The 72,089-nt window shown below is 38.8% G+C and overlaps 2 protein-coding genes and 1 long non-coding RNA gene across 14 annotated transcripts in view; 1 reads left to right on the top strand and 2 right to left on the bottom strand.

Moving 5' to 3' along the window:
- The window catches only part of LOC131972184 (uncharacterized), a 2,480-nt gene extending 90 nt beyond the window's left edge, over positions 1-2,390 (bottom strand). The window contains exons 1-5 of the long non-coding RNA XR_009394442.1: positions 2,256-2,390; positions 1,571-1,975; positions 1,324-1,416; positions 929-978; positions 1-487 (exon numbers count right to left, since the gene is read on the bottom strand). The exon at positions 1-487 is cut by the window's left edge and continues 90 nt beyond it. This is a non-coding gene — a long non-coding RNA (uncharacterized LOC131972184). The remainder of the gene's footprint in view (positions 488-928; positions 979-1,323; positions 1,417-1,570; positions 1,976-2,255) is intronic.
- An 18,648-nt stretch (positions 2,391-21,038) lies between these two features.
- rgs19 (regulator of G protein signaling 19) lies at positions 21,039-57,665 on the top strand. Of its 7 annotated transcripts, none has more exons than XM_059333135.1 (7): positions 21,039-21,327; positions 21,663-23,515; positions 33,143-33,253; positions 48,514-48,686; positions 50,563-50,675; positions 50,872-51,106; positions 54,594-57,665. In XM_059333135.1, exons 3-7 carry the CDS (start codon positions 33,172-33,174, stop codon positions 54,780-54,782), a joined length of 792 nt encoding a protein of 263 aa, XP_059189118.1. In that variant the 5' UTR covers positions 21,039-21,327; positions 21,663-23,515; positions 33,143-33,171; the 3' UTR covers positions 54,783-57,665. The 7 variants fall into 7 exon arrangements, with proteins under 7 accessions (XP_059189118.1, XP_059189115.1, XP_059189117.1 ...); XM_059333132.1 differs by having other exon boundaries at positions 21,039-21,338; XM_059333134.1 differs by having other exon boundaries at positions 21,039-21,338; positions 21,660-23,515.
- A 5,556-nt stretch (positions 57,666-63,221) lies between these two features.
- The window catches only part of tcea2 (transcription elongation factor A (SII), 2), a 10,683-nt gene continuing 1,815 nt past the window's right edge, over positions 63,222-72,089 (bottom strand). For 2 of the 6 annotated variants that reach the window (XM_059333356.1, XM_059333358.1), the window contains exons 2-10: positions 69,401-69,493; positions 68,199-68,304; positions 67,928-68,030; positions 67,143-67,324; positions 66,959-67,015; positions 66,542-66,696; positions 65,677-65,823; positions 65,506-65,577; positions 63,222-63,589 (exon numbers count right to left, since the gene is read on the bottom strand). In XM_059333356.1, coding sequence (XP_059189339.1) covers positions 63,581-63,589; positions 65,506-65,577; positions 65,677-65,823; positions 66,542-66,696; positions 66,959-67,015; positions 67,143-67,324; positions 67,928-68,030; positions 68,199-68,304; positions 69,401-69,493 — 924 coding nt within the window. In that variant the 3' untranslated portion in view covers positions 63,222-63,580. Of the gene's footprint in view, positions 63,590-65,505; positions 65,578-65,676; positions 65,824-66,541; positions 66,721-66,958; positions 67,016-67,142; positions 67,325-67,927; positions 68,031-68,198; positions 68,305-69,400; positions 69,494-72,089 lie in introns of all 6 variants that reach the window. The other 4 variants (XM_059333357.1, XM_059333359.1, XM_059333361.1 and 1 more) reach the window with 4 other exon arrangements.

Here is a 72,089-nt window from a genome sequence, read left to right as displayed (position 1 = left end):
CAAGTGCGTGGTTATTTGAAGAAATTCCCTTAAGGCACTTTAGATATAGTGTTCATGAGAATGAGAGGGACACAAGTTCAAGGTCGCAAAGGCCTCAAGATCTTTGACTCCCTAAAAGCCTGGAAGACAAAAAAAAAAAGTCAAAAAGTTACATTATGTCTAAATGGAGTTGTACATTTAATGATCATCAACTATTTAAAAATGATAAAAAGTGGTCTTTGAGCATTGTTGATCACAATGAAGGTTAAAGAACCTCATTGCCCTTTTTTACTGTGTTTGTGGGTACTCTGTGCCGTAAACAACGGCATGTAGTGTCTTATTGCTGAACAGTAATACTTTTAATCCTTTAATTTAGTGATTTCTTAATGGTGCACATGAAACATAAGATAGTAACTTACATGTTCATAGGTTAGTCCTCCTCTGAGGGTAAGGTTCCGTGCTGATTTCAGGGGAGACCAAAGAGACTTTATCCAATGAAGTCTTTGACCTGCCACAATAAAAATGGAGTCAACAAAACACAAACTTAAAACGTAAAAAAAAAGAAAAAAATACAAGACCCATTTTATTCATAGATCTGTGAAGTAAACGAAAACATTAGGGGAGAAAGGACAGTAAGAAAGAGGCCAACCTCTTCTGTCCACCCCCCGCTCCCCCACTCCTACCCTCCGCCATCTCTCTCCTAATCTCCTCTCATAGGGTAAGGTTTACTCCTCCCTCCTATCCAACCCTCTTCAAACCTCTCGTGCTGTCCCGCCTCTCTCCTAACGTCCTTCTGTTTCCTGTTACGGAATTGAAGGAACTAACCTTTCCCTATCCTCACCTTCTCTCTCCTAACCCATCAACCATTGAAAATGCCCCTTCTACTAAACAGAATCAGTCCCAACAGCCAAAACAAAACAAAGTATTACGACACTGTTTTATGACTTACCTCTTGACATGTGGCTTTGGCTTTAGTGAATTCCTCAGATCCTCAGCTTCCTTTGGACAGAGAAAAAAAATTGAGAATTAACACATTTAGCCCTACTTTTACACCTTTTTAAAATCACATGCTTGATGTATGTGTGAAGTTACACTGTGGTAGGAGGTAACACACATTAAAGCTTTATGTGTGAGGTCTGTGGGAGACACTGAGAGGGAGAAGACGGACAGACAGAGGAAGAAGAGAGTAAAAGCAGGATGGAGAGAGAGAGAGGAGAGGGAGACGGCCAGACACAGAAAAGAGGGAGGGAGAGGACAGAAAGGACAGAGTAGGGGAGACAGGCAAAGTGCGACCAGTTGATCAGTCTTGTGTTGGTTAGAGATCCAGTCAACATGTCCACTTACTTGCATTGTCTTCAAGGAAGACAAGACGGCTTCCCTCTCTCTGATGTTCTCAAGGCGTTTGAGTTCATAAGCAGACAGTCCACAACATGCATCCTAGTTAAACAGGAGAATCAAGCTGATCAGAATCAAGAATCAAAACCCACCTGACATAATCTGAAAGGCCTTTCTTACTAAATAACATTTCCAAAACAGGTGCAAATTAAATAACTGCTGCTTTATGAAAAATATCAAGTTTCTGTGTCCTCACCTTCTTGTTTGGGGCAGAATTGTCGTCACTGGCATATTGGAGGCGTTTAGGTGCCAGGACCCGAGCCCTAACCTCAGACTCCTCCGGACCATGTGGATTTGCTTCCTACAAGTGACAGCACTACCACCATTGCCTTGAAGGAATTTCTTACTCAAAACAAACAACCCATTGGACTCAATGACAAACTACTGGTGGTCAAGGTCAATGTGACCTAATGTCCATCCCATTCTCATGAACGCCACATGTTATCAGGTAGACCTGGAGGGAAATTAATTACATCTGGCACAAAGGACAGAAGTATGACATACTTACCACATATTCTTTGACCAGTGTGTCCAGGTCTTCATTGAGGTAGATGTTCAGACAGCTCAGCACACAATCACGCCTCATGTTGATGTCTTCACTCTGAAACAAACATTACATGATTCCATGCTGGTCAGTGTCAGAGACACATTAACATGCATGTGCTGAGGCAAGCCAAGCCACTGACATTTCCCTCCTTGACCATCCTCAACTCACCTGGTTTCACCCCACTCAGTTAAAGCTCACACAGGTCTGAGCCCATTCACTACACAGTCATTTTGAAAGTGCCTATCCTTTTCCAAACCGTTCACAAAAGGAGCTTTCCCATATGGCTGAGTCAAACAAACCCTATGTGTATTAGGTTAGACCAAAAAATACTTACATTATCCGTCTTTGCCATCACGGCTCTGATCTTTCTTCCTGTGGCTCCACCTTTGGTATGAAAAACCTGATCAGGTCGTCGTTCAGGCGGTCCAGTTCTCCAAGGAATTTGGAGGTCAGAGGTACAGTCGTCAGCCGCATAAACTCCCGCCCCACACATCCAAGCTTCTGCAAGATCAGAAATTTTAGGCCATTTGAATTTTCTGTTATCAATGAATTTATCCCATTGAATCAAAATTTTAGCTTTAATATCTTAAACAATTTTAAAATCACATGAACTGTCAGTCAACGTGTGTGTGTCGCGCTCCGTTGAGAAGCACACGCATGTCGTATATATCAGTCATGCTGTTTTTATTTTGAAATTTGACCGGATTCTCCCATTGTTTTATTGTTGACTTCCTGCCTGACTAAAAATGATCACTGACTGATCACCGATCACTGCGCAAAAAAAGGCCCCTTGAACTGCCCTCGCGCCCTTTCATAGTGCAGTCCGGCGTAGCGGGACGAGGTGGAGGAGACGATAGTGACGTGCGTCAGAGCAGCAGCTGTGCTGTGTAGCAGCGCAGTGCAATAGGCTACGCAGTTAGCTCTGTAGCAATAAAGTGTTTATGTGCTGCAGCAGCATGTGTTCAGTTAGCGATCTCCGTTTGTTTACAACAAGCACCGGACACTTTGTTTACAGTTAGCATGCTGGTTTGTTTAATAAGCGGATGACGCTGTGCACAGTTAGGACGGCAGCCGCAGTTGTGCAGCTTTTGATTTGACGACTGTCGGACCAAGTGGGAGACGTGTGTTAGACTTCAAGCGCGACGTCAAATATCCCGCTTTGCCCCAATGGCCAGTTCGCAGTTGCCCTGCTTCCAACAGTCAGTGTGACTACCTCTGGAGGCGGAAAATTGGCGCGTTCATGGTGCAAGACGTTACAGATCTGCAAATGTCCCGGCATTGAACGGCATTACGAAAGGAGCTAGTTTTAAAACACACCGTACACACTCAGCATAACGTAATAACATAATAATTTACTGTCATCAGCTGTACCAAGTTCAATAAATTGCTAGCTAACGTTAGCTAGCGAGCGCCAGTACACACGACGTAAAACTACTTATAATCATCACAAACTACGTAATATGATCATCAATGAATTGATATTAATGTTATATGAATTAAACTGCAAGAATAATACACAAATTGATGTAATTAGACAATGGATGACTTGGATTACTCACCTGCCTCTGGCACCCATAGACTGTGAAATGAAGATGGCGTCCAGCGAAAAATAAGGATGTCATTTCCTGTTTCCCGATTTCACTTCCTCTAAATTGTATGTAAACCAATCACATACATTTAATATAAAATAATCATGTTTGTTTCACAGCTTTGACTATTTAAACCATATTAATATGTATTAAGTAATTACATTTAATATATTTTAGAATTGACCGAATTATACAAATTATAATTAATTGCTTTACATAAATTTAAAAAATATGAGTATTTAAATAAAATCAAATAGATTTGTATGCTTAAAGATTAACTCCACCATGATTCATTTCTGTGAGTGTATCAGACCATCAGGACTGTCCTTAGATATTTTCGACTTATTATGTAACAGGCAACAAACCTGTAATGTCATTAAACAAACGAACATTAGAAATATTGGATCAGAACCCAAAACATTATGTAGAATTCAGAAAAAGTACAAGTGAGCTTTGAGAATGTTATAAATCTGTAATTTATTAAATGAATATCCAATTAGCCTTGTCCCACAAGTAGTCGGTTCTAACAGTTGGTGCAGACTTTTCAAGGGTAAACCCTGCCTTTAGAAATAAAAACATTATTATATATAAAGCTTTTCATACAAAGGCAGCTTAAACAAAGTAAAATCTGAGAGTTTATATACAACCCCAACTCCAAACTAACTTCCGACTTTCACCCAGGAGCTCGGGGTTGGTGTCCCTGTGTGAAACGGAAAGTACTCAGTGGGATTTGAAATAACGTGTCTCTTCGTTAATAAATAAATAAACAACTATGCAATGATGTCCATTTTGGAGTTACAGTGTTTTAATATGTGGAAATTATTACAAAATGAGGAGTAGATATTAAAGTTTTTTTGACTCATTTAACACACCTCTACATGGGAACCATTAGTTAGTTAGGGTTAGGGTCGTCCACTCCTCTGTTTATCTAACACTGTCCGTCTCCATACATTTCTTGTGCCATGCATGAATTGGCGGACGTGACGGTGTATCTCTTCCATACTTAGGTCTGCAGTTTTTCTGAGTCTGTTTCAATAAATCATGATACACATTGTGCCTTCTCTTGAGGAGTAGCCGTTTTTATAGGGGTTAATTTACCACTACCTATTTCATCAATAGGGTACCTGAAATACACAAATGCAATGTGATTAAAAACTTTGATAACCACTGAGTACATACAATAAATATGATTAAGATATTTCATCAATTGCCTTTGTAATATAATAATATAATATAATAATAATATAATGAAACACCAGCCTTTTTCAGTTCTTAAACCTAACGAAAGTGAAAGTGAAATAAATTGGAAAAAGAAACAGCAAGTAGCCATTGAATAGGCAGGAAAAACCTTTTCTACTTATTTCAATGGGACAGTAAACCTAATAGAAGGTAGAATAAATATGGGCTGATAAAGAGCTGATGATTTAATAGTCGGCTGAATAATCCATCTGTTTGATAGACTTTAACTTTACAGTTTTACCAGTTATTAAAATCTTGACAAACAAAACCATCATCAGGCTCGACACCACTGATGTGAAAAATGCATGTATTTTTTATATTTTTTCAGTGAACTAAACCTTTAAAATGTAAGGGGACCAAGCTGCATGACAGTAAGCTCAAGCACTGTTTTGGCGCAGTATTTTCAATGCACACCATAAATGAAGTTAATCACTTATCATGAACTGATTTGTTGACAGAACTCAAGTCGAGGTGGGGGAAAAATCAATACAGCATAGTATGGCGATATTTTCTGTGGCAATATTATATTGGTTCATGGCCACCAAGTATCTATATTTAGCGCTCCGACGGTCAGTATTTTCGGAGGCTGTAGTGGGCTCAGTTTTAGGAACATACTGAAGATACTGTGATAACGCTTCGAAGTTAGGGTTTGAAGCCTAAATGAGGGTCTTAGTTAAATGCTAAAGACCCAGGTTTGCGACTCCATGGCAACGTGATTTCAGGGACACAGCTGTATGTAAGCTATACAGCACAGTGACGTTTTTAAAGTTTGATAAAATGCTGCAGTTGTTGTCGTCCATACATGTTTGATATCAGTTCAGTTCAGTTTGACTGAATACTTTGTTGGTCAGTCTGTGGGTTTGACTCTCATTGTGGAGAAATAAAAAGACTGAAGTGAGATGAATAGACTGAGAATTTTCTATTACTTGACAAAAAAATTCTTGATTGAATTTAATTTTGTGGACACAAAAAGCAGTTAAACAGTTAAATCGCAATATATTGTGTCACAATACTCACCATATTGCACGATAAAAATCGTATCGTGCTGCCGATACGCTGATTCACAACTCTAGTTAGTAGAAAGATAAAGCTTGGCTCTGGTGAACGTCTCTGTTCTGTGTGACCTTGTCTGGCTCTGCTCTGTTTAGTTTAGGATGTTTTTACCTTTTTTCTGTTCTGGCTTTGGTTTAAAACAACTAACAATTTAACAAAATGACCAAAAAATAGGACCATTCATGTGTGTCTTTGTTGCTGTACAAAGATTTGACTTAGCTGATAGGTTGCCCTGCTGGCCGGTGCTCTCTCTCAATCAATATTCCCTACCTTCCTCACATCTCTCATTTGCTCTCTTGCCATGTTCCTCTTCATCCTGTTCATCCCTCCATCTGTCTTTCTGTCTGTCTCTCCATGTATGTGTCTTTGCCCTTATCATCCTCTGTCAGTCACGGTGCTGTGTGGCGACCTGTTTAGTATTCTCCTCAGTCACGTCTGTCTGCTTGCACTCAATCACACACACATGCACACACAGGCTGCAAGCAGCACTGGTAATGACTTATCTTTTTCTACATAGGCTACAAATTAGACGAACAAATAGATACAGACATTCGGTCGCATACCCACACACACAGCCGACGTGTCCTCGTGTCCTTGGCGCCACGCTTTAATGTGTAGGAGGACACATGTTATGGTCATGTCGGTCCAATGTCACGGTCACTTTACATTATGGGGAAGTGTTCTGCGAGCGTCTGGTTCATTTGGACCAAGGACATTCAGATTCGATGTCCCATTTCAGACCGTCCCTTCCAGAGGACGCGGCCTTCCCCATGATGTTTCGATGATGGCAAACAGTCATGTTCCTGCTGCCCTCCAGTCACTCCAACCTGTTATAGCAGCCAATAGCAGCCAGACCTTTTTGCAGCCAACAGACAGTTGTTTGAGTTGCACTGTACTTTTTCACATATTATCACCTCCACTTAATCAATCTAAACCTAAAGGTGTGTTCTGACCGACTTGGATCCAAATTTTAGAAGCATGCATGCATACCGTGGCTTCATGAATCTAAAGTCATGTTTCCATCAGCAACGTCTCTGTGCATTTTGAGGATTTGCATGAGAAAAACTCTTCGAAAATGCCTTGGGAATTTTTTATTTTTTTTTGTCTTTTTTGGAAAAACGCTTTTTCTGAATAAGTTCTGACATGGCGAACAGTTTCTGTTCTTCCGGAAAACCCAAAACAAGAAGAGGAAGCTGTTTTCTCTCGTGGGTGGCCAAAGTTGTCCGAATAGCAACCTCTTTTTTTGTTGTGGTTTTTTCTCTACAGCAACACATTATACTGCCATCTTCTAAGCAAAGTAGAAAGTATATGCTGCTTTGTTCTTTCGCTCAAAACCAATAACAATATTTTTCAAATATTTCAAAATTTTGCTTTAGATTCATCGAAACTTTAATGTAAGAGACTCTGCTCTTGTTTTAGTGTTTTTATGGTTTGTTTTTATTTATTTTTTTTTAAATTGTTTTTTAAAAAACAATGAAACTATTTATTTAAGTTTTTATTTTCTGTCTTATTTATTTTATTGTTTCTTGTTTGCTTGTTTATGTACAGCACTTTGTTGCGGCTGTTGTTGTTTTTAAAGTGCTTTACAAATAAAGTTGAGTTGAGTTGAGTTGAGTTGAGTAAATGCGGCTTAATTTGTGCTGCACCTTTCCACCAAATTTCAGGAAAATCGGGCCAGCAGTTTTTCTGTAATCCTGTTGACAAACAAACAAATGGAACCAAAATCAAAACCTCCTTGGTGAAGGTGTTACTTGCAGAAGAACACAGCAATTACATAGAAGTTAGAAATAGAAATTACTGACATTAGAATAGAAGATACTTTCGGCGCAAGAAAATGTTTTATTCAGATAGCATTCAACAGTAAAAAAGTCATGAAACATATGTGATTATAATCTATAAAGCTATTTCCGAACTGATCAGAAAAACACCAGCTAACCTTTTGCAAACCATCTGCAGCTAATGAGCCTGAAGTTAAAAATTACAACCGTTTTGTGCCTGTTGGTTTGCTGCTCCGGGCAGAGCCATCAGTCAGCAGAATTAACAGGGTTTCTGTTACATAAAGATATAGCATTAATGTTTTATGTAGCGTAATACTGCACAGATTAGGCAGTGAGAGGAGGGTAGATAAAGAGGGTGGGGGAGAGAAGGTTAGAGCTGCAGAGGAGGAGATGAGAGGGCAGGAGAGGTGGAAGGGAACATGATGAGGATAATGGATTTGTTTTGAGGAGAAATAGAAGGGGAAGTGAAAACAGAAGAGAAGGTGAGGGGTAGATACAGTAAGATGACTGGATGAGGCTATTTTCAGAAAATTACATACAAGTCTAAGTACCTGGGGAGGAGGAAATATGATCCAGAAAGTTAATAATACAGCCGACTATTAGCTGTTCTCATTTACTGTTCTTATGTAAACCCACAAAAACGAATGGACTATCATTTATTTTAATTATTACCTACTCCCTGCAACAACAAAAAACCTAAACACCCCCATATACTGTTTGTACAGCATGTTATTATAACCCGTGTTTATTTGTATTGTTTGGCAGCACCCTATAGTTGTCATAGTAACTAGGACGGAAGCCAAGGTGGAGGTTAGAATATGGACTATAAAGATCGACAAAGTCGGTTCGCAGTGGGCGGACCTTCACCCAGGAGGCTGGTGTACGTGTCCACAGTGAAACCAAAAGTTTTTTTTTTTGTTGTTTTATGTTATTTGTTTAACTTCTGTGCAAAGCTACAACACGTTTTACAAAACTACTGTAACTTCTATAACTACGTCTGTTAGGATGCATTTCTTAGTAATTCTGCCCAGCAAGTATCCATAAGCTCAGCGTAAATTTATACTTAGGTATGCATGTATTTGAGGAACAAGACTTTGTGTCTCCACTGACCACTTATATGATGTATGTTGACAACTTTATCATGTAAGCATAATGTTCAGCAAGCTGAAATGTACCAGAACAACTGGCACCGTGCAATGACGAGTATGTAAGAAGTTTCAGTCTCTTTAACCTTTTCATTCATTCTGAAGCCAGAACTGAAACCAACCTTGTGTGGATTAAATGTGCATTGAACGACCACCTCTCCACTTTTTCTCCTTATTCATCGAACCACAACAGAAACACATCCTATCAACCTCACAGCTGGAATTCTTATCTTGCGCCACTCTATGTTTTCCTAAGCTAAACCGTGTAGTTTTGTTTCCAAAACTTAACCAAGCTTTTTTGTTGCCTACACCTAACTGAACTGCGATGGTTTGATAATATTAACCACATCTTTTATTCAAATTGCGACAAGTTGATCCCCTGCTATAATAATAATAATAATAATAATAAACTTTATTAGTATAGCACCTTTCATACATGAAATGCAGCACAACATGCTTTACAACGAAGACAGGCATGAAGTGTTTCACATTGAACATACACAACATTAAACACATTTAAAACATATAAAAAAAATAATTTATATAATGGAAGTTAAAAACATAGATAATAAAAGGTCTAGCAGAGCCACTTAATAAGTATTTTACAATTGTGTGTGTTGGGTCTGGTCTGTGTGCACACCTGACTAAAGAACAGAACAATGAACACAAATTCACAGACTGATCTAATCTAAATTAATTCTGCAATATTTCACCCCAGAAAATCTTTGAATTAAACTCTCAGAATCAGAATCAGAATAGTTTTATGTCATTGCACAGAAGTACAGCGAAATCACAAAGACCAGCTCTTGTTTTAGTGCAACAGAAAACAATAATTTGACCACAATAAAAAAATATTTTAAAAACCTATTTTAAAGAAGCACAAGAAGAAGAAGGGGGAGCAGCAGGTGGGGATATTTACAGGGACAGAATGGGAGATATTCAACATAAAATAAACATATTTCACTGTTGTTTCACAGTATTGAAAAGTTTTTTTTATTTCTTGGAGGCGTTCAGGTTTCTCTATTTGGTTGAGTCCAGTATAAAACTGGCTCTGACCCAACCAATTTGCAAACTATTAGCTACCTATTACTAGGTAAACTATTTTAAAATCATAATCCAAGCATTATAATCACATAACAGTATAAAACAAATTCATAAAATGCATAGGATTAATGTTAAAATGTCATAATGTTTGTATTAAAAAGTGCAGCAGAGAGGAAGTGCAAAGCTATTTGAATGCGCCGGAGAAGAGATATGTTTTAAGCTTTCTTCTGAAAATATCTAGCATTTTTTGTGAGAGAATAAGACTACAAAAGTGAGCTGCTAGTAAGAGAAACTAAGACATGGTGGGAATAAGAGGTGGAGGAGGAGGAGGAGGAGGAGGAGGAGAGGTGGCAGATTGTTCTGTGGCTGAAGGCAGCACTATCCATCCAATCATCACTGTGTCAGAGGACACACTCTCACTGTCCCTCTCTGTGCCTTATCTCTCTCTCTTTCCATTTGCTTCACCTCTTTCACCTGCCTGTGCCTGTGCGGGGTACCACAACGATCGATAATAACATGTTGGAGCGACAGAAGAAGAAGAAGAAGAAGAAGAAACGGTGGCATTACTTCCTCAACTGATTCAAGCACACTGTAAGCAATACAGTGGCAGTGCTTGTAGAGTTTTATGTTAAAATTTGAATTTTATTCCTCTTATGTTCCAGAGCCACAGACACACACAGGGTTTGTCCTGTCATATCATCATTATCATGTCACAAGTGAATGAGAGAGAGTCCTGCTGAGACAGACTGAGTGTTACAGGATGGTGACAGCTGTCAGTGGTTGAGTTCCTGACGATCAACTGAGGCTGCATTCAGATTATTAAAACCCACAAAAACTAACAACATGGTCTCACAGGAATCCGTGAAACTGACACAGATTTCATATCCTGTGGCTATTGCAACATACAAAGTGATTATGTACATTCACTGAGTGAATATTTAGAAAATAAAACATATATTTCTCGCTGGAACCTTGAAAGTCACGTGACTTGGAACAAACCAATAGGAAAAAATATCCATGGAATAGCCACGGGATATGACTGTCATTAACTTGCATTGTAGTGAAATCCGTGTCAGTTTCATGGAAATTTGAGTTATTCCGTGGCTATTCAACGGATTTTGAGTTAAGCGAATCCGTGGCTGTTTCACTCAGACTGAGTGTTACAGGATGATGACGATCAGATGAGGCTGCATTCGGATTATTTATCGGCACATTTAGCAATTGTAGTAAGCAGTCATGCAAACTTGTGCCTGCAAATACTTTTAGGAGGGGGTTGGCTTCTGATTGTACCTCCAGATTTTGTATTGATTTCAAGTTCTTTGAGCCACAAACGCATTTAAGAAGAACACACCAATGTTCCAATCTGAGTTTAACCCTCTGAGCCCCGTATGAAATGTATGTTTTCTTTTAAAAATCGTCAAAAATACACTGTTTATCGTAGAAACAAACTGTGAAAACAGCCATTGTTGTTGAAATTTGAACTTCCCGATAGTCCTTGAATGGCATATGTCATGGTTTATGAAACTTTCCGTTAGAAAAAGTGATCAAAACGAAGCTTAAAATTGTGATATTTCTGTCAGAATCTTTACTTTACTAAACTTTATTCTACATGTGTCATTTAAAACGTGTCCAAAAATATACAGTTTACACTAACCAGATCCTGTTAAAAATGTTAAATTCTGCTCCTCGATGACACTGTGAAGCCATGATTGATTCTGTTGAGACGAACGGTCACGTGACAAATTTTCACAGAAAATCTTTTTACACAGAGCTGAGGGGAGAGGACAGGAGAGGCTGGAAACATGACAATACTTCAATATGTATAGCATGTGGATACCAAGGTTTTTACGGTATTCATTACACTTGAAAAAGTGTTTGTGTATAATTAGATTCCATTCATTGAAGAAATTCAATTTGCTTTTTTTCTTATTTTTTTTAATGATTCATCTAATTATAACTGTGTTATTCTGCGCAAAAGAAACGTATTGTTCCCACTTCTAGCCATGATAGTTTTCTTTTCATAGAGCTGCAGAACTCATACATTGCAGTGAAATACAGGGCCACAGTGAGAAATATGTAAAAAGAACTGAAAGAAAAAAAACTCCTGGAAAGGCTTGTTGGGGTTCAGAGGGTTAAAAGAAAAGAGAATCACCACTTGTTCCAGTCGTGTTTAGACCAGATACCAGTTTTATTGAGACTGCAAAGCTTAGGTAAAATAACCCATGGCCTTGGTTTTTGTAATATTTAAAAGCTGATGCTGGTGTCAGCGGGGTTTACATTCTACTGATGAAAGTAGTGTGAAGGAAATTTGGTGTTTCCTGCATGGTGGGACATGAAGTAGGCGGTGACCTACTTGATATTCAAGACGCAAGGCATTGTGGGAACTCGCTCTGTGAACTTAACTCTGATAACACCATGAGAGAGGGGAACATGTAGACCAGTGGTCTCTGTCCTGATGCGATGTATAGGGGAGGAAGACAGGACCACATTGAGACTTACTGAAGAATCAATGTTGGGAAATACAACAGATATAAGTCGAGCGGTGTACGGGACTTTGTTCAACAAGTTTTATTAGCACATTCGTAATTCTTACACCGCACAATCCCGAATGGCTCTTTCACAGTACAACAGAGTATTGAGTGCCTTGTGTTTGGCCAGCTCACCCATTAACTTAGTGCAGTTGTCAAAATTGCCACAACAGTAAACAGCTAATGCAAGCTTACAGCTGTCTCTCAATCATGTTCTGTTAGTTAAACACACTTCTTCAGCCTAGTGCAACTAGCATTCTGTGTGTAACCTTTACAGGAAGAGGAGTAGAGCGCTGATTAGGTTTGGCTGTGTTTTCCCCCTAGTGGCCAAAATGTGATTAATGCAGCTTTAAGTTAATGCTGAGATGGAGGTTTGTATGTGGGATATGTGGTTGACATTGTTATCCCACAAAGCAACTTACAACAGCTCTTTGTGAATGTTTTCATGGTGATTTTCTTAATCAGAGAAGGTTTTTACATCTGAAAGTAGTACATTAAGTACCCTAGCGCTCAAAAAATGTGGGGTCACCCATAAAATGTATGTGTTGTTTCCCATGAAAATAAACAGTTTTATTCATGAAATGAGTTACAAAATGAATCGAAAATATAGTAAAGACATCGACAAAGGGTAGAAATAATAATTTTAACATGTACAAATCTCCAACTTTACCTCTAGATACTCAACCAGCCTGAGGAAGGATCATTTTATTGCTTCTCAAATCAGCACAAAACAGTTTTCAGCTGTGTTAACATAATGCTCAGGTGTTTTAATGATCAATGAGCCTGAATAATGTGACACTGGAACACAGGAGTGATGGTTGCTGATAATATATAATACAGGTGCATCTCAATACATTAGGATATGATGGAAAAGTCCATTTCCAGTAGTTCAAGTTAAATAGCCCCAACCAAGTATTGAGTGTATATGGACATACTTTTCAGAGGCCAACATTTCCATATTAAACCTACTTTTTAAAATTGGTCTTTTGTAATATTAACATTTTTTGAGACACTGAATTTAAGGTCTTCATTAAATGTAAGCCATAATCATTATAATTAGAAGAAATTAAATAAATTAAGACCACTTTTTGAATTGAATTACTGACTTAAATAAACTTTTCTATGATATTCTTATTTATTGAGATATACCTGTAGATATTCCATAAGAAAATCCGCCATTTCCAGTTTTAATAGTAATTTGCCACATTAACAATGTCTACACTGTATGTCTGTTATTTTCATCTTTAAAAAATTCTAGGACATTTCTAAGTGACCCTTAACTTTTGATCGGTAGTGTACAGATTTTAGTGAACTAGTTATCCAAGATCTGATCTGTGGGATTTGGCTGAAACACTCCATTCATTAGGTTCTTCCACTTTTGGCAACTAACTCCATTGCCTGTCTCGTCTGCCACAGTAATTAACTTTTTCTCTCTGTGTCTCTATTTCCTCTAACTCTCTTACCCCCACACACCTTCTCTCTCTCTCTCTCTCTCTCTCTCTCTCTCTCTCTCTCTCTCTCCTGAGACAACTGGAAGAGATAATGGAGGACGGAGGATCAAAAAAGGACTGACATCGATTTAAAGCTGAGACCTGATGATGAAAACACACACACACAATGATTTGCTCAGAGTGGGTCGCACTGATGGCACTTAGCTTAGTGTGTCTCTCTACGGTAAGACTGCTCCGAGTTATTCATGTTCAGGTGTGACAGACAGGAGACAGAAAGATAAACAGAAGTCCTCCTTTATTGGTTTGTCCGGCACATACTGAACATTATTTAGTAATAAATGAAAGTCTCTGGCATTATGTCATGTAAATGAGGGTGAAACCTAACATTAGAAATCCTAAATGAACCCCAAAATCTCTGGCAAACACTCGAAAGAAACATTGGTACCTGTTTATCTTTAAGGCCAATACCGGAAAAGTATCCATACTTAACAAGAACTCTTTATTTGAATCATGGACACTACTTGACACGAACAAATTATTTGTTTACTCTCACAGTTACCCATGTGCTTACTGAACATGGGCAGTCAGCCCTTTGTTTTAATACCCCGGTGTCCTGGAATGATCTTCAACTGACAATACGCCCTTAACATTTTTTTCAATTTCATAGCTTGATTGCGGACTTTCCCGCAACTGTCTGTAACTGTTTTTAGCTTTGGTCATTTTAAATACTATTTATTTATTTTTCTTGCCTATTATCTGTATTTTGAATTTGTATTTCTGTACTGTTTGTAAATGTACTTGTAAATAGTAAGAAAATGTGTTTTGCACATATTGATGCAGAGAATTTAGACATTTTAATGACTTCCATTCTCCTCTATTTGATGAGGAATTTTTTACAAAACCTCATGTTATGAATTCCCTCCAAGATAATAATAATAATAATAATTCATGGTGATATAGCAGGAATGTTTTGGTCAGCAGAACAGCTGACATTTTAGAGAGTTGCTTTTCAATTCACAGTCATGGCACATCTTCACTTCAACCTGCGAAATTGATACTCAGATGTAGATTGGTTTATTTGCATTTAATACATATACATATTCCTTATGTCAGCCATGCTGCCTTTATCACCATAGGGGATCAAGTTTATTATGCACAGTTAACAGATACTGTATATGATAGCAAAGGTTGTCTTATAAGCAAAAATACATTTTCCCTGAAAGTTCAAACAGTAGAAAAAGTTTTAAAATCACATCTTCATTAAAATACACCGTTTGTCATAGACGGAAACTGTAATAACAGGTATTATTGTAAAAATTTGAACTTTCTGGGTTTCATAGGTAAGAAAGTGTCTGTTAGAAAAAGTAACCAAAACGAGGCTCAAAATTGTGATATTTCAGTCAGAATCACTTTATTCTATGTGTCATTTAAAACATTGCCAAAAATAAACAGTTTGTCATAACCAGATCCTGTTAAAAACATTAAATTCTGCTCCTCAGAGACACTGTGAAGACATGATTGATTCTTCTGAGACCAACGGTCATGTGACAAATATTCACTGAAAATCTGTTTACACAGAGCTGAGAGGAGTGGACAGGAGAGGTTGGAAACATGACAATAGTTAAATATGTATAGCATGTGGAGATCCATTTTATCCCAGTATTTATGACACTTGGAAAAGTGTTTATGTATATATATAAATTCCAGTTAATTCCAATTTGTATTCAAGAAATTCTGCAAAACTGCAACCAAATCCTATAATGCCTTGTTTTATGTCCCAAACATGGGGAAGCTGTGGTACTGACATTACACTGACATACAACACTCTATGGGTCCTCTCAAAGAAGCTGCTCTGACGTCAGTGATCTGATGTGTCACTTTGTGCCACATCATAAACTCCTTTCAGACGGGATTAGTGTCTGCAGGGGAGGTCAGGTAATTTCATTTCTGCAGTGCTGATGTTAATCCTGTCCAGATCGGCCACGTCTGCGGTTTTCACCTTCAACCCTCGAGACACTTCAGCCCCCAAAACTCTGCAGACAAATCAAAAGATACTTTGATTATAGTTTCATAACAGCATCTAGGGCTGGGCCAAATGGCAAAAAAAAATAAAAATCTGACAGTTTGAGTTTAGGCTGGACTCCCTACAGACTGAACTACTGCCACCCACTGATAGTTTACAATAGAAAACATGTTCCAGTCTAAAGTCTGTAAAGTTTGCTTTGGAAAATTATTGTAAAATGTTTGCACTTTAAAGTGAGACAAGGAACTCTTTTGTAAACTCCTGACTCCAAAAGCCCTTCAGGAAGGTTTTACGTCAATTTCAACTGGGAAATTTCAGAATTTCCATCATCGCCCAGCGAAAAAGAAACATGCATGTGTCAAGATAGCTAGCCTCGCAAATCAGCTAATGTGACGAGTATTTTGGCTTCTTTTGTTATAACTTCACATTATCTGCAGTGTTTTATTCTGCAACTGACTATGCAGGTGATCATGTGACCTTTAACTATTGTGTTAAATGTCAAACTTTCTAAGAATTTAGGGTTGACAGCAAACCATGAAGTGCCATAAGCTGCATTTTACTAAACATTGCAGCAGGGGGCGCTGACGAAGGTTGCAGAAGCATTTGGGTCCATTCATTTCAATACAAAACTTCGAATTTTTTTTAGGACAACACTATGGTCTCAATCGCTAGTAAAAAATCTTCTTCAAGACAATTTGATGTTAATAATACAAATAATGGCCCCATTTAAAAGAAAATAGAAGATAAAGAATCATGATTTGGGGCGTGGCTACCTTTGATTGACAGGTCACTAACAAGGTGAGCCGTCATCAGGAGAGAACGGGAGGGAAGAAAAGCAATGCGTATCCAGCATAGACATAATAAAGATTATTATATTTATCATGTCTATGGTATCCAGCCGTGAACTTGTTTGTCATTGTCCATGTTTCAGTCCGGTTTCGTCTCATAGCTTTGACTCTTTCACACTGTATTTTCATTTAATGACAGTTTATTGGAACATTTTGTTCATTAAAAAATTCTTGCTCAGCGTTTGGTTGGACTAACAGATACTCCAAGGACTCGCTGTTCATTTTTCTGAGGTAAGTAACGTACATTTTGTTTTGGATTTTTTTGCTAGCCAAAATTAACATCCCAGTTAATGCTCCAGTTAATGCTAACATGAATTAGCAGCAGCTTCTCTCAGTCAGGTTGAGGTGTAGAGAGGAGTGTAGTGCAGTGTCGTCAGATCCCTCTCGCTCCTCCACAGTCCAAATATGATCTGCTCCCCGTTTCGAGAAACAAGATGGGGACAAAAGATGGCTACGAGTGTAACACCTAACTCGATGCCTCAAACAGGCCACAAACCAACGGGTGACGTCATGGTCACTATGTCCATTATTTTGCAGTCTGTGGTTGACAGAAGGAAAACACAAACAATCTAAGTGGGTTTTGGACTCCAAACCTTCAGACAGAAAAGCTCTGTCTCTACCAGTTGTACTGTTAGAAGAACTGACTCTCACACAGAGAGTTTGACAGTTTGTCAGTGTGATGGTAGATGTTAGTTATGGATAATCCAGTTGTAATGTGAAGCATTTGGATAAAATATGTTAAACTCAATTTCATGAAAGATGAACACACGGATATATCTTCCTTCTTGCTGACCTGAATATTGCCCCTTTTTAAAAAATAAAAAAAAGTCCATTCTGTAAAACGTGTCTACAGTGACCGATGATCCATACGATTGATCATGATTGATTGGTCTGAATGATATCTGACACATTGTGCATTTCTGTACATTTTTTAGCTTTAAAGAGTTTCAAGAGTTTCTGTTGTGAGTTCCCAGAGATCGCCAGGCTTTCATCTGCATGATCAAAAGACATCTTATGTAAACCTGCATCTATAATTAATATATATGAGTGGGTGCTTTGCTGTGTCGACTGTACATGTGCGTACATGAATCCAGTAGAGGTGTTAGTACAGCTGTGCCTACGCCTGAAGTACAGGAATGTGCATGAATCTGACTCTAGATCCACAACTTGTAGCTGCACTCTTACATCACCACATACTAACTTTCCTGTCATCTCAGATCTTGGTCTAAAAATGTTCCAGTGCCCTTTGATGAACTGAGAGCACACTGTGAAAGGGTAAAAGTTCAAAGACGAAAACACATCTTGCGCTGCGGTTTCAACCTGTCAATCACAAGGTATTCCCGCCCTAAATCGCTCTAAATGGCACCATAGTTTAAGAAATTAACATCATGTTGTATTGAAGAAGACTTAAAACTAACGATTGAGACCATAAACTGATGTAATCATTCAAGTCATAAGTAGGGTCATTTTCCCGTGACTTCTTTTTGCAGCCAGATGTTGTTGCTTGGATAAAAATGATAAAGTGCCCTTGAGGATGCTTTTCTAGTTTCCTTATAGCAAATATGCAAAAAAATAAATAAATAAAAGGTGAATGAAAGGTTTCTATCAAATTCCACTGAGAATACCCCCGGGGAATTTTTGACCCATGTTGCACATTTAAAAAAGGCTAAAAATGATTTTGTTGAAGAATTTGTGACATGTTGAGTAAACAAATGCATAACACCCAAATGTATAAACAAAGTTATATACTTTAGGGTTACTTTTGACCCATGTTGTGCATCAGAAGGGAAAATCAAAGTGCAAAGATTTACATGCACAGCTGCATTCATTTAATTTTTGAGTTTTCTCACTAGGGGGCAGCAGAAGTCCTAATATCATCAATATAATATCATCCTGTCGAGTTAACGAGGAAAACAATCCAGCAACCATAGATCAAAATTAATATTCTGTTTCTGACTACATAATGAATACAAGTACAACATCAAGTTTCTTTGTAGTTCTGTTTTGGTCTCAACCAGCTGGTTAGAAAAACACAATGCTCTTCTCCACTTTATTTAGCAGACACTTCTTTATTTTCTCTCTCTGCGCTGTTTTCTTTGCTGGGCAGGAAGTGTACAGTTCGGGTTTTTTAGAACATATTTGTTGAGAACAATAAGTATATTACCTGCAGAACTGTTATTAAGCCGGTGACCCATTTCCTGACAATTTTTTTTTGATGAAGCTTCTACAATCTGCAATCTACAATGTCATTTAGCAGACTAACCTTGTTGCTGTATTCTACTTCAAAAACCAGGCTTGTTCCGAAGTTTTTAGTTTGCTAATGTGGTTGTATTGTAAAGTTGAATTAAAAATACGCCCCTTCAGATACTCTGTGCCGGCATCCCATCAAATCATGAATAAGTATTACAGAAACATTACTAACCTTGCTGCTGTATTCTCCTTCAAAAATCAGGCTTTAAATGCTATTTTCTTAAATGGGTAAGTACATTGGAATATGAGGTTTTCTTTTATTGGGTTATTATGGCTTATCTCTATTATTTCACCCTGTACAGGTGTGAGTGTGGCTGCTTCTAATGTGAACAATTTAAATCCATTCACTTTACTCCAGTTTTCCAAACTCAACAGGGGACTTTCTGATTGCAGCATTCAGTTGTGCCACAGAAAACATATTTAGCACAGCAGGAGCAACAGAAATACACGATTATTAAGGTAAACAAAAAGTAATTAAGACACTATAGAACACTTTGGGAAACAGCAGAGAGGAGTGAAGGAGCATGTTATGATAAAACTGTAAACTGTGTGGGTGTGTGTTTGTGTTTCCTGTTTTGCAGACATGTGTGGAGGTTTCACTTCCTCCTCCTGAGTCAAACTTCAACCTGTCAAAATCTGCAGGTGAGAAAAACAAACTCTTCTGAATTCAGTTTCTCTGACGGTTGCAGAGAGAGGATGATGTTTGACCTCCCACTTGAAGAAGAAAACATCACTTTCTGTGTCATTTTGATATTTTTTAGCTTCTGTTCTCACTGAAGCTCAACAGAGCTGGCTGAACATAAATGTAGTGTGAAATTACAAATAACACAGTGAACGTCCCATCTCTATAATTAAACCCTGCAAAAATGTTTTATGCTGGAAAGGGTATTTATTTTAAACTGTTAAATGGGTCGGCTTGACCTGGCACACAACAGGATGATTAAATTAACCAAATCCATTTACATATCCAGCTTGTAATGCAAGGCAATTTTATTTAATATGGTGACTGGAGGTGAATCATGCTATTTCAGGCCTGCTGTCGTTGTCGCTATAACTCCATCTTTCTGCCTTTTTTTGTGTCTCATTTTATACTAACCATTGATTTGTTACTGAATAGTCTGCTTTCTTGCTGAAAAAATATATATATATTTGTGTTGGATTGCTGTGATCCAGACTTTATTAAATTCTACTTTGCTTTATAAAATTGCTCTCTGTCGGTTTGTGTTTCCTTCCTTTCATTTGATTCAGAATGTTGTTTTGTTGACTCGCCGGGCTCCTTCTCTGTGACGTCCTTTACGATGAAAAGAGAAATTAACTTGACATGAAACTCAATGTGAAACACTCAGCGTTCACTCAAAAATCACTAGTTGCTGCCCTGAGGCGAAGCAATTACGCCTTAATTTCTGCAGTGAAACTAATCACTGTAAGATTATAGTGTCATCGGCAGCATTGAGGTTGTGGTGCCCAGTAATGTGAAAGTGAATCAGAGTAGACAGGCTCAGTCTATCTTCTCTGCATCATACGTTTATGAAAATAACACAAACTTCTCTCAGTAAAGGTTCTTTGAGGACAAATCAAATGTTTGGAGCAGGGTGTTTGGAGCATCTTGAATGCAACTGTTGGTCAGTACAGTATCAGTGTCTGCAAAAAAATAGACCATCTGCATAATGTCAAAATGCTGTGTAGCAACGATTTGATATGCAGCTTTAGTGCCCCCCTGTGGTGACAAGAAGCACTGCACAGGACATGCAACAAGTGGAAGGTGTTATTCATGGAAACAGCAAAGCCAGCTATGTGTTTTCTATTCTTTCCAGCATTATTTGAGCATATAGTACACATTAACATTCATGAAATTATTAAAATTGTGTCTATAGTTCCACTATGTTGTGTTATTGTATGAGTGAGGTTAACACACACACACACCAGGGCCTCCCTAAATGTTTTCATGAATGCCACCTACACACAAAGCAGCTGATAGGCTTTAGGCAGTGGAAATGCATTTGATAAGACTTTCACACCCCTTTCACATATCAGAGGAGATTTGTGCCACCAGATAGGATTCAGAATTGTGTAACCGATCAAAGGTTAAGCGCTGATAACGTGCGCTGGTGGAGACTGAGGCCAACCCCGTTCAGTGTCAGCGACCGTATGTGTGTGCCAACAGGGGGAACTCGGCTGGAGGGAAGGAAGAGATTTAAACTCAGCTGCTGGGTGTTTCTTTAAACTTCCTCCACACCCTGATTATCTTCCACATTACAGGCAGCTGGAATATCACTGGTTCCAGCACACTGAGAGCTATTAGACTGGGAAAGAAAGCCATAATTCGGTGTGTGTGTGTGTGTGTGTGTTTGTGTGTATATATATAAGATGCAGGGAGAACTTCAGTGTCTGTGTGACACATGACTTTTTCACTGCCGGACATTGTATTTATAACTGAGGACTGCTTCTGTGTGCTACTGTAAGTATCAGGTATGTATATCATGTGGGATTTACACAAACAATATTCAAGCAGGTGATATTATTAGAATGAATAGGGTCTAATGCATGTATCTACAGGGAAAAATCTATTATTATGAAAATCATATTTTGATCATGTTTGCTTGATTGTGTCTCTCTCCCCCTCTCCCCCCCCTCTCTTCCTCCATCTCTCTCCCTCTCTCTCCCTCTCTCCCTCTCTCCCTCTCTCTCTCTCTCTCTCTCTCTCTCTCTCTCTCTCTCTCTCTCTCTCTCTCTCTGCTTGGTGTATGGCGCCCCCTCCTGTTGCTCTTGGTCTTTTCACATCACTTGAAGCAGTCACTCATAAAGACACACCAACTCTCCTGTAAAACTCTGCTAATTATAGATTTAAACTATGAAAATGATGAATAATTTTAACATGATTGGAAAATAAAATAAAGATATCATACAAGACTTCTGTGTCAAGCACAGATTTTCTAGGCTTGGTAGGCTAGGTATAGGCCAGGTTTCACCCTGGTGAAATTACACTGACATGCCTCTTGTTTTGTTATACTTGAGTTGTTCAGTTTCAGTATTAAACTAATACAGACAGCATTTTTTTTAAATCAAGACCCCTCACCTGTCAGATCAACTGATTAGGAAATGTTAGAGAAGCACTCACTGAGCCCTATAGTCCTCATAGGTGAACCCAAAAGTCTATTACTATTTGTTTGAGGACATGTTCCTGAAAAGTAGGATCCCTGGTTAATGGAGGACTGCTGGTGTAAGATACCTGTGCTATTTGTTGGTCACTGAGTTCACCTGTTGATCCATTGTTGCTTAATTCAAAGTAAATATTGCAATATCTCCTGTAAAAAAAATTGTAATGCTAGAAATCCAGCTGTTAATGTGAGATCCGGAGTCTTAAAAATGTCCTTAACTGAACTCTTCAGTAAACAACCACAGCAGGAGAGAAGATAAGAGACGTTGGGGCCCTGTGGTTTCAACTTGTGGCCAGATATGATGATCTGTGGTGCACATGCAAAGCAAGATATTGCTAAAAAAAAACTTGTTCTGTGGTCGCTTCTATACGTGTCATATCATATCATAGTAATCTGCTGTCTTATTAAGTGTCAATTGCAAAACTAGTGTTTTTTTAATATCTAAATGATGCATAGTTTAGTGTTAATTCAATGTAATCACTATATTTAAGCATTTATTTATATGCGCAGTAGTAAGTTTTGTCAAAACTGCAGGAATGGTATCTTTATATTTATTATTGCCTTTATTTGACCTGTATTTTCTATACATAACAAACAGCTGGACAATATAAAAACTTCAAAATATGCATAACATGATACATAAACCTATAGGCACATTTATAAGTTGGGTACATGAAACGATATACATGGCTATAAGTCCTACATGCATATATGTGTGGGAAAAAAACTATGAGCAATATCGGTAAAATGCAAAGTATTCTCAGGAAAACAAACAACACAATAATATATATACATATATATATATAATGCCAAATAGTAGAAATGTGTATATATAATTTGATAAAATGTATGCATGTCTTATTTTTTATATTCTTATTCTGTTCTTATGTCTATGTATCTGTATCTTGAGCTGCTGTGACAACTACATTTCCCCACTGCGGGATGAATAAAGTTATATCTTATCTAATCTTATCTTATGCATTAGCCTACAACAGTGATAATTAATCAATAAACATCTAAAAGTATGGAGGTAACGTAAAGTGGTGGTGCATGGATCGTCACTTTAAACGATGATGTGTAAATAAAATTTAATACATATGCTAAAGAAGATAAAGTTCTATTATAGAAAACTCTCCTGCTTCGATGGACGTGTGAATCCGCGCATGCGCTCTGCCACCCCTGTCCGCCAGGGCGGTGATCTCTCTCTCTCATACACACACACTCTCCCTTTGTGTCTCTCTATCTCTCTCTCTCTCTGGGAAAAACCCGAGCAGGAGGAGAGCAGCAGAAAGGGGGGAGGAGGCGGACTCCTTCTTCTTCTTCCGATACAGCGGCAGGATATTTAGAAAAATAAATAAAAAATTCCACGCACCGAGCCCCCCCCCCCTCCCACCCCCAGTGCGGAGCGGCAGAGGAAGAAAAACCACACGGATGTGCCTCCGAAAGCGCAGCGGATACCGCCCTCCGGACCTTATTAATGCCAAGATTGTGAGTATCTGATCGGCTGCAGAGACGAGCTTGAACACGGGGAGGGGAGGGGTGCCGCTTTCAGTTTAATTTCCCCCTTCCCTGGTCTCCAGTCAGCGGCGGGGCTTTTCCTCGCTCCGCGGTGTTGAGGAAAAGGTCGGTCTCCGTGATTCCTTCACTCCCTCCTTTCCTCCTTCCCTTTCTCGCCTCCTCGGTTCCTTCTCAAGACCGGGAAGCAGACAGACAGACAGGCAGGCAGTCTTTGGGGGGAAAGGGGAGGAGAAGGAGCCGGGCGTCTTGTCTCCCTTTGCCTCTTTTTTCTGTCTTTTAACCCTCTGGAGTCCATCTATTTATTGGAAATACACATGTTTTATTTACAGTAATAACTTTATTTATATATGATATGTAGGCTAGACAAGCTGAGAAAGCCAGTTGAAAGTGCAATCATAGGAGCTTTCACAGTGTGCCATTTATATTTCAAGACCATTTTTAAAATGTGAATTTTCTCTCTACAATGAAAACTACTACTATTTTCAATTTACATGCAAATAGACTGTTTTGTAGTTTTATTATTTATTATTTTTTCTGCTGTTTTTGTGTGTATAAATGGTAAAAAAGAAAAGAAAAAAAAGGTACATTTCCATAGACACCTGTGTCTTTTGAATGTATTTTCGTCAGCTTTATACTTTAATTAAAATAAAATGAAAAATCTGACTGATAGCTAAGTTTGTGTGGAGAAAAAGGAGCCATGCATGTGATGTAAGGACAGACTAAAAGATGCTAAACAGAAACAGAAATTAATGCATAGGAAGTTGACAAATTTGAACCAAAATCTCCTGGACTTCAGAGGTTTAAACGGTTTTCTTAATTAGGAGGTGTTTCAGTCTGTAGCTGTTAAAACATAAAACAGGACGTGGAAAAAACACACATAAGCAGTGTTTTAGTAGGAAACTAATGAAAGTGTTTAAATGGTTTTGTCACTTTATTTTACTATTCTTCCTTTCTATACTTCTTTCATTCAGTTGGCATGTCCTATAAGTGAGTTTAGAAAGAAAAACAGCAGTTAAACTGACAGTTGGCCTACCGTTTTTTCAGTTGGAACCGTCATGTTCATGGGGGTTCAGTTGTAGCATGGGTCAAAGGTCATGGGGGGTTCAGTTATAACATGGGTCAGTCCTCAAGGCCCAGGACAACTAGCATGTATGACAACTACATGTAGTAAAAAAATAATTCACTCCAATTAAACCTGAACAAAAAATCTGCAACAAGTTCTTGTTCCTCTTTTTTTACTTTGTTACGTTTTTTTTTTTAAAATGTCAAACATAGCAAGTTCTTATTGTCGGCCTAACATTGGATTGAAAACCAGAAGCTATCATAGCTAGCTTGTAAAAAAAAACATTTTTAAGCTAATTTTGTTTGATACAATTGTTATCTCGCAAATTGAAAATAAGATGCTAAGAACCTGTGGTGTCAGCTGTGATACATATTCAGTAGATGTTCTTATTGAGTGTTTTTTTGGTTTTCGAGTTTGCTAGTTCGCTAGCTAGCAGTTTGCTAGCTTATATATTAAGAGAACCGGATACACTGTTGGAGGCGGGGCTTTGCTTATTAAAGTTCAACTTCTGCCCAAAAAAATACCTAGATCTTTCACTGCTCTTCCACATCTATTGGACACATATATGGCCAGCTCAGCCAGCCGAAGATTTAGTACTGAAGACTTCTAGCTACTTCTGGTTTAGCGATTCGCTTACTTGAATGTGAATAAAGCAATTTACTCTTACAGACTTTCCCAGTGTTATCGAACTGGCTCAAATTCGGACAATGAATCGAGTCATTTTGCTGGTATTCGACTTCAGTGCATAAATAATACCCGGATCTTCTGCTTTTCTGCATCTAGTAGCCCCATACGACTTGCGCACTAAATCTTTGGCTGGCTGAGTCAACTACTTCCTGTTTAGTGCTTCACTAACTTGAACATGAATAAAACAATTGAATCTTATAGCTTTTCTAGACTTTCCAAATGTTATTGGACCGTATGGATCATATTCTGCCAGTGAAACAAGTCATTTCGCATGGGTTACGAAAAAAAATATCTGCTGATTTAAATTGTTAAGCCAAAGAGGTTGCCTACTTGGGGTGGGAGTGGTGGTGGATGGGTGAAACCCCCACTTTTTCAACCAGTAGGCTGGTGTTCATGTCCCGTTGGCGGAAGTTATGTCTTGGAATTTTTTTTAAGCCTAACTCTGTCCTTTCCCCCCTAACCTTAAAGAAGTGGTTGTGGTTGCTCAACCTAACCATTATGTAGCATGAACATGTTCAAAACAGCGATCATGACGTAGGGTACAACAATGGCAGTGAAAAAAAAAACGCTTGTCACATGTCACATTTTGTGGGACATCATACAGATCGCGCTGCAATAATATGACCTAGTAAAGTGAATTTTATACTTACATTGAAACGTTATTGACATCACCGAGCCATTGTCTGTTACGATCATTGTTGTGCAACGGTGTTGCATTGATAAGTTTAGTTTTAAGGGTTGCAGCAATATATCAGATATACAAATTGATGGTCTGCTATACTATGGACATTTGCTTTTCTACAGTGTTGAAATATATTTTTATTTATTTTAAAAACCTTAAAAGATCTCAACCAATAAACCCTTGCTTGATTTACTAGAAATGATTATTCAGCTAGATCTGTTGAGTGTTTATATTTTCCATCTGTGTAGGATGTCTAAAGATCATGCTGATTACAGTATTGGCTGTCAATAGTGAACATGTGTTAACAATGCATAGCTAAAATGGGATATGACATGCACTGATGCAATTAGTGCCATTTCTGATAAATCAAATCAGGGTTTCTGCCGTTAGTGGGAATCAATCTGATGCCACCATGTCATAAATCAGCACCTCTGTACTCATTGGGATTATTTTTATGTAGGTAGCGTGAGTCCAGAGATGGTTGTTGTGCTTGCTGTAACTTACTGAATGTAACTGATAATTTAATGACAATGTTCAGGAGAAGCATGTGTTGTTGATTGGTCATCTCTGGCCAGTCTGTGCTGCTGGCAGCATTAGGTGATGTAATGAATGCATTGGCTTTTAATAACTGATGGCAAGTTGTAAGTAAGATCTATAATAGTTATTGAAAATCATGGTGCAAGGTATAGTTGCTGAAAATGCAACATACAGCTGTGATGTTTTTGGTGTGATTTTTACTAACTTGGATCAATTTGATTTGCCTCAAGTCTTAAAAAAGTCCAGTGAACGCTACAGTGATGTCACAGGTGACATAGAAAAAAATGTCAAGTGGCTGCTGTTTCTCATGGGACCATAAGCGCATACATTCATACCATGGGAATAAAACCCTAAACTTTGACAGGATTATGGCTTTGCTCTATACCCATGTTACACAGATAACCCCAAACTCAGCATGTTCAGAAGAGATTAATTCAGCTGATATTTGTGACAGTTAAGATGAGAAAATCACAGTGAGATTCCTTAACTGTTCTCCCATTGTTTTTGTGGTTTGAGTTTATAGTGACCTTGCTGTACTTGATGGTATGTTTATGTATAAACTGACACTATGAAGTTCCTACATGCTACTTCTACAGCAGCCCAGTAGTGGCTGTGTTACATACATTATGTTGCACACACAACCTTAGTATGAAACATAACTTTAATATCCCTTTTGGGACTTAAATGACTCATATATAATTCCTATTTAGGACCATATAAGGTAACGCTTCCGGTTAGTCACACAGGAAGAGACACAGAAAAGCAGAAATGATTGTGTTGCGTTAATGTATACTTAATTTGAGCAGAGATGGGATTTTACAACTGATCCTGTCGTTCAGTCTCCTTATCACTCCGCTGTGTAGTAAATGTCTTATCATGAATCATACTGGGCCACTGTGGGTTAACATGCTGCACAGGAAGGTGCTTTAGAAATCAGAAATAAAGGTGGAAGAAGATGTCAGACTTGTCAGGATTTGAAAGTACAGCTCTTTGCATTTCTTCTCTGTTTTCTGTTTGGTGTGTCCGAGCAATGTGGAACTGCTGGCTATCAAATGTCAACATTCATCTCCTTTTATCCTCGTAAATCCTTGTGTTTTGAGGTTCCTTTTTTGAAGCCGGTTTGAATTACACACAGTTCTAAAATAAAGTAATCCTCTTGAAAGAGAAGTGAGATTTGTCTGCAGGCGTCTCAGTCAAGTTCTTTGGTGTAAAAACCTCTTTCTCATGTGACCGAGCAAACCAGGCTGAAGGAGGAAAAGTTTGATTAAACAGCTTCAAACACATTCAGTGGGAAAACACCCTCAGAAATCACAGACGGACATATTCCCCCTCTGTATGACCTGGTATTTATTTAAGCTGCAGTTGTATACTGCATCACCATGGAAAACAGGATCAACACTATCACTCTCAAAAAAAGAAATCTGTGGCTAATTTGGGGTCCCAACCTTGAGATTAACAAACACGCCACCTCTCAGATAATGACTTATACCCGACCAGGAGTCTACAAGTTTGTTTCCTTCTTCTTGTTGCCAGTTGGTACACACTTCCTCTTCCTGTGTCTTTCTTCATTGTGTCTGTTGCTTGCTTCCTCTTTTTTTTTTAAGTTTAAGTCATCGCCTTCTCTTCTTGTGTCTCTCTTGAGATTTGTGCACCATTTCTTTTTGCTTTTTATTGTCTGATTCTGTCCACCTTTTCTGTAGTGATGTGGTTGCCCTTCTCTAACGTGTGTGTGTGTGTGTGTGTGTGTGTGTGTGTGTTAGTGTGTCCTCATCATCTTGTGCTACGAGTTTCTGGTGCTTTTACTGGTCACTCTTTGTTTCGGGTTTAATGTTTTAAGTCGATAAAACTCCACACACAAAAAATAGCATTCCCATGTCATCTCTGATGAAAGCTCAGATCTCCCGATGTTTAATATTTGTCCAAGAACCTTATTTTTAGTTTGACCACCACACATTTTTGAGGTCATCCAGTGGGATTTTGAAAGGATCACATCAAGGGGTCAGAGAGTTTTCTCAGCCCAAAGACGACCATGTCATTCCTCTGATGATATGAACTCAACCAAAAATTACCAAAATTGGAGTTCCAAGTGACATGTGAAGCTGTAGACAACTCCTATTTTTGATAAATAATTATTGGGCTCTGTAGTTGCATATAGCTGTGGAAAGAGTATGATTTGATGCAGAAACGTCAATAAACAGAAATTTAAACACAAGTGCTGCCATTGTGACCGCAAAAGGGGCGGCTGTGGCTCAGTTGGTAGAGCAGTCGTTGAGAGGGTTGGTGGTTCGATCCCTGATCATGGCAGCCTACATGTTGAAGTATCCTTGAGCAAGATACTGAACCCCAAATTGGTCCCGAGCTGCGTTCATCGGTGTGTGAATGAATTCCCGATGGTGGCAGGTGGCACCGTTTAGGGTAGCCTCTGCCACCAGTATGAATGTGTGTGTGAACGGGTGAATGAGCGCAGTAGTGTAGCGCTTTGAGTGGTTGCAAAGCGACTAGAAAAGCGCTGTATAAGTGCAGGTCCATTTACCATTACCAAAAGCTGTAAATACATGACAAAACTCTCAGGATGGCACTAATAAACCTGTTATTGCTGATTCCCTGGGAACATTAGAGTCAGCATTGATACACTTCAAACAAAGATTTCATATATATAACTCAACCAATACATTAGCATGGCAAATGTGATCCTTGTAAAGCCATATTTGTCAGCAGAAAAGACAAAAATAACAAAAACCATTCGACATGAAATTACCATTAACATGTTCATAATACATATATGATCTGTGCCACATGTCGGTTAAAAAATAATCAGGAATGGCTCATCTTGGAGCGCCATGGTAGCCAAGTAATTGCGACATTTGTTGTAATCCACAATTTGTTTTTTCCTCCATCACTATCGACTTCCAGTGAAGGCTAAACAAATCTTCACCTCTATTGGGGAGTCCAAATTTGGCTTTAAGTGCTGTAAACACTTAACAGGATTTCTGGGTAATGACGTCTTCAAAATTCTAACTTAACTTAACATTACAATCCTTTAAAATCAAATCACAGCAGTACAGGGAAATCATGGGGCCCCTCATGGCGGTATATTGAGCCCAGTCATACTTGCTTTACTGGGTTTATGTGAATTTGTAAATCTGCTTTTGAAGTCATGTTTGACTGCCACACTTGTTAGGTTGGAGGCCAAACTAAATTAGCCCCTTCTATTTCTCCAAAATGGCTATAGGTAGCATCATTAGCTTTCCTTATTGAAACTAATTGACATGATGAGCAACCGCCTTGCCACTCATTTCTGTCTCATGGTTTCAATGTAGAATTCAAGACAATCTTGAAGAGGAGTTCAAAAGAAATACTTTGGTCCAATATTTGGTAATGTTTCAACCCCTCTTTGGGGTTTTTTCCCCCCGGGCACAGTAATGTGCTGCCCACTGCTCCTTGCATGGTGTGTTTACTTGTGTGTAAAAGAGGATGGGTTAAATGCAGAGGTTGAATTTTTTTTTAATCGTCTTTTTCTTTTATTCTTCTTTAGTGGTCATTTTTCATTTAATTTCATCTTTATTTATTCAGGGAAGGCCAATTGAGAGCAAGCTCTCATTTCCAATGGCGCCCTGATTACAGTACAAATACAATTTTAACACATTACACTACATATCCATAATAATATATAATTAACAGAAGCACAATAAATTCAATGAGTACATACACATTCAGAAATCATAAGATTAATAAGAATGTCTTTAAAATGATTAAAAGGAATCAGTGTATCCAACTGAAGCTGTGACAGTAAATTATTCCATTTAAAAGGAGCAAAATAAACAAAAGCGAATTTCCCAACCTCCGTTTTAATAGCAGGGATATTTAGAGCCAGTGGGTTATATGAACGAGTTGGAAAGTTAAAAGATCTGAAGTTCACTAGGCTCGATAAGTAGAATGGTAGTTTATTTAGTAGTGCCTTATAAATAAACAATATACAGTGTTGCTCCCTTCTTAGAGCCAGGGAAGTCCAACCAACATTATGATAGAGGTGGCAGTGATGGGTCATGAACCCATCACCAGTTATAAATCTAATAACAGAATGATAAATTGTATCAAGTGGTTTTAGGACCGAGGGACAATTATATAAATAATATCACCGTAATCTAAAATGTGGCATGCACTATCTGCCTTCTACAGTGCTGAGGAAGACAGGATTTATTTCTATAAAAGAATGCCAATATAGGCTTCAGCTTCTTTAAGAGTTCTGCTACATGTAATTTAAAAGACAATTTATCGTCCAACCAAATACCCAAGTACTTATAATAAGAAACCCTTTCCAGGGGAGTCCCATCTTCTGTGTTGAGGGTGAACTTATCTAAGTCAACAGTACGTTTTTTTGTGAAAATCAAGTACTTTGATTTTTCTGGATTTAAAACCAATTTAAGGTTAGACAGAGTTCTCTGGATAATGCAGAAATCATCTTGCAGATTATTTAGAGCTTGTTCAACAGATGAAGCAAAAGAATAAATTATTGAATCATCAGCATAAAGATGAATTAAGCTGTTAGTGACACCACAATTAAAATCATTGATATAAATAGAAAAAAGCAGAGGTCCTAAAACTGAACCCTGCGGTACACCTTTGTATATGTTTAAAAATTCTGATATAAAACCATTGCCAGTCACAGCTTGGGATCGATCAGATAAATAATTCTCTACCCATTTACAAGAGTTATAGTCAAAACCAATATTATGCAATCGCTCAAGAAGGATGGTATGATCAACTGTATCAAAAGCCTTAGAGAGGTCTATAAAAAGGGCAACACAATCAAGATTTTTGTCTAGTGCTTGAGCAATATCATTCACAACCTTGGAAGTGGCTGTAACAGTGCTATGCCCAGGCCTAAAACCAGACTGAAAAACATTTAAAACTGAAAATTCTGATAAAAAAGATCTAATTTGATTGCTAATCAAGCGTTCTAAAATTTTCGCCAAGCAGGGTAATTTTGTGCAGGGGAGTTACAAATGCTGTTTTCCATATATTAGGAATAGAACCAGTTAAAAGGGTTAGATTAAAAATGTGCAAAAGGATGTCAACAATAACAGGTGCAGCTAGTATAAGAAGTCGAATATTCAACTGGTCAGCCCCAGTTGGCTTCCTAGGATCAAGACTACACAGAGCACTGAGAACTTCAGATCTAGTAAAGGGCATAAAAGAAAAGCTATGGGGACTAGTATTTGCAAGAGTAGGATTAAAATTACTGACCAAACTGGTAGAATGAAAGATATCACCTGCAGCATTAAAATGTCTATTAAAAAGTACACATTGTTCTTTTTTATCAGAAATGGAGATGGAGCCCTGCACTGGTCACTGGCACTCGTCACCAGTGATATAATCCTGGTTTGGAGTGTTGAATCCTTGAATTGGTCCAACATTTTACAATGTTAAGCCCTGTTTTGTTTGAATATTTGGTGGTGTTTTAGTTTTGATTTGGTCCAATGTTCCCTGCTGTTTAAGCCTTGGCTCTGAGTGATATTTACTGGTTATTTAGCCCTGGTTTGGTCCAGGCTTCAGTGGTGTTTTAGCCCTGGTTTTGTCCATTATTTGTGTCGGGCCACTGATTATTCTTATCTTTTAGCCAGGCATGCACAGACTTTCCTCTCTGAATACCTATCTGCCAAATACTGAGAATCTAATACCAGTACTCTCCTTTTCCAAAAATCTGTATAGAATTCACTGGAATATTTTTATGTAAGGTAACATGAGGCCAGGGACTAGAAACTGAGTTGGTAGCCAAAAGTAAGATAATAAATTTGCAACAGAGAACTCCATAATGACATTGATGAAGAGCCTGTATTTAATGTGGTTCAGTCACGTCGTGGCTGATACCCGATCCGCTTAATAAAGTCTGTATCAGCACTGATGCGATCCGATGGATTTTCACATTACAGGCAGGCACCTGATTCAGTATTTATATTAATCACTTGCCTAATGGTGTTTTAATATGTGACTGTAACACACGTCATCTGTGAGGGGAAGTAGCAGTGACCTGCCACGATGTACCAAGAGAAGACTTTCTGAAGCTCATGATTAAATCATCGTGTTAGGACATCCTCAGAATGTTTGCATAAGAGATGTTCAAGGAAACACGTGCTGATTCACTTCTTCCTCTGAACTTATGGAATAGTTGCATTGATGACTTGATGATTGATTATCTGACAGTTAAAAATGTACGCTTTCTTAGAGTATTCTGTAATAAATGGAAGATCCACCACTGATGGAGGATCACGGGTGGATGATTCACACACTTACTGTGGCTTTTTCTCTCTCCTTGTGTGTGTGTGTGTGTGTGTGTGTGTGTGTGTGTGCCTGTCTACACCTATGTTTTTGTGGATAAATGTACCTCATGCTGGGATATTTGGTGCATTTTGCGGCGTTAAATGCTGTGTGTGTGTGTGTTACATGCGTGTGAATTGTGTTCTTGGTTCATGACTGACTGAATGTATTCTGTGGTTCATATGTATTTTGCTTGTATTTGCTATGGTGTGGCAAATTTGCATAAATGCATGTTTGCACATACATCTGTGTGTGTGTGTGTGTGTGTGTGTGTCTGTGTGCGCGTGTGTGTGTGTGTGTATATATAAAGGAGAGGTCCGAGGCAGAAGGGGGGATGACATGCATGTGTCCGGCCTGCTAACATCGCTGACGACTCGCACACTAACCGACTGCCCGGCCTCACGACATGACGGACGTCCTGGTAAACCAACTGAACCTTTTCCTGTTGCTGTCTCTCAGATTCCTTTTCTTGCTTTTCCTCTCTCTGTTCATCACTTTATGCCTCCATCAATTTCTTTGTTTCAGTGTCCGGGAAATGTTTTTGTCCCATTTTATATCTATTTACTGGCGAATAAACTGGCTAATGGAATAATAGAAATAATAGACACAGAATATGGCAACAGATGTGTGTCCATGCACATCTGTCTATCCCTAGTAGTGATATCTAGAACCATTGTTTTATTCTGATCCTTTAATATTAGGTATCTGCCGATACTGAGTCCAATCAGATACTGATATACTTTTATCTCAATTAAATATGCATCTGAAGTAACAGCTGTAGCTACTTAATCCAAGGTTAGTAATCTAAATACTTGAGGTCCTGATTCAGAAATCTTACATTTATCTTACATTTACTTTGGCAGACACAGGCTTGCACACAACACACAAACCTTACAACAGACAAGTTTAATTTTGGCCTGCCATCAAGCTGATTTGACTAACTAACAAACACTACAGAGTGGTTCCTCACATTTCACAAGACAGCGCAGTGAACTTTCAAGTTGACTTGGTTTTGATAAATTACCCACACACTTCCTTTCTTCCTTTCTTGTCTCTCTCAAAGACTCAAAATGAAATGCCTCAATTGAATACAAGTTCTGCAGTAAAAATTCTAACAGTTATGAGGTTAACTCATCTTCTTTGGACTGTATTTGGCCAAATATGCACCTTGAACAGTCCTTGAAACAGTGGTTGGACTGTGACTGATGACATTTTAATTGTTCACAAGAACATAAGAAAGGCCCAGTGTCACAGTGAAGTTGAACCCTCAGTGAACTGGGCCAATAGAAGAAAAGTGATATGAGAAATGAAAGTAATCAGTATAAATCCTTGCTCTTTTGCCATTAGCTTTGATTTAGTTAAATAGCTAAGTTGAACAATTTTGATTTGATCTTTGTAATGAATTTAAAAGCACAGTAACTCTGAAGACTATTATGTCACAAAGTCTGAGTGGACAGCACTTAAAAGCATTCCCGAAAACACAACCAAACTGGTCCTCCATCGAAAAAACAGACATGGACAAACAATGGACTAAAAATAACAACAAATATTTGTAACTTTCTCTCTCTCCTCCTCTCGACCATTTTTCTAAATTAAATTGTCATTTAATTTCCACATGTGGCTGCCACTGCTGACTCTATATAACTGCTGTCAGCTTGTCATTTCTCTCTCTCCCTCTGTTTGTCTTCTATCGTTTCCTCTTACTTTTTTATTTCCCGCTCTCTCTTACTTGTTTTCTTATCTCACTCTCCCCCATTCCTCCCATTCCCTCCACTCTTTTTTTCTTTCAGTATCTCTGCCTCTCACCCACTTTCCCTCTCCATGTCCCCCTCTCTCTTTCTCTAGTTCTTCCTCCCACTCCCCCAAATTCCTTCACTCTCTCAACTCGCTCTTCCTCTCCTTTCCATTATACTCACCCCTCTCTCTGTCTCTCTTATCTTTATTTTCCTATTATCCATCACTTGAATGTTTCCTCCATACATGCTGGTTATGAAGAACACAGGCGCTGTGTGTGTGTACATTGGTTGTAAAGGGTTTATGTTACAGTTCCTTCTGATGTTAGTTGAGGCAACATACCTGAGCTATAATACACTGTAGAAAACCTGCTGTATAGGTTCTGTATACAGGGTTCATACAAAGTCTAGAAAGTTCGAAAAAGTTTATCATTGCATTTTCAAGGTTAATTTTGATTATTACGCCTTGAAAAATACTTGAATTTCAACATAATCTGGTGTTTCATCTATGCCATCACCCATGTTAACCAAAAATCTTTTAATATTTGAAAAGGCAGCCTTTTTGCATGTTGTCTCCTGGCGTCTCACACCAGCCAGAAGCGAACCGGACCAGAGCTAGATCTGACGACATTGGGCAGTAAAATGAAAAGGGGCATTTTTCTGTTTCCCATGGAGTAATTTTTTTTCTTAGCATTTTTTTGCATGTGCATTTACAGTAATGCTTTAGATGTGATGATAAAGGCTTCAGGAGTCTTGCACATTTTTTTTTAAATTAAATTTTACTCATAAAAGGCCGTAGGAACCCTGTGTGTCTTGTCCACTTTGTTACTTCAGTTTAATGCAGATTCTGTTGGATATAACTTTTTGTGATTATCATAGTATCTTCACTCTGGTTCCCTGGTTGAAACTGATGATGCTGTTTTTCTTGACATTTCCCAAATTAGGCTTAATTTTTTCTGACCTGCAGCGAGCAGCTCTGATCAAATACAGTGAAATGTAGTTTGTGATCAATCAATCTCTTAATGACGGTTTTAACAATTGTCACAAATCTGCAAGCACAGTTTTCAACAAGTTCTCCAAGCTAAAAGACAGAAGAGGTCATGCGTCAGTACCACCCGTTACGACACATATATACGTATCTCAGCTCGCGGTACGTCGGCACATTAAAAAAATTGCACACATTATACATACAAGTACAGTTGGCAGTTGTAAAAAAGGCTGCAGATTCTGAATTATGTTATAAAAACACTGACCTAGGTTTAGGGCAAAAAACTTCCTGGTAAGGCGTTATAAAAGACAGTTTAAACTGTATAGAAATGTATGGAAATGCCAGAAGTGAAATAGTTACAAAGGTCACATGATCCACGGAAGTTACGTAAAAAAAAGGAAGTTGCGGTCAAAAACGTGATTAACCTAACTTAAGTTGAAAATCATTTACTTTTGTTTTCACACGGGATGCTAACCCTGCTCTCTTGGGTGAAAGTCCGCTGTTTGTTCGACCCAACACAGATGTTGGTAACGACTGGCTGGCGAGACTTATCTCCTCTCAAAATTTACCCCATAGGTCATTTGCTAGCAAGCAGCAAAATACGTCCCATGTTCACGTTTTGGACCATCAATCCGTTCCCCCAAGCAGCCATAGTAATTCTGAATGACTGCGAGGCGGAGTTTATATACAAAATTTGCACTCAGGGTGGTTTGGAATGGTGGGGGATTGGTCGAACAAAGCCAGGCCTTTCACCCAGGAGAACGGCGTTCATGTCCAATGTTTAAAGAAAAGTAAACCCTGTGATTGAAACATCACTGAACTTCCATTCGTCACGTTTTTACGTCACTTCCAGTAGTCGCTTATTACACGTAACTACTTAACTTCCAGCATTTACGTGCATTTTGTAACTGTCCTTTTATAACGCCTAATTAAGACATTTTTTGCCCTAAACGTAGGTCAGGTTTTGTAGCCTTAATTCACAGAAACTGCAGCATTTTTTTTACAACAGTGACCCCTACAGGTATGCATATGACGTGTGCACTATTTTAAGAATCGATCTGCTTTGTACCAGCGAAACGCTCATATGGGTTGTTTTGGGTGGTACTGACAGACCGTGAATCGCTGTTTAGCTTGGGAATCTTGTTGGGCAGGCAGTCAGACTTCCAGGTCATCCCATAGGTGGTGGAAAGGTTGAGGTCTGTGCAAGACCCACACCAAACCGGGAAAACCATTTAATTTTGAGCCTGGCTTTGTGCATGAGGGCAGTGTCATGTAGAAACAAGAAAGGGCATTCCCCATTCATGCTGTCTGTAATATAATCCTATGTAGTATTAGGATTACCATCTTTGAAAATTGGGAGCCCAAACAATGAAAACCACCTGACCGAAAGTATTTGGACGGAGGAGCCGTGTAATGTGTACCGTAATGAATTCAGAGGAAAGCAAGACAAGAGCAGAGCTCCCCTCAGCCGTCCTCACTCCCAAAGAACAAGGAGAGAGACACGGCAGAGCTGTGCAGAGACATTCCTTTCTCATGCATGGATGCCCGGAGCATTTATGTAGCTTGAGGGACACATAGTCAGATTTGTGAAGTTTGGTGTTCTTGTGAAAGAGAGACGTTGACAAGTCTAGACTGGACTCCGGGATTGTCCAAGTTTGGAGGGAGAAGGAATGTAAATGCTGGGTTTTAGCAGCTTTTCCCTTTAAGCCATCATGGCATGAATAGGCCCATGCAGTCCTGACGGGTAGGGCTGGGTTGTTGTGTTGGTGTGTGTGTGTGTGTAGACACCAGGTCTGATTCATCAAGTTTCAGAAAGAAACCAAGAAGCCCTGTGTGTCACAATACCTCTGACTCTGTTTCCTGCCTCTCTCTCTCTCTCTCTCTCTCTCTCTCTCTCTCTCTGTCTCTCTCTCTCTGCCTCTCTCTGTCTCTGTCTCTCTCTTTCTTTCTCTCTCTCTCTCTCTCTCTCTCTCTCTCTCCATCTTTTCCTGTTGCATTGGACTGCCTTTCGTCTCTCTTCCTCCTTTACTGGAGTGAAGGCGTGTTGATTGATGGAAACGTCGTAGCTACTAGCAAAAGAGTGAACGAAAGTAGAAAGAAGGAGCCGTTTGTTCTTTCATTCAGTCTGCCATCGCTGATCCACCATTGAATCATCTCGTCTCTGGTGAGCTGTTGCTGCTGAATGCTTTCTGTGTGCTGACACTTGAATGTGCTGGTTATTGAACTGGGTTTGGTTATTTGTTCGCTGACTTTATAGCGCACACACACACACACACACACACATACACACACGCACAGAGCAAGGCAGTACCGTGGTTAGAGGTTTATATTTCCTCTCAGAGTGTCTACCAAACTGAATGTAGCTTTATTACTCAAATGTATGTGATTTGACAACTGATATTTGGCTTTTTAAGGACCTTCTCTGTTGTTTCTCTAATGAAACTCTTTCAACACCCTGTTAGATTGACTTGAAAATGCATCGTCATCAAGCTTTAAACAAGACTGTATGTGTCAGTTCCTGAAAAGTGGACATCTCTCTTCAGGGATGTGCAGTTTTTCATCATTATATCACACTTCTTTTTTTAAAATCTGTTTATTTAAGTGCATGATAAAACTTAACATACAGATGCCAGAGGGGAGTTTTGAAAGCTCCATTTGGGATTGAACAGACGTATTTGGCAGCTTTGCAAGAAATGCAAAAAGTCACTATGTTTATTTTTATTAGCTTCTGATTATTTCATCAATTTACAAAAGCCCAAAGTGATGTCATCAAATGTCTCCCTTTGTGCAACTAACAGTCTAAATCGTAAAGGTAGTGTGATAAATAATGCATAAAAATAAGAAAAGCATCAAATTATCTCATTGGACAGAATATTTAAACAATTGATTATCAAAATTATGTGTCAATATGTCATTCTGAATGACTATGTCCTGGCCAACAATAGTTATCTATACTCTTAAGAAAAAAACTCTTCAAAATATTTTTTTAGTGAAAATGAGAATACAAATGCAAAAACAATTGCATATTAGTCAGATAATCTCAATTAGATATTTTTATCCAAATCGTGCAGCCCTGATGTTGATGCTCTTGCGCTGCAGGGATCAAATCTGGGTCAGAAAAATGCTTTTACCCCACACTTACCTTTGGTGGTGTAGCCGCCACAGAGATGGAGTTTTGTGTTTACTCGTCTCAGAGATGTGTGCTTCTGCCCCCATTACCATGGAGGTGAAGCAGTGAAAAACTCAGCAGTAACACATCTTTCAAGATACACAATCTTCTTTCTCTTTCTGTCGACAGTTTGATATACACATACATTTTCTTTGTATGTTTCTTTTTGTGCATTCTGGATAGACATTTTGCTGTAAGTGTTCTAGTGGGATGTCAACATGCTCTAGTATGGTTTAGGATATCCTCTTAAAATTGGGCGTGTTGCAGCTTGCACAGTTGCACAGGCGTGTGTGTGTCTGTGTGAGGTTGTGGTGTGATCGTAAGTGGACACATGGTTTTGGTTGTAATTGTGTGTGCATCACAATGTACTTGTGTGCTGTAACTTTGAATGCACATGTGAGCAGTTGTAACTTGATTGTGTGTATCTAGTCATTGTGTGTGTGTTTGTGTGGTGTGTGTGTATGTGCATGCGTGTGTGTGTGTGTGTGTGTGTGTGTGTATGTGTGTGTTTAGACAGGCTTAACCATATAAGGTGAGGAGAGGAGAAGATTTCGGGAGCTGATGTGGTTTGTCGCAGCCCTCTGGTTAAAAAACCTTGAATTTGTCACCACAGAGCGCTGTTAGGCTGGATTTATAGACCCACTTACTGTGTGTGTGTGTGTGTGTGTGTGTGTGTGTGTGTGTGAGTGTGTGTGTGCGTGTGTGTGTGAGACTGTTAGAGAGAAAGTAAGAGAGTTTTAGTGTGAAAGTGAGGGTGTGTGTGACATTTTCAAAGAAAGAGTAAATGAAGAGAGACAGATCAAGAGGGAGAGGAGCACATTGTACAAAGCGTGTGTGTGTGTGTGTGTGTGTGTGTGTGTGTGCGTTAAACAGTGCATTAGTGAAGCTTTAGCAGTGTTTAACATGTCAGGGCTTGGAGAAACTACTGTTCTGCATAAAACATGTTTCCTTCCTGTGTGGATCAGGGGTGTGACTCACTAATATCCACCTGTAGTGTTTTACTGAATATAAATTCTATCTATCTATCTATCTATCTATCTATCTATCTATCTATCTATCTATCTATCTATCTATCTATCTATCTATCTATCTATCTATCTATCTATCTATCTATCTAATTTTTGTTTTTATGTTTTAACACTGTGTGCACTTTTTTTTGTCTCAACTTATATCTTTGAACAGTTCCTGTCAAAATCTAAATTTAGTGGTGTAACCAGCCGTTTCCTAACATGAAGCCTTTTTTTTAATTTTTTTTACTATTGTCACTTCACCAGAATCACACAAACGTGAGAGGACATGACAGGCAGGACGAGTCATTTCCAGCTGTGGTAATAAGGCCTACAGGTGTCAGGCAGTGTGATACACACACCACCTGTCTGTCCTGCATGTTGTAGATCTCTCCAACACAGCTGACTCCAGTGATCAGCTTCAGGAGGTCATAACGAGCTGATCATTTAAATCAGCTGCAAAACGTTGAGATATAGTGTTCGATGTTGCCTGTTCAAATTCCACAAAATAAAAATGATTACAGTATAATCTTTATCTGTAATTTAATTGAAAAATAGGGAGCAGATTAAGGCAAGGAGATTGGGATGGTATTTTCTGGGTATTCTTGCCAAAATGTCATTTTACCAACGAGGGACCCAAGATTTTTTATTTAGGACCTGAAATTCTTCATCATGATTCTGGTAATATAATCTGGTCAAATGTTCATGTGCAGCCATTTGTTTTAGTTATTTCTTGCATTAACGTGGCAGTTGTGTGGCAAAACGTTTCTTTAGATTAAACAAAAAAAAAGTGGAGTGTAAAATGTGTAGATGAAAACTCTCCTGAAACAAAGCACAGCTGTTGCAGAGCAGCATTCAACAAGTAGACAGAGAAGAATAAACAGCTGTGTGAAGTATTTAAAAAAAAAACAGTTTACAGTTTATCTTTAGCGAAGGGGATCTCCTTCTTTCCTCACCAATGCGTCTCGTGTCCTCAGTGACACGGAGCGCAGAGTGAACTCTGTACTTTTCACACTATTCAGCAAAAAATGTGCCGCAGTTAACAAAACTCTTACATTTGAGGGTTCTGTAATGTAAAATATTAAACCTCAAACAGACACACGTAGACAAGCAACCAAAAAAAGGAAACCAAAAAAAGGCGGGACCGGTGTGAACCTGGCTTCATATAAACTGATGTGATTTTGGAGGCCAGAGATTCACCGTGACCTCACCAGGTCCATGTCGTACTCTTTGTCTCTAACCCGTCTTGATTTTTATCTTTTGTTCTGTCTAATACTTTGTATCTTATAAACGCATTTATAATATATTTCTCACCTTCATTTCATCTGTGTGTCTCTTGATCTGTCACTGTGACCCTCACCTCTCTGTCACACACACACACACACACACACACACACATACACACACACACTCACACACACAGTTGGCAATCAGGTGGTGAGATTATGGAGCAGTAATCTCTCAGATTAATACCTAAAATGAGCGCTTAATTACTTAAACCCTGCTGGCTGGTGCAGGTGCAGCTGTGTGTGTGTGTGTGTGTGTGTGTGTGTGTGTGAGTCCATCTGTGCTGCCAAATCATACAGTGCAACTAGTACAGTACAGCTGATGCAGCAGGGATGACCAATATATTTTTTTTGATACTTGAATGTATTTAATAATACATTAATATCAGCAAGTATACATGAAGTAACATTTCATAGGTTACAAAAAATTTAGTTTAAAATTGTGATTTTTCTGTCAGAATCTCTTTATTCTACATGTCTCATTAAACAAAGTGTTTGCACTAACCAGATCCTGTTAAAAACATTAAATTATGCTCCTCAGAGACACAGTGAAGCCATAGTTGGTTTTGCTGAAATGAACGGTCATGTGACAAATATTCACTGAAAATCTGTTTACACAGAGCCGAGTGGAGAGGACGGGAGAGGCTGGAAACATGACTTTTTTCTAATATTCATGACACTATCAGGCACTTGCAAATGTGTTCTATGAATAAATTCCGTTTCATCCCAATTTAAAAAAAATAATTTTTTTGAGAGAAATTCAACTTCAGAGGGTAAATGCATTTTCTTTATTATGGATTTTATATTCAGAATAGCTCCTGTGAGGTTTTGAAAACATGTCAGTGGACCTAATAATCATCTTAGTATCTTATGCTACATATACACCAGAAGACTTTGAAAAGATTTAGAAAGACTCCTGGAAGACTATCAGCTCACATCTAAAGACAAGTGTTAAGAGTTTTAGTCCCAGCCTAATCTCACACTGATATTCTACAAAGACTGTGAATCTTTCAGGGTCACTATTTACAAGACTACAACTAGATTTCCTTTAGCATTTTTTACCTACCATGCAATTTTTTCCTCATCATGCTCTTAGTAAAAACTTACTAAATGGAGGAGAAGCAGCTTTTGGCTCCAGCTGCTCTAGTGTGTGCAGTGGTTTGTGTTGAAAAAAACAAAAACAATAAAAAGAAGACGCCACAAAATGCCCCCTCACAAAGCTGAAAAAGGGTTTCTGTTTTTCTGACATGAAAAGTTGACTTTTTTTTACAGTAAAAATAAATATAAGGAAGAATAAAGGAAAGGACAATTTGGAAATGAATTCATGATATACATTTATGTTCTATTTAATTATAATTTGTTTAATTGAATAATTATATTAATCAGCTCTATCAACTTTCATTTAGTTAATCATACATTAATCATCCATTATTTATTACTGATTTATGTATACATTTATACATTTTAACTGGGTCTCCTTACTGTTCTCTTTACTAAGAAACAGCGCCCCCCAAAATTCCGCTTGTGGCGTAAATATATTACATCTCTATATTTGTATTTAGGATTGAGTTTTCTGACATTATTGTGATGTTACTTTTTCCTGTGGAAGTGGTTTTACTGGCCGGTCTGGAACCGGGGACCTTTCCCCCGCTCATCTATTGGTTGTTGATTGTGTTACGTCACTGCGACTTGCGTTAATATCAAACATGTTTGATATGATTGCAAACCCAAGACTAGGAAAAGACTGATATGAAACAGTGCCGATTACTACCTTACACTTAACCATGGAGATGACGGGAGCGCTGTGACTCCAGTAAAACTCCTAGATTTACTAAAGACTTTCAGTTTTTAGTCTGGGACTAAACAATTAAACTAAATATTTTAAGTTTTGTTTTTGAGGTGGCTCAACTCTGAATTCAGATTTTTGTCAACTCAACTGTAAATTGTACTAACTTATAATTTTATTGTAATAACTCTTAATCCTTACTTCTGCTAAATTCTGCAATGTGCTGAATTGGCACGATTGTAATGTGAAATGTCAGCTAATGTTGCGACCACAATTTTGAGTTAGCTAATGGCTACTCTTGTAGCTGTAACAAGCAGCGCCGCTAGCATCAGTTAGCCGCTAGCATCAGTTAGCCGCTAGCTTTCGCTAATGAATTTCACCGCTTTTCCCCATTTCACAACAAAGAAATAAGAGTTAGCAGAACTATTGTCCCTTGTTTTGAACCCCAACTTAAAGATATAAGTAACAACAACTCACAAACTTGTTTTTGAACATACAACTGGCTTCCTTGCAAACTTACATTATTTCCATAATGTCAATAATTTATATTTCCAAGTTTTACCAACTTAAATCACTGTTTTTGCCCAAAAAATACAAGTTGACTTTTTTGCAGTGCAGTCCAGTCCACTTCAGACAATATGGGCAGAAACTCTTAAAACACGTTCAGAGAAAGTTCTTCGTCTCTGAGGCTGTCCTGGCCTCATCAGCCTCGTCAGCCAGCTGCTGGGTGTGGGAGGCTCGGCAGGAGATTGGGTTCACCTGGCTCCTGGTTTTTAAAAGCTGGGCCTTCTGTTCTTCCAGCAGTCATCCGTCGTGCTGCTATGCTTTCACACATAAAATAAAACTGCTCCATGGCCTTTTATAAGGAAATTAAATAAGCAACAGCTTTTATCGCCTCTGCCCTCAAACAAAACATTTAAATATGACTAGTTGGACTCATGCTATGTAGACTACAACAACACTACAACTCCTAACTGGCCAATTTGAGTTTCGGGCTGGCCTGTGTGTGTGTGTGTGTGTGTGTGTGTGTGTGTGTGTGTGTGTGTGTGTGCGTGTGCGTGTGTATATGTGTGTGTGTGTGTTGTGTAAGAGGGCGTTGTGCAAAAGCAGCATGTGTGCTCTGTCAACCTTCTCAGGATAAATAAAGGTTTAGAAAATATTTACAGAGATGGGGTTAAGATGAGAAGGAAGTGTACTACCTTGTGTGTGGGTGGGTGTGGTTTCTAATGTCATCTAGCTTAATCAGATTAACACTCTGACCGGAATCCTGTTAAACACACACACACACACACACACACACACACACACACACTGAACGAAGGAAGTGAGACATCAGCTCAGAAGGAACTGTACACATGAGGAGAAATCAGTTCTTTTTGTCTTTCTAGTCTCTTAGACTCAGAGAGAAGGAAAAAACTGGTAGTGAACTTTCTGGTGTTCAGTCCTCACCTCTAGAAAAATCTGAATTTGCCTTTTCTCACACACACTCTCTCTCTGTCACGCACAAATGCAGAAACGTGGTCGCTCTGAGTTATAAAAAGAAGTGGCGGGTGATAAAAGAGAGGAAGGGAGTGTTCCTGTCTTTGCTCTGACAGAGCAGGTAAACTGTGACATCAGTGTGTGTGTGTGTGTGTGTGTGTGTGTGTTTCAGCAGTTGCACTCACACACACAATACACCTGACAGCTGTTGGCTGCCTTTCTCAAAAACACATTAACAGGGTGAAATATCAGTGTCCTTCAGATTTATCAGTTCTTTTCTTCAGGCAGTGTGATCACGAGACAGACTTGAAGTGAAATGTGGGGAGTGTAGGATGTGGTCCAAGGGTGGTCAACCACACACACACACACACACACACACATCTTTATCTGATGAGGCGGCGAAATCAACCGTCAAGAGCTCCATGTGATGCAAATTTGCTTTGTAACCGGAAGCAAATGTTTTCCCCCCTTTTGCCTGCAGAGAATGGGTGGTGAATTATCGCCAATGTTAAATTTGTGTACATATATCTGCAGTAATCTGCAGCCATATGTGGTACTGCAGGTTAGCTCCCCCCACATTACTTTAAAAAAAGATCGGTAAATCTGTTGAAAGGACACCTCAAACAAAACCGGGTGTAAAAAGTTTGTAAAACTTCAACAAAAGCAGGAAATTATTACTATTTATGCATGACACCATATGCAAGGAGCGAGAACAATGAGTGTATTAAATGTGCCTTTCTAGCCACTACCACTATGTGACTATTAGGAGCTGAGCACATCTACAAACAGTCTGTGGTGCTGTTACTTCAGTCAGGTGCTGTTACAGCCTTGCAGAAGAAAAGGTCACATGAGATGACAGCTTTTTGTTGAAAGGTGAAAATATTAACATTATATTCAAATGAACGAGCCCTCAGAAGCAGAAGCTGATGATTAGGTCACAATTTCATGTAGGTTATATTAACACTTTATTTTCATCTATACACAAACTTTCCCACCTCAGTCAGGCATGAAAAACATTTTTTGTTTTAAGTTTAAGTTTTGTTTTAATGCACAAACTAAAAACATATATACTATATGATTTCATCTTTTGTTGTGCCCCTTTTCTTTAAGTCTCACTGCAACAACTCCAGGACTTTTTTCCTGTCTAATATATTGTATCTCATAAATGCATCTATGATATGTTTCTCACTTTCATTTCATCTTCGTGTCTCTTGATCTGTCACTGTGACGCTCATCTCTCTGTCATACACACAAACATTTTTTTCAAAACTCACTGTTGCTTTTTAGACAAATTGAATGATGCGCAACTTACTGTTAAAGTAATAGTTAGGGTTAACTGAGGAGTTTCAGGTATACTTTGATTCTCATATCACCTAACCATAACTGCTCGTAAGCATCTAAATCATCTGTAAGATAAAAGCCTGCTCCATGACATTTGTGTTATGGAGCACTGCACTGTTGGCGTACAGGAACGAGCTGATGTTTTAAACTGTTCACATGGTCCAGAAGCTGAGACTAAAAGAAATCTAGAATTCGTTGAATCATGTTTTATCTGAGTATGAAAATGTTGCACGTCACTCTTTTTATTCACTAATCTTCAGTCAACGACCATTCTGCCACTTTCACCCGCTCTCTGGAGTATTGTCATCACACACACACACACACACAGGTCAGCAGTCCACTTCTGTCCCTGCGCTGGCACACACACACACACACACACACACACACACAGTCGACAGCTGGAGGCTAATGTTAGCTGAGCTGCAGTTTCACCATTTTAGAGAAATGGAAAAATAACAAATGCACCCAATCTAATGATGATAGCATCGACGTGGAATTATCTGCACACACACACACACACACACACACACACACACACACACACACTGCCTGTGTGTATTTGTGTGTGTATTGGATCACTTTTCTTTGTACAGCTGCGTGCACCTTTATGTGTGTGTATGCATGTCTCTGTGTGCTTTTTCATTATGTATGTGTGTATATTTGCTGTCTTTTTGTGTCTTTTTGCCTGCGAGCACATGATGTACACTCTGTGTGCCACGACTGGACAGTATGTTTATATTTGCCCATATGGCCGTGTTAACTCTGACCCGCACGCCCCAACATTATAAATTAAATCTGAGCTTTCTATTCTTTAGATGGAGGAGGGAGCTTTTAATACAATATGCAATATTAAATGTTTGTTATGCAATCAAGGAGCAAAGGGTCCTTAGTTCAGAAGCCAGAGTTGAGAAACCTGTGTGAGTGTGATCTGCTTGTGAGTGTGTGTGTGTGTGTGTGTGTGTGTGTGTGTGTGTGTGTGTGTGTGTGTGTGTGTGTGTGTGTGTGTGTGATCACAGCTCAATCACATGATGCGTCACATTGCCTGCTCTGTCTCCATACCCGCTCTCTTTCACTTCCTCTATTCTACATGGTGTCTCTCTCTCTCTCTCTCTCTCTCTCTCTCTCTCTCTCTCTCTCTCTCTTCTTCCATACCCCCTCTAAATCTCTTGTTTCCCTCTTTATCTCTTCCTCTTTTACTTTATAATCTCTTTCTTGACATATTTTGGCATCTCATCCTTTTTTTTAATCCCTTCATGTCTTTATACTCTCTGTCTGTTTACCCCCAATCCACTTATTTATTTGTCCTTTTCTCACTGTCTCAAATCAGATAACTCCACTGGTTTTCCTTTATTTACCTCAGTCTCTCCCCTCCTCATCTCACTTATTGAGGTTATAAGTGGTGAAAGAGTGAATCATAAATTGTACAAACAGTTAATCGGTACGTCGTTTTGGCCTTTTCTGAAACCTCAAAGCAGATTACAGTGCTCATGCCTTCAAGTCTGACTGACAAATCTCTCCTTCTTCTCCATTCTCTGTTTTTTCTCTCCCTCCCATCTTATCTTAAAATTAAATTATTATTACTACTGGCTTGACTGATTCACAGAGACAGCAGACTGTCTGACAGGATGGACACTAATGTTAACAAAAGACCATTTCAACCACCAACACCAGTTTATACTGTTATGATATGACTTCAAACTCTTAATCATCAATCATGTGTAAAGGCATCATGCTCCGTGTAGCACTTTAAAACACTGACACACACACATTAATTGTGCTACCTTGGGATGTTTACAGTACACAAAGATGATCACGTGAAGACAATTTTTAGCCTCTGTCTAACACCAAGCTCAAGTTTCTCCACATCTATTCATGCTGTGAAGCAGAAATATATATTTTTTTAAATTAACCCCTCATGTGCACTAGATGTGGCTTAGAAGCATTCTGAAATAATGCAGCTGACATAAAAATACATACGATGAAATTATAAAATACATCACTAAAGATTAACCCTGTGAAGCCCGACAAGCCGTTTCAGTGGGTTTTTTTTTTTGCTCTTTTAACATATTACTCACTGTCCTTGTATTTCACTGCAATATATAAAATCTATAAGTCCTGCAGCTCAATGGAATCAGCACAGTCATGGCTAGAACTGGAAACCAATCAAACATGTCTTTGTGCAGAATAGCACACATAACAAAACTTAAAAAAGAAAAAACAAGTTGAATTTTTCTGAAATTATTGTTTGAAAACTGAAATTAAATAGAATTTATATATACAACACCTTTCCAAGTGCCCACAAGTGTCATGAATATCTGTTCTGTGTAAATAGCCTCTCCTGTCCTCTCCTCTCAGCTCTGTGTAAACAGATTTTCAGTGAATATTTTGTCACATGACGGTTGGTCTCAGCAGAATCAATCTTGTCTTCACAGTGTCGCTAAGGAGCAGAATTTAATGTTTTTAACAGGATCTGGTTAGTGCAAACACTTTATTTTGGCAATATTTTAAATGAGACATGTAGAATAAAGTGATTTTGACAGAAAAAGCACAGTTTCAGGCTTTCTTTTGGTTGGTTTTCAAACAGAAACTTTCGTAACCTATGATCTCTTCAAGATTGGTTGGAAAATTCAAATTTCGATGACAATGGCTCCTTTTACAGTGTCTTACTACATAAACATAGTATTTCAACCACAGTATTTGTGGACGTCTTAAAGAAAACATATTGGACGGTTCATTGGGTTAAACCAGGGGTTCAAAACCCATTTTGGCTTGTGTTTTAGCCATTAAGCCAAAAAGATATAATTTTTACAAAAGTTATAAAGCTGACTAGTCAAACTGATGAGATCTGAAGGATCTGTCTAACAGCATCTGTCTCTCTCCGTGTCTCTGCAGTACACAGGTCCGATCCCGGCCGAGCGAGGGGGCGAGCTGGCCATGGGGGGAGGTCGCAGCGAGACCTCGGCACTGAGTGGGACGGGAGGGGGGCGGGGCATGACCACTACCCAGAATTCCCAACGGCCCAATGCCTGCTGCTTCTGCTGGTGCTGCTGCTGCAGCTGCTCATGGTAGGAGACAAAAACACACACACACACACACACACACACACACACACACACATCTGCACACACACACACAGGCACCTGTTTTGTAGGAAAACACCATTCTAAAAGCGCTGTGAACAGCGTGATGTGACTCAACAACTTGTCCATTCTGTCAGTTAAACTTCACCAGTGTGTGTGAGCACTGCGGAGACTTTTATTTAAAGTTGAGTTCAGGTGGCTTTGTTTCTCTGTTAGCTGCTGCAGATGCATCCACTTCATAAGTCGACTTATGTCGACTCAATGAGAGCGTGAATGGTTGTCTGTCTCTTAGGGTTGTCACAATACTAATATTTTCAACTCAGGAAAATATTCGATACTCGATACCATTTTCGATACCACAAGGATAAAAACAAAGACCCCAAAATTGAACAGAAATATTTTTATTAACAAGAAAAATGCAACATGTAGAAATTAACAGAACCACAGGTTAAATATTTATGATAAAAACCAGTTGTGCAAAAAGGAACTGCAACTATGATAACAAGCTTCAGATACTCGATACTTTTGAAAATGAGTATTGTATCCGGATACAACGTTTTAGTGTCGATACTTTTTTGAGTATCGATACTTTTGACAACCCTACTGTCTCTACGTGTCGGCCCTGTGAGAGTCTGGAGACCTGTCCAGGGTGAGCCCCGCCTTTCGCCCAATGTCAGCTTGGATCGGCTCCTGCCCCCCGCGACCCAAGTTCAGATAACTGGTTTAGGAGAATGTATGAATGAAAGAAAAGAAAGTAGCAAAGAGTTGTAGGAGAAACACAAGCAGCCCAAGACGACCAATCACAGAGATCCTCTAAGCACCAAGTGTGTGAATTCGATGGATCCTTATCCTTCTGTATGGAGAGCAGGAGATCAAGCACCTGTTGCATGATGGATACGACACGGCGACACTGACCGACCACTCTACCACTGTACCTGAATTTGCATTAACACGACTGGAGTTAACTAGCTGGCTAAAATCAGTGAACGATCAAATGAGGCAGCACTGACCAAGTATGAGTCATGATTCTGTCGCTGCGTTGCCTATTTCTCACCTCATACATTTTCAGAAATGAAATTTAGGGATTTTTTACCTGTAAAATGAGCAAGTTTGAATGATGAATGTTGAACTGTCAAACCTAAACCCGAAACTGCCCATAGACGGGAGAAAACCAGTTCCATCATGTTTTGCAGTTTTCAGCAGATCTCTCCAAGTTCCCAATGAAGAATACCTTCAGCCACCAACACAACAACACAAATTTGTATATTTTTAGGAGCAACAGACCCACTCTGGTGGAGCCTCTAGCGTTTGGTGTCTTTGTTTGTGGGAAACTTTTTATTTTTTCTCAGAATTTCTTTTCAGTGAAAAATAAGTTTTGAATGTCTTCGCATTAGAGCGTGTGTGGTCTTAAAGTACAGTGAGAACCTCCACCAGAGCCTGTGGAGCAGTGTGGTAGACCCCTCCACTTTAAACTCCAGAGCAATTAGTTTTTTAATCCCAGTGTGGCTATAAACACACTAACACACTCAGCAATACATGGGACAGAGCTGCTCATACAGACGTTAGTCAGACAGTTGCTGTGGAGTGATTAGGTCTCTATAGTTCCCACAGGGGAACTCATTATTTATAGCTCTCACTCACACACACACACACACACACACACACACAGAATGTGTATAGACACCTGTGGCTGCTGCTTTAGCCTGCTGTTAACATAACTGTGGTTAGTGTTGTCATTAAATGGGGTAGTAACATCATTGTACATGTGTTTATGGTTCTGAGAGCAATTACTCTTCTGTCAACTGTGGTTTAGTGTGTGTGTGTGTGTGTGTGTGTGTGTGTGTGTCCTGCCTGAGAGCAGTTTTATCATGTCAGTCTCACCGTCAGGAATGAAGAGGAGAGACGGAGGCGGAGGAGGAGGAAGAGAATATCACAGGACACCAAGATGGAAACCATACCAAACTGTGAAGCTTGGTCAGTCTGCAGTGCAACACACACTCACTGTTAAAACTGATGAAAAGTTTTATTGCAATGTTTAGAGGGTGGATGCAGGGATTTTTTTAACAATGTCAAGATGAAATTTTAACATTTTTAACATTTAGTTTGGGTGTAATTTTCAACAAATGACCAAATGAAGAAATGAACAATCTCTCCCCTCTTCCTCCCTCAGCACCAAACCCTCAGTGGACGAGATCCGGCTGTGGTCTCAGTCCTTCGACAAGCTGATGAGGAACCCGGCGGGGCGAAATGTTTTCCGGGAGTTCCTGCGGACGGAGTACAGCGAGGAGAACATGCTGTTCTGGCTGGCGTGCGAGGACCTCAAACAGGAGCTCAACAAGGGCGCCATCGAGGAGAAAGCTCGCTCCATCTACGAGGACTACATTTCCATATTGTCGCCAAAAGAGGTAGGAGAGATGCCGGCCTCCTCTGCTTCCTCTGAACAGTTTGAAATATCATCCTGCTGGTTTAACCTGTTCTGACAGAAACCTTGAACCTGGACACTCGAAGAATCCAAAACTTTTAAAAAAAAATTTGTTTGACAAAAGGCAATTCTCCCCGGAAGCTGAAAACAGGCATTACCGTGGAAATTGGAACTTTCCGACAGTTTTTGAATGGATCACAGGTTACGAAAATGTAACCAAAACAAAGCTTAAAATTGTGTCATTTCTGTTGAAATCTCTTCATTCTACAGTATTTTTAGTATTATAAATTACCTTAACCCTCTTAACCAACTGGTGAGATTGTAAATTATGTTTCCTTTAAAGATTTGCCAAATATTAACTGTTTCTTGTAGAAAGAAACTGTTAAAACAGGGATTATAATCTGGATTTGAACTTTCTGAGAGTGCTAAAACAGATCATAGGTTACACAAGTTTCGGTTATAAAAAGTGGCCAAAACGAGGCTTAAAATAGTAATATTTCTGTTGAAATCACTTTATTTTACATCTCATTTAAAACGCCGCCAAAATAAATGGATTGCACTAACCAGATCCTGTTAAAACATTAAATTCTGCTCCTCAGAGACTCTGTGAAGCCATGATTGATTCTGCTGAGACCAACGGTCACCTGACAAATAATCACTGAAAATCTGTTTACACAGAGCTGAGAGGAGAGGACAGGGGAGGTTTGAAACATGCAAATAGTTCAATATGTATATCATGTGGAAACCCAATTTCTTTCCCAAAAAATTAATGACACTTGTGGACACTTGGACAAGTATTGCATATATAAATTCCATTTTACTACAATTTTTGAATAATAATTTATCAGAGAAATTTAACTTACAATGCCTCAGTGAGTAAAATGTAAAAAACGCCCTGAAACGTCTTAGAGTTCAGAGAGTTAAATCTAAAATGTCCCTAAAATGTCCTGAAAGCACCAACTGGATGTTTTCCTCCCTCTGACTCATAACTTCCCCTTTCCCCATTTAATTCTAGTGAATAAAGTAACAAGAACTTCTTACTCCTCTATTTTTCTGTGTGGGGTTCCCTGGACGCTCTCACACCGTTTTATGGGATGCCATATGACTTTTGTCATTGTTTAAATTCCAAGAGATTATTGCTAGTTAATCACTTCAGGATGTGGAGCCATCAGGTAATATTTTGCTCAAGATGTGTGTCTCCGAAATGAGCTGATTTTCATTTAGGGAACTACAATGTTTTGAAAAGGTTTTCTTATGTAAGATCTGGCAGATGCGGATTTTGTTTTCCAGTGTGGCTGTTGCTCCATCTGTGCCGAACTGTCACACACTTTGATAACAGCTTTTTCCATAAAACTTCTTATTATATTCATGATCCCCAGAGCGGATGACTTCCATTAGAACTGTCATCAGGCTAATAATCCCACGTTCCTTCAACTCAGAAGAGAAGTGTTGAGGGTTAAACATTCAGGTCTTTGTTGAAGAAAACATGTCAAAGATTTTTATGGTTCCAGCTTCTCAAATGTGAGAATTTCTTTCTTTTCCTTTCCTTATATTATTACAAAAATAAGTTATTTGGCGACAACTTGGGCTCTTAGAAATTATTTTTTTCTGCTAAATAGACCAAACAATAGGTCAGTTTAGCCGTAGACTGATATGTTGTGTGTTCTGCTGTTCTGAGCGTGTCCTCTGTTGAATGTCTCCGCTGCTTGTTAAGACTGTGTTGCCTGCTGCACATTTAGAGCTTTTGATTTGTCAGCTGTTCTGCACGTGCTCAGTGTTCCCAGCGACACACACCGCGAGAAATGTGAGCTCCGCTAATAGACCAAGTGATTATTGTCGGTGATAAACTTAGGCAGAGCACACTCACACACACACACACACACACACACACACACACACACACACACACACACACACACAGAATGTGATAAAGTTTTTCTGGAAAAGAAATGGGGGAAGCATTGTCTGCTTAACTGCTATTTTTAACTGACTGTGTGTGTGTGTGTGTGTGTGTGTGTGTGTGTGTGTGTGTGTGTGTGTGTGTGTGTGTGTATGTGTGTGTGTGTGTGTGTGTGTGCTTAACAGTGGGTGCTTTATTTAGTATGAGTGCTCGAGGCTTTGTGCTTGCCAGGCTCCATCACCAGTGTGTGTGTGTGTGTGTGTGTGTGTGTGTGTTGGCATGTGTAGACACTGGTGTGTTTGTAATGTACAGTTGTGTGTGCTTACAGTGAGTTTACAGGAAGCTATAAATTGCTGCTCTCATCACCTTCTGGCAGTAGAGAGCTTTTTATAGTCACACACACACACACACACACACACACACTACAGAGATATCCAGACGTGTGTTTGGCAGAGAGGATGCCTGTCTGCCTGTCTGTCTGTCTGTCTGTCTGTCTGTCTGTCTGTCTGCATGTCTGACCTTGGTGGGATGCCTATCAGTCTTTCTGTGTATGATGTGTGTGTGTGTGTGTGTGTGCGTGAGTATGTGTGTCTTTCTTAAATAAACATAAGAGAAAGCTTGTGGTTCTATAAATATCTGCTGGTGTGTGTCTGTGGGGCCTCTGCTGCTGGTAGCTGCATGTATTCAGGCTTCTATGGGAGTTGATTAATAACAATCTACAGAACAAATTTAAACTTTCATCAACTTGTGAGTCCAGATCTGAGAGCACAGGGTCAGAGTTATAGGTGCAGCGTGAATGATGAGTGGAATACAGAATGGGGATTTTCTTGCACTCAGTTTGAAAAACAACACTGTAAAAAAAAATTGTTTACGTGTAAAAAGTCCGGCAGCAAAAGTTGCCACACACTTGTTGTAAAATAACAGCAACAACAAGTTATTTTAGAGATAATTTATTTAAAATTACAGACAATATACAGTAGATATCTGTATTTAAGATATATATGTAGAATAATATATATATATATTTTTACTTTAATATGACAGTCTTTGGCAACTTTTGCTGCCAAACTTTTATCTGTTTTTTTTTACATTAAATTTTAAGTTTGCCTGTGAGAAAACATAAAGTTGCCTTAATTTTACATTTAGAAATATTTTATGCATTTTTAATTTTTTTACATTACAATTCTCCTCTTCTCATTTAACATTCAAGACAATTAACCAATTGAATAATACTGTTAAAAAAAATCTATAACACCCATTGTATTTATTCACAGATTTCAATTTCCATTTACGGTTAATATTTGTAAAAATAAATAAATAAATAAAATAAAGGGAAAAAAAAGTAATTTACCCTTTTTATTGCATTTGCACTTTATGTTGAAAATATATATATTTTTTATTTTCTTTTTTTTTGTCAGCTTTAAAAAGTGCTTTAACAGGACTTTTTAAAGCCCACATTCTGCCTAATTGTAAATCAACCAGAACCAGAAACTGTGAAACAACATTAAATCATTTCATTTATTCCCCTTTATGTTTTGTCTTCACTAAACTGAACTAAATGTCCCTGCAGGTGAGCCTGGACGCCCGGGTTCGAGAGGTGATCAACAGGAAGATGCAGGACCCGACGCCTCACTCGTTTGAAGACGCTCAGCTACAGATCTACACGCTGATGCACAGGGACTCCTACCCACGATTCCTCTCCTCCAGCATCTACAAGTCGCTCATCCACGGCGGCTCACGTACCTCCTCAGAATCCTAGTCCCACACCTCCTCCTCCTCCTCCTCCTCCTCCTCCTCCTCCTCTGATCCTGACACCAGATCATTTCATCGCTTCTCTAGCACACTCCTCCCCGTATCAACTTTACAAAAATGATCTCCGCCCCTTCAATTCACCTCCCCGATTCTCTGAATCCCAAATTTCTCTGATTACTGCCAAGACTTTCTTCTCAATTCTTGTTTTTTTCCCTCCTTTTCTTCACCCTTTCTCCTGCTATTGTCTCCTTGTTAACATTAAATGCTATTTTCTAACTATTTGATTAAAAAAAAATCTGATAATGCATATAACCCTGATTCCAAAAAGGTTGGAATGTGGTCGAAGATGTAAACAAACCAGAATGTAAACATTTAATAATTCCCAGCAGTGGGTAGGGTTAGGGTTGGACCAAAAAAACATTCTTTTTTTTGTTTTAGTTGTGTTTTAGCCACACGCTAAACAAACACAACTGCAGAAACTAGAAAATGAAGCCTCATACACACATTTCAGCCTTCTGGTTCTTCTGTTAACTTTTATTTGGTCTAATCCTAACCCTCCCCTTTGTTTATTATTGGGACATACAGTTTAAAACTAGGCTTCCACGCTGTCCTGTAGAGCCTTAAAGCTGCTGAACACTTTACACTCCTCCTCCATCCTTCTATTCATCCTTTTTCACCTCAAACACTCCTGAACAGAGAAGGAAGCGCTCTGGCTGTTGAAGTATTTCTTCGAGATATGTGGCGATATGTGGAGATTTTAAAGCATTTCAAAGGGGAGAGAAACACACCTGTGCCATGATTCTTTAGCTCCTCCCCTCATCACGACCGTCCAATCACCTTTAAGAGCTGATTAAAGGTGTCTGTCCGTCTCTCATCCTGCAGCTCTCTACTTCTCCACTGACGGAAAGGCAACAGAAAAAGACGGATGCTGTCACATTCCTTGTATCTTTCTCTCTTTCTTTTCTCACTTTCAACTGGAAAACACAGGGTGCTCCCTCCATCCCTCCTCCCCCCTGCTACAAAAAGTTTCTTATATTTGTTGTTTATTTATCCACTCTTGTTTGCTGGATCAATCATTTCACTCCTGTGATAAACAAACGGACAAATGGACGGATGTCACTTCCGTCCGACTACTGATTTACAAACAGACGAGACGTCTATTTTTTAAGAGATAAAACTATAAAGAACATTTTAATTATGTTGATTTTTTTGTTTGTTTATTTGGTTTCACTCACTCTCTCCCCTTCCTGGATTTTTTTTTGCAAGAAGAGGAGGATTCCTCTGAGACTGTACTGATCCCCACCCTGCGCAACACCACACACACACACACACACCACACACAGGTGCAATAAACACTGGAGTTTGGAAACACACACACACACACACACACACACACACACACACACACACACACACACATACACACATACACACATGCAAACATTTACAACATTTGTGTTACTATACTTTTGCTCCTTCCTGTTCAAATTATAAACCTTCAGCAACATGTGACCAAATCTGCCAAAACAGCAAATCTGTATTTACCTCAGGTTCATTGTTTATTATTTTGGAATTGTATCTTTTCTGTTTCTCATGTTTGAGTCATGAATGAAACGATAATCCACTCTGACCCATGCAGTTATTATTACAGGTGCATCTTAATTAATTAGAATATAATAGAAAGTTTATTTATGTCAGTAATTTAATTCAAAAAGTGGAAATAACACATTATAAAGATCCATTACACACAGAAAGAAACATTTGATGTCTTATTTAATTTAATTTCTTCTAATTATAATGATGGTTTACATTTAATGAAGACCTAAAATTCAGTGTCTCAAAAAAAAAAATTACAAAAGACAGATTTAAAAAAAAGTATGTTTAATGTGGAAATGTTGGCCTCTGAAAAGTATGTCCATCTATATGACTCAATACTTGGTTGGGGCTATTTGACTTGAACTACTGGAAATGGACTTTTCAATGATATTCTAATATATTGATATGCAGCTGTAAATAATGCACCCCACAGAGTGTGTTATTGTTAGAACATAGCAATTATTTATTCATATTCAGGGCAATACACCCTTTAAATGTAGATGTTGTGTTATTCAGTTGTTGGTATGAGTGGCCTTCCTTTAAAAGTAATTTTTTTGTTTAATTTTATGATTTTTTTGAATGGTAGAACTTTGGAATCATAGAGCTGAAACAATTAGTCACTTTTTTAATTTATTTTTTATTAAAAGCTGATTCTGTGCTTCTCAAATGTGAAAATTGTATTATTTTATTATTTAAAATTAATTATCTTTGGAATTTGGTCTGATGGACAAAACGTCCCAGAAGTCAAAATTGTCCTCATAAGTATGGTAATACAAATACACACACACACACACACACACACACGCACACCAGGGTGGCCTACCTGGGCACTGCTGCTGCTGACCTCTGCCTCTGTGACCTCTCACCTTTGACCTCACCACTGTCTGTCACCCACTCAGACGCCTGCTCCTGATAGGCTGCAGGGCTGAACTGTGGTTGGTCAATTCAGGAAGGGGGGTGGGAGGAAATCCCAGGTGCAAAAAAGTATATATATATAGATATATTAATGAAAAACAACTAATAAAAAATATATATAGAAAAAAAGAAGATGTTATGTGGGATGGGATGCTTACACCCAGTGCTTCATGGGAAATGTAGTTCGAGGAAAACAAATGTTTGTAGTTGTCTGCGGCGGCAGAAACAACAGATTTTAAAAAAAGAGATGCCCAGGTCCTCACCAGACCGGTCACTCAGAATGCATTTATCTTAGTATTGTTAATGTTATTTATTTTATATTTTGTTAAAACTGTGATTTTAATTGTACATATATAAACGGAAACCCTTGAACATCCAATGAGACACAGCTTCGTGTGTTCAGTGTTTGTGTGTGAGTTCCTTTCTGATCAGTGTGAGTGTATCCATGGGGAATCAAACCCTCAACCCTGCCACCACCAGATACGTTCGAGTTTGAATTTTCTGACAGTCCTTGAATTGATCATAGTTTATGAAAGTTTCCATTAGTAAAAGTAACCAAAGCAAAGCTTAAAATTGTGATATTTCTGTCAAAATCTTTCATTTCAAATATTGGCAGAAATAAAGTGTTTGTAATAACTACATCATGTTAAAAACATTAAATTCTGCTCCTCAGAGACACTGTGAAGACATGATTGATTCTGCTGAGATGAATGGTCACGTGACAAATATTCACAGAAAATCTGTTTACACAGAGCTGAGAGGAGACGACAGGAGAGGCTAAGAACATAGTTCAATATGTATAGCATGTGAAGACTTAATTTTTTTCCAATATTAATGACACTTGTGGACACTTGGAAAAGTGTTGTTTATATAAATTCCATTTATTAATTTTTTTTAATATGTATTTATCAGAGAAAATGCCCTGAAACAGCTTTTTAATAGTAAAAGATGAATAATTATGGGTTTGGGTTTTTTTTTACAATTTGAGTCTTGATTTGGAAAATCGACCTTTGGGAGATTTTTAAAAAATCTGAAGAAAACTTATAGAGCTGAGAATTTTCATTTTTTTGTTATGTAAATTAATGCATAAACAGTGTTGAGATGGATCCTTTCAGTAGAAGCAGAGATCTGAATAAGTTATTCTCTGATGTTTGAGTTTGAAGTGAAAGTGAACATGAACTGAGCAGAGACAGACTCGGCTGTGTTGATACCCCCAACACTCAGTTCCTAAAGGAAACCAACAAACACACACACACACACACACACACACACACACACACACACCTGGGAAACAGTAGATTTGTAGTGTGTGTGGGTGTCTGGTCTTTTTCCACAGTTCACTGTAACCTGATATGTTTGTGTTTGGGAGTAATTCTCTGCGTGTGACACACACACACACACACACACACACACACACACACTTACCTTATTGTATACAGTTTAAAACAAACACACTGTCTCATACAGCCATATTCTCACACACTCGGTGGCAATTCTTTATCTTCCCATCCATGTTTATTTCTCTGTAGTTTCCTGTTGAGGACTCTGATAATCTTCCTTCTGCTGCTCCTCACTTTCCGAGCCGTGTGTTCGAGTCAACATGCAGATTTAAAGTTTGAGAAAACTTAAATATCTAGTTACTTTAATATGCATCAAGCCTCTGCTATTAGCCCTCTGAACCCCAACAAACCATTTCAAAGCGTTTTTTGCTCTTTTTACATTATACTCACAAAAAATCTTTTGTGCAGAATAACACAAGTTGAATTTCTGTGATAAATTATTTGGGTCTCCAAATGCTATACATATTGAACTATTTATACCGTATTTTTCCAGCCTCTCCTCTCTGCTCTGTGTCAACAGCCTCTCCTGTCCTCTCCTCTCTGCTCTGTGTAAACAGATTTTCAGTGAATATTTGTCACGTGACCGTTGGTCTCAGCAGAATCAATCATGTCTTCACAGTGTCTCTGAGGAGCAGACTTTAATTTTAGACAGGTATTCCAAACTGTTTATTTTTGGACATGTTTTAAAAGAGACATGTAGAATAAAGAGATTCTGACAGAAATATCACAATTTCACGCTTCATATTGGTCACTTTTTCTAACAGAAACTTTCTATGATCCGTTCAAGGACTGTCGGAAAAAAAGGCCAGTTTTAACAGATTCTGAGATCTTTTAAATAAAACATACATTTCAAAGGGGGTTAGAAGGTTAAACCAAATATGGTCAAAATCAAAAATGAGAGAGAATGACTCGGTCCGTTTGTTTGCTCGCTCACTAAGTAACCGTTTCTCTCTCCGATCCGGCGGCTCTGTGTTCTGTCTGAACCACAAGACTTCAGTCTGTTTTCCATCCAGGAAGAAGACAGTAACAGAACCTGCTCTCTCTCTCTCTCTCTCTCTCTCTCTCTCTCTCTCTCTCTCTCTCTCTCTCTCTCTCTCTCTCTCTCTCTCTCTCTCTCTCTCTCTCTCTCTCTCTCTCTCTCTCTCTCTCTCAGCGGTGTTTCCACAACAAACACAACAGGAGCTTTCTCTGCTCTGCTTTCTCACCGCCGATCATCACCTCTGTCAACAGGCTCGCACCTCCACCGTCACGACCACTTGGGGTTACACTCGAGTCACTTGTGATTCATTAGTTATTTTTTACATGTAAATCTGCTTCAGGAAGATTTTCTGTCACAGTTTGACTCCTGAGAGGTGGCAGTGATGCAAAAAAATAATCTTTAAAAAAAAAACGAAAACCAACAAGACCCAGCATTCATGATATGCAGCACTTAAGGCTGTGCAATTGGGCAATTAGTGGAAAGGGGTGTGTTCAAAAAAATAGCAGTGTCTACCGTCGACTTTACAAACAAAACTATTTTGTACAAATTTTTTTTACCTAGGATTTAGCAATCCTGTGATCACTTAACTAATATTTAGTTGTATGACCACAGTTTTTTATAACTGCTTCACATCTGTGTGGCATGGAGTCAACCAACTTGTGGCACCTTTCAGCTGTTATTCCACTCCAAGATTCTCTAACAACATACCACAATGAAATTATTTTGGGAGAAGTGGAGTCCAAAAAATTTTTTTATTTTCATCTGTTAGTAGTGGTGTGACAGCTCCTGTGGTGTCTGCGGGCTGGCCAGTGGGGTCATAAGCCACGGCGTCAGTGGGTAACCCCTATCCCCTATGGATATAGAAGGGTAAGTCCATATATAACACACACATGTGATTATGCAGGCTATATTCTTACCAATGAGCCAGCCGTCTCTCACAGCGTGCCAACTGCGCAATTACGCAGGATGAATGCGTCATGCGTCCCACCGGGCCACCGTGCCACAACGTTTAACAACACACACTTTGCGTCACAGATCAGTTGCACATTCACGGAATGAAAGTTTTTCCGGTTAATGTAAGCAAATGCATCACCGGATGGAGCCTTGATGCGTACGTGTGTGCAGTCTATGGCACCGATAACACCTGGCATGTTTGCAACTGCACTGAACCCCTGCATTACTTCTGTCTGCCGTTGTGCGCCATATGGAAATTGGATATACTCTGGCATTAATTTAATGATACCTCTGAGAACTGCAGGCAGGATGCGGCTCATGGATGGTTGCGAAATGCCGGACCTGTCACCTATCTCCCGCTGGAACGTCCCTGTGGCTAGGAAGCCAAGCACAGATAGCACTTGTAGGTGTGCAGGGATGGCATGGCTGCGTTTTGTTGGCCTCGTCAGATTAGGCTCCATAATGTTGCATAAATGCAACAGAATTGGTCTCGGTAGTCTGAAACGACTAATCAACCATTCATCATTCTCAGCCAACAGATCTGCCCGATCCCTGAAGTACCGCTCTCTCCAAATAGCGCCTTGCGCCAAATCATGTAGAAGTGCAAGTTCAGCCATGGTTACCATTAACTAGGACTGAGGGCCTTTTATACTGTGGGAGGTTTAATTAGAATTGATCCAGATATGGTAATGGTTTACATCCTTTTTGTGATTTTATTATTAGCCTATATTTTTATTATCATCATTTAACATGTAGAAAATAACGCGTAATCTATTGAGTCAATTTACATAGATAATTCACAATTATGAGTTTAATCTGAATCTTAATCCCGCCAATTGCCAACTAATTTAACTAAATATGTTATATTTTTAATCGTTTGTCATGTTTATATCACATGTTTCAAAGGCATCTGCGTATTGTGTACATAACAGAACGCATTATGAATTAAAATTGTAATTTCCAACAGTGACGAGCATTATTTATATGCGTTCTTAAATTTACACAAGCACTACGTGTGGTCAGCAGCATGTGTAGATTTTGTTAGTAGCTACGAAAAGATCGGAGCTACTAAAATTTTGATGAATGCGGAGATGCACGTAAATTTCCGTCTGCGAACGGTTTACACACAAATTCGTTCTGCTCACGTTTCATGAATGAGGCCCATTGTCTTGTTGAAACACCCATTTCAAGGGCATGTCCTCTTCAACATAAGGCAACATGACCTCTTCAAGTATTTTGACATATGCAAACTGATCCATGATCCCTGGTATGTGATAAATAGGCCCAACACCATAGTAGGAGAAACATGCCCATATCATGATGCTTCATTGTCTTCACTGTGTACTGTGGCTTGAATTCAGAGTTTGGGGGTCGTCTCACAAACTGTCTGCGGCCCTTGGACCCAAAAAGAACAATTTTACTCTCATCAGTCTACAAAATGTTCCTCCATTTCTCTTTAGGCCGGTTGATGTGTTCTTTGGCAGATTGTAACCTCTTCTGCACATGCCTTTTTTTTAACAGAGGGACTTTGCGGGGGATTCTTGTAAATAGATTAGCTTCACACAGACGTCTTCTAACTGTCACAACACTTACAGGTAACTCCAGACTGTCTTTGATCATCCTGGAGCTGATCATTGGCTGAGCCTTTGCCATTCTGCTTATTCTTCCATCCATTTTGATGGTTGTCTTCCGTTTTCTGCCACGTGTCTCTGGTTTTGCTCTCCATTTTAAAGCATTGGAGATCATTTTAGCTGAACAGCCTATAATTGTTTGCACCTCTTTATAAGTTTTTCCCTCTCCAATCAACTTTTTAATCAAAGTACGCTGTTCTTCTGAACGTCTTGAACGACCCATTTTCCTCAGGCTTTCAAAGAGAAATGCATGTTCAACAAGTGCTGGCTTCATCCTTAAATAGAGGCCACCTGCTTCACACCTTACTTTTGATGCTGATACTTTTTTCTACTTTTAGTAAGTTTTGAATGCAGGACTTTTACTGGTAGTGGAGTAATTTCAGTGTTGTATTAGGACTTTTACTGAAGTAAAGGAACTGAATACTTTTTCCACCACTGATATAGCAGATAAATCAGAAAACAGTCAGAGGACTCATGACATTAAGGCTGCTCTGCTCTCTCTTCCGTAACATAAATTATGGATTAAATCATAGTTTATTGTAGAAAGAAACTGTTTTCTGTCAGAAAAGTAAACAAAATGAAGTTTAAAACTGTGATATTTCTGTCAGAATCACTTTATACTTCATGTCTCATTTAAAACCTTGCTAAAAAAAACCCATTTGGAATAACCAGATCCTGTTAAAAACATTAAATTCTGCTCCTCAGTTGTTTACACAGATCAGAGAGGAGAGGACAGGAGAGGTTGCGATCACATTTTTTTTAGATTAAACTCATGACATTAAAGCTGCTCTTCTCTCTAAAAATCTTAATTCAATAATACATAAATCTGCATCTCATACCAAATATTTGATGTTAACATTGATTCAATATATCGAACAGCTGTATTCTGTATCAGCAGATATACTTTGATGCCTTATTGATGAATATAAAGACATTTATTTACTCAGCAAGACTAAAGACAAATCTGTGCAAAAACAGGTTGGAAGTTTTAAATCCCAACCAGCCGGAAAGAAGAGGAGACGCTGCAGTGGTGCCTTAATCCAAGAGCAACTTTAATAGAAATATTGTGGCAGCACAACATGGCAAAGAAAGGCACATCCGCTGCTCCCACAAGGCCTAAATGTGATTCAATCTGGCTTTAAAGCTTCAAAAAAAACTCTAAGTGCTCCATACAAAACAAATGAAACCATATACACAACATGAAACTGGCATATTTTTCTTCTAAATATATTACAGCTTTTTTTTAAACTTTTATATATAAAAAGAAATTGTACAAAATAAAACAAAAAAAGAAAATTCATTTTTTAAATGCAAATTCAATTCACTTTAGTCACTTTTTCTTCATCATCATCATCATAATAATAATAATATACACACACACACGTCCTCTTCAGCAGAACTGCAAGTAAAACAGAAAGATTTTCATTTAAAAATCATCAGGAAAAACATTAATTTACAATTTATGATTTAAGCTTCATTTGCAGCAGATTCAATTTGTTTTAAATGAAAAGAATGTCTTGATTTGCAAATGTTTAGAGGAAATAGATGCATTCTTCACATTTGCAAATAGAACATTTATTAGAATATTTTAGATCCTGCAGCAAAACCAAATATTTAATAAAAAAAAAAATATATTTAAATATATTATTTCAATATTTTAAATATTTACTATTATTTTAATAGTTAAATATTAAAATTTAAATCACAACTTGTGATTTAAGCTTCATTTGCAGCAAATTAAAATTGTTTTAAATTAAAACAAAGTCTTGTTTTACAAACCTTTATAGGAAATAAATGCACATTTGCTAACCCAAACTTACTAATATTTTATAACCTGCAGCAAAACAAAAAATAAATGATTATTTATGCACCAAAACACATCAAATACTAATTATTTTTAATGTTTTTTTTAATTTCATATTTTTTAAATTAATTTGAATTTTATGCAATTTGATGTAGAAATTTTGGTGCATTTTAAAAAAAATATTATTTATTTTCTCTTCTGTGTGTAATTTAGTCAGATGCCTGCCTGCAGAGATTCCTAAAGGTTATAGGAGATATAAGAGGTCATAACACTTGACAACACAACACATAACAACGTGGCTTTAACAAACAGATTTTTTTCTGTTTAAACTCTTGGATCCTCCCACCATGTTTCAGATTCTCCAAACTGAAACAACAACACACTCGCAGACTCTCAAATTAGTGGCTTCACCTTGACCCAGAGCCCGGAGCAAAATAAGGGAGGTAGAGAGGGAGGGCCGGAAAAACTACGAGGAGAGGGAGGAAGGAGTAAATATGGAGAGAAGAGGAGGAGGAGGAGGAGGAGGGTGAAAAGGACAGCAGGAAGGTATGAGATGTAAACAAGGGGGAGGACGAAATCTGAGGAGAGTAAAAAGAGATAAGAGGGAAGAGAAGAAAGAGAAAAAAATGAAATGTAGAAAAAGTTTGAAATAGGTGAAAGCGACAGTAAGGAGGAGACAGAAAGGTAAACTGAAGATCTCTGCTTCCACCTTGTGGTGAGAGTTTGGTACTGACACTCAAGCCAATAAATCAACTTTTATTGCTGCTCTAGATGTGCTGCAGTTTAGTTCTCACGTGAAGCTACTTAAATCCTTTTCTATATATCTGCTTTGTGATATTTAGCATTTGTTAAGAAAGTTCATATATTTGTTTAGACTAATATACATTTGCTGTTTCTGTTGTAAAGCAACTTTTACACCCCAAGTTGTTGTTGTTTTTAAATTAACCCCCAGGAGTGAAATGTATATTTTCTTTAAGAAAGTGACAAAATTACACAGTTTAATGTAGAAAGAAACAAAAAAAACAGCCATTATCATTCAAATTTTAGCTTTCAACAGTCCTTGATCCTTGGATCATAAGTCATTGAGTTTGTAAACATAAAAAAAAATAAATGCAAACATTCGTGACACTTGTGGGCATTTAGAAAAGTGTTAAATGTGTGTAAAATTTAAAAAAAAAAAAGATTTATTAGAGAAATACAGCTTTTGTTTTTTCCTTTTTTATGATTTATGTCATTATAACTGTGTTATTCTGCACAAAGACATGTTCATGAGTAAAATGTAAACAGCTCAGGGTCAAGAGGGTTAAATAGATTATACAGGTTATTTTTATTCAAATGGCAGATGGGGAAAGATGGGAATTTATTTGATGTAGAAGCTGCTGAATCATAGAGGATCTGTGTACTTAATAATATGCACTTTGTTTGCTGACAGCGTTTCTGTTCTATTTATTTTTCAGCCTGAAACCAAACATTCAGCTGCTTCTGCTTCTGTTTATTTCTGATTTGTTTACCTTCCATCGGTTGCCGCAGCTGTTACACAACACAAAGGTGGTCATGGGCTCGTCAGCACTGCGGATCTGCACCTGGAACACACACGAGACAGAATTTCCATACTCAGCTGTGTGTGTGTGTGTGTGTGTGTGTGTGTGTGTGTGTGTGTGTGTGTGTGTGTGTGTTCGTACCTGTGTGTACGAGCAGCTCTTTCCGTGACACTTGTTGCAGATAAACATGTCGGTCTCGGTTCCCCCGACCTTCGACAGCTGATGCTCTCTGATGGACTCTTTAGTAAGAGCTTCTCTCATCTGCTTCAGCTCGGCACTCGCCATCTCCTACACACACACACAGTTTATCATAGAAGGAAACTGTAAACAGGCATCGTCATTGGATTGTCAACTTTCTGACGGTCCTTGAACAGATCGTAGAATAGTTTCTGTAAGGAAAAAGGAACCAAAACGAAGCCTAAAATGATGATGTTTCTGTCAAAATAAAGACATTTTCTAATAACCAGATCCTGTTAAAAACATTAAATTCTGCTCCTCAGAGACACTGTGAAGACATGATTGACTACTGAGACCAACGGTCACGTGACAAATATTCACTGAAAATCTGTTTACACAGAGCAGAGTGGAGGGGACAGGAGAGGCTGGAAACATGATAATAATTCAATATGTACAATATGTGAAGAAAGGATTATTTTTCCAATATTTGGGAAAGTCTTGTATACATAAATTCAAATGTATATATTTGTTAAAAATAATTTATCAGAGAAATTCAGGTTGCGTCTTTTCTTTTTTTATGATTTCTGCCATTCTAACTGTGTTATTCTGCACAAAGACATGTTTGAGTTGTTCTCATTTCTAGCCATGATTGAGCTGATTCCATAGAGTTGCAGGACTTATAGATTTATATATTGCAGTGACGAGCAAGAAACAGCTCGTTGGGGTTCAGAGGGTTAAGTTAAGTCGAACCTTCACCCTGACACCTCACAGGAGGAGACGACACATGTGTGTGTGTGTGTGTGTGTGTGTGTGTGTGTGTGTGACCGACCTCAGCGGTCATGGAGGCGATGCGCTGAGCCGAGATGTTTCCACACAGGACGTTACGCCGCAGATCGGGGTTCTTCTGGTCCTTGAGGTTGGAGATTCGGCTTCGTAGACGAGTTTTATATTTGATATCTGTCGACTTGAACTCCTGGAAGATCTGTGGGCACGACGAGCAGTCAAGGACTAAAAAACACCACAGAGATCTACTTAATAACATCAGGGGGTGGGATAATTAAAACCATGCTCCTGTGGAACTGCAGTAAACAGAGAAGTGTTTCTGTTATTTAATCTGATCTCAGGATGTAAATGTGCTGGACAAAATGCTGAGCAGACAAAGTGAAAGACCCTGTCCGCACACTAAGATTAACATTAAGCCCTGTCTGTTGGTGGAGTTAAAGATAATGATGACATGAAAGGATATCCTCTTCAATTTGAGCTGCAAGATGATCGCAGTCCGCTCCAATGGTCCTGTGGTCATCTGGAACCAACACACACACACACACACACACACACACTTTCTGCACGTTCTGCACATTTGAAGCTTGGAGTGTAAAGCTTGTTCAGGATGTTATATTATCCACAGTAAATAAAAAATGTCTCCTCACCATCGGTCTGCAGCGCCGCCACCAGCAGCTCTCGACACTTGTTGCGCACGCTGTCGGTGGTGACGGGGGCGGGGGGGAAGGAGGTGACCCGCGGGGGGAGGGTCGGGGTCGTGGGGCTGGTGGGTGTAGTGGGTGTAGTGGGAGTAGTGGGCGTGGTGGGTGACTCCCCTGACTTCTTACTGCTGAGAAAGAAGAGAAGGAATGATGAGGAAAGAATTGCATGACAGTTAGACGACATCTGAATCCAGCCGACAGCTCAGAAACACGTGTTTTCTTTGAAAGATCGCCAGTAACACACCGTTTATCGTAGAAAGAAACTGTAAAAACTGGCATTATTATTGGAATTTACACTTTTGCTCCTCAGAGACACTGAAGACATGATTGATTCTGCTGAGATGAACGGTCACATGACGAACATTCACTGAAAATCTGTTTACACAGAGCAGAGAGGAGAGGACAACAATTTTTTTTTTAAATATTCATGATACTTGTGGGCACCACGAACAGTGTTTATATATAAATTCCATTTTATTCAAATTTTTTAAAAAGTAGTTTATCAGAGAAATTCACCTTGCATTTTTTCTTATTGCACGATTTCTGCCATTCTAACTGTGTTATTCTGCACAAAGACATGTTTGAGTTGTCTAGCCATGATCGTGCTGATTCCACAAAGGTGCTGCAGGACTTATAGATTTATATATTGCAGTGAAATACAAGTGAATAAAATGTAAAAAGAAACCTCATCCTTATCCAGCTGTAGGTGCAACTTAAAGTGATGTCATCACCTTTTCTCACTGCTGCCAGAGTCCTTGGAGGTGGACGATGACCTGACAGGAGAGCCTTCCTCCTTCTTCTTCTCCTTCTCCTCAGACTTCCCCTCTGACCCGTCTGCAGCATGACACACAACACACACTGATGACAAGCTGTGAGGACACACACCTGCATCATGATGTGAGTAGGGCTCGACTTCCGATGGACATCATCACTTTATCACACTGTCCTCCCATTGCTCCTCATAAAGATAGAAGGACAAGAGCACACAGCACTCCCTCTTACCCAGCAGCTTCTTCCAGGACTTGATGAGAGTTTTGGCCAGAGTCTGAACTTCTTCATCTGAGCTGTGTTTCCTCACCGCGTTCACTGACATCCCGACTCTGGTCGACTACAGACAGACAGAGGAAAAGGAGAAGCTTGTTAAGTAAAACTGAAAAAAACAAAAACTAAAATAACATGCACAAGTTCTATTTCGTCTGGGATGGTCAGCCGAGTTATTATATGACATGTCAAGTCGGCCTACAATTGGTGTGTTCGTAATTATATCTTCAGTAACCCTCTGAACCCCAGCGAGCCGTTTCAGGGCGTTTTTGCTCTTTTTACATTTTACTCACTGTGTCCTTATATTTCACTGCACTGTATAAAATCTATTTAAATCTATAATTCCTGCAGCTCTATGGAATCAGCACAGTCATGGCTACAAGTGGGAACAACTCAAACATGTCTTTGTGCAGAATGAAACAGTTATAATGACAGAAATCAGAAAAAAAGAGAAAAACGCAAGTTGAATTTGAGTGCCCACAAGACTCATGAATATTGGGGGGAAAAAACTGTGTCCCTACATATTGTATATATTGAACTATATACATGTTTCCAGCCTCTCCTGTCCTCTCCTCTCTGCTCTGTGTAAACAGCCTCTCTTGTCCTCTCCTCTCTGTGTAAACAGCCTCACCTGTCCTCTCCTCTCTGCTCTGTGTAAACTGCCTCTCCTGACCTCTCCTCTCTGCTCTGTGTAAACAGCCTCTCCTGACCACTCCTCTCAGCTCTGTGTAAACTGCCTCTCCTGTCCTCTCCTCTCTGCTCTGTGTAAACAAATTTTCAGTGAATATTTGTCACATGAACGTTTGTCTCAGCAGAATCAATCATGGCTTCACAGTGTCTCTGAGGAGCAGAATTTAATATTTAAATGCTTTATTTTTAAATGTTTTAAATGATAAATGTAGAATAAAGCGATTCTGACAGAAAATATCACTATTTTAAGCTTCGGTTTGGTTACATTTTCTTACAAAAACTTTCGTAAACTATGATCTTTCCAAGGACTGTCAGAAAGTTCAAATTTTGATGATAATGCCTGTTTTTACAGTTTCTTTCTACGACAAACAGTGTACTTTTTGGAAATCCTGCCGACTGGGGTTCAGAGTTCTATATGACTTTAGGGGGACAAAATTAAAACATTTAAATAAATGAATTAGCTAGGTTAGCACCTGGATGCCCTTGGCGGTGCCGTGAATTACCTGCAGCGTCTCCAGAGACATCTTGATGTTCTTCAGCTCCCTGAGCAGGTCCAGAGCTCCATCCTGAGGAGACAAACAGCAGACAGAAACCTTCTTACTCAGGAATTAAAACACATCTGTCTCTGAAACGTGTCTGTTCATCAAACAATCATTACGCCGATAAAGTCAAGGTGGCCTTTTGTGCTTCAGGTGAAGATTCAAGGTTTCACTACCACAGCGGAGCAGCTGTCTCACTCACACACACACACACACACACACACACACACACACACACACACACACACACACACACACACACACACACACACACACACACAATTATTCAGTGTGTGATAAAGGTTACAGAGAGAGTGATGAACTGATGTTGATATCAGGACATTTAACTGAAGTGAAAACCACTAATTTGCAGACTGAAAAGTCAGAACGGAGCCAAAAAAAAATACTGACACTTCAATGGCAAAAACTCTTGCAGCTAAATAACAGTATACATATATTATATTATATATTAATTTCTTACAATGCATATACTATACAGATATCTGTATTTTAAAATATGTATATATCTGTAGAATACATTTTTTTTTACTTTAATTTTGACAGTAAATAACTTTTTTCACCATTTTCTTAGGATTTCTTTTTTTTAAAACTTTTATATTACATTTAAAGTTTTACTTTAAAAAACAAACAAAAAACAGAAAGTTGCCTAAATGTTATGTTCAATAATATGATAGTTTTTTTTCCATTTAATTCACTGTAATTTAACATTCAAGACCATTAAGCAATTAAATAAAACTTTAAAAATAGAGAAAAAAATATCATGTCTATTATGTACATATTGTGTTTTAATTGACTTATGTTCCCCTTTTTTCTGCAAAGCACTTTGTGATTTGCAAATTGATTGTGATTTAAAAAATTTCAACATTTTTTTGCAATTAATGCAGAAAAAAACAAGAAAACCCCCCGTAAAATAATACAGGAAATTTCTGCAAAATAACTTTTTTTATTATTAAGAAAATTTTAGGCTCATGTGGCCCTGCACCATGTTCCACCTTAAAGAGAACTTCATCATGTTCTACCACTGTGGATCCACGAGGCTCGCTCAGTGTTTTTGTTTTGTTTGTGTAGCGAGGCGACCTCCCCCGGATCCTCTCCGTCCTGCAGCCCTACGCAGCTTTAAGCCTCTTTCACTCATTGTTGTGGTCGTCAGTGTGTCTGCGAGTCCATGGCTCTCTGACCCCCCAAAACAAAACCACAACCAGCCCTGCAACAAAAACACGCTCAGCCACACGGCCCACTGTCCCCTCCACGTCCATCACACACACACACACACACACACACACACACACACACACACACTTGTACTTCTATCTTCCCTCATTGGAACAGTAAATTCCCTATCAAGGTTATAATAGTTTTGGATTTTTCATTAGTTTTAGTTTTACTTTTGTTTTACGTTGTGATTTTTTGTTTTCAAATTCAATTAGTTTTAATGAGTTTTTTGAGTGAGTTTGATAGTTTTATTTTTGCCTTAATTTCCATTGTCTGATGCATCTTCATTATGTATGAAAAAAGTTGACAAAGACAAAAACGAAGGACATTTTCTCTATAATTTTAGTTTAGTTAAGTTTACTTAGTTTGTTTTTGTAACCACACAATGCAGTTTCAGTTTAAACATAATTCTGATTGTAACCTGAACCCTTAAAACAAAGTCTGAAATCTCAAAAAAGCCTTTAAAGAAGTGAGGACCGGCCGAAATGTCCTCACTTTGCAAAAATGCCCTCACTCTGTTGGTTAAAACCTGATCCGGTCCTCACTATGTAGGAAGTACAAGAACACACACACACACACACACACACACACACACACACACACACACACACACACTTTTCTGTTGTTTTTCTACCTCTGTGTGAGCGAATCTTTGCACGCCGTGGAATTCAACTTCGGTGAACTTTGACCGGTGAATAAACACTATATGGACAAATTATTTGGCCGCAGCTGTTTTTGAATTCAGGTGTTTCAATCAGACCCCTTGCCACAGGTGTATAAAGTCAAGCACCTAGCTATGCAGTCTTCGTTTGCAAACATTTGTCATGCACAATGAATGGGTCGTTCAGCTCAGTGAATTCAAGTGTGGTACTGTGATAGGATGCCACCTCTGCAATAAGATGGTTTGGGAAATGTCATCCATGGTCATATCAATAAGTTATATAATTAGAAAGTGGAAGCTTTTAGGAAAAACAGCAACTCAGCCACAATGGGGACTACCACGAAAAATCACAGAACGGGGTCAACGACTGCTAAGGTGCATGGTGTGTAAAAGTCACTAACGCTCTGCTGATGCCATAGCTAAGAGTTCCGAACTTCCACTGGCATTAATGTGAGCACAAAAACTGTTATGCGGGAGCTCCATGGAAGAGGTTTCCATGGGGAAGCAGCTGCACACAAGCCTTACATCACCAAGTCCAATGACAAGCACCGGATGGAGCGGTGTAAAGCGCATCATCACTGGACTGTGGAGCAGCGGAAACGACCTCTGTGGAGTAACGAATCACACTTCTGTTTGGCAGTCAGATGGTCAAGCCTGGGTTTGGCCCATGCTGGTAAAATGTTATCTGCCTGACTGCATTTTGCCAATTGTGAAGTTAGGTTAGTTTTA

Source organism: Centropristis striata, chromosome 5, assembly GCF_030273125.1.
Source record: "Centropristis striata isolate RG_2023a ecotype Rhode Island chromosome 5, C.striata_1.0, whole genome shotgun sequence".
NCBI classification, from domain to species: domain Eukaryota; kingdom Metazoa; phylum Chordata; class Actinopteri; order Perciformes; family Serranidae; genus Centropristis; species Centropristis striata.
Note: the sequence above shows the minus strand (reverse complement) of the source record. Positions and strands in the feature narration are given on the sequence as shown.

Bases quoted from the DNA above. Each gene is read 5' to 3' on its own strand.
- rgs19 (XM_059333135.1), top strand. From the start codon at position 33,172: ATGCATGTGTCCGGCCTGCTAACATCGCTGACGACTCGCACACTAACC. The intron at 33,254-48,513 runs GTAAACCAACTG...GTGTCTCTGCAG, and splicing joins ACGACATGACGGACGTCCTG to TACACAGGTCCGATCCCGGC. The intron at 48,687-50,562 runs GTAGGAGACAAA...GCCTGAGAGCAG, and splicing joins TGCTGCTGCAGCTGCTCATG to TTTTATCATGTCAGTCTCAC.